Below are 72,089 nucleotides of genomic sequence, written 5' to 3'. Positions count from 1 at the left end.
GAAGTATACAATTATATGAAGTATACAATTACATGAAGTATACAATTATATGAAGTATACAATTATATGAAGTATACAATTACATGAAGTATACAATTATATGAAGTATACAATTACATGAAGTATACAATTATATGAAGTATACAATTACATGAAGTATACAATTATATGAAGTATACAATTATATGAAGTATACAATTACATGAAGTATACAATTATATGAAGTATACAATTATATGAAGTATACAATTATATGAAGTATACAATTATATGAAGCATACAATTACATGAAGTATACAATTACATGAAGTATACAATTACATGAAGTATACATTTATATGAAGTATACAATTACTAGAAGTATACAATTATATGAAGTATACAATTACATGAAGTATACAATTATATGAAGTATACAATTACATGAAGTATACAATTATATGAAGTATACAATTACATGAAGTATACAATTATATGAAGTATACAATTATATGAAGCATACAATTATATGAAGTATACAATTACATGAAGTATACAATTATATGAAGTATACAATTACATGAAGTATACAATTATATGAAGTATACAATTACATGAAGTATACAATTATATGAAGTATACAATTACATGAAGTATACAATTACATGAATTATACAATTATATGAAGCATACAATTATATGAATTATACAATTACATGAAGTATACAATTATATGAAGTATACAATTACATGAAGTATACAATTATATGAAGTATACAATTATATGAAGTATACAATTACATGAAGTATACAATTATATGAAGTATACAATTACATGAAGTATACAATTATATGAAGTATACAATTATATGAAGTATACAATTACATGAAGTATACAATTATATGAAGTATACAATTACATGAAGTATACAATTATATGAAGTATACAATTACATGAAGTATACAATTATATGAAGTATACAATTATATGAAGTATACAATTACATGAAGTATACAATTATATGAAGTATACAATTACATGAAGTATACAATTATATGAAGTATACAATTATATGAAGTATACAATTATATGAAGCATACAATTACATGAAGTATACAATTACATGAAGTATACAATTACATGAAGTATACAATTATATGAAGTATACAATTACTAGAAGTATACAATTATATGAAGTATACAATTACATGAAGTATACAATTATATGAAGTATACAATTATATGAAGTATACAATTACATGAAGTATACAATTATATGAAGTATACAGTTATATGAAGTATACAATTATATGAAGTATACAATTATATGAAGTATACAATGACATGAAGTATACAAGCTCCAATACCATATGAGCTTGCATCGTTCGCTACTATTATTTTCAGCTTTGGGTCATAGTGTATAATTAAAAATGCCCGATATTAAAGTATCCTTGATTTCCGCAAACGCCGCTTGGCATTCAGATGTCCAATCCCAGGCCTTTTCTTTCTTAAGTAATTCGTTCAGTGGGGCACGCAAGTCACGCTTGTTCTTTATGAAGGCTTGGTTGTAGTTAGCCAGTCCCAGAAAGCTTTGGAGATTGCACATTATCGGGGGCAAGCATGTTTTTATGGCTTTTGTCCTCTCAAGTGGGGGTGTCTACCATTTTTATCAATTATGTGACCTAGGTATTTTATCTCGTTCATGAGGAAGTCACACTTAGTTTCTTTCACTTTAAACCCAAAACTTTGACTTTTTTAAGAACCTCATTAAGTGCTTGCAATGCTTGCCTGTGGATTTACTGGCAAGTAGGCGCGAGTGAAGTCAAGGCCGCCCAACATGGTATCCATGACTTGCTTGAAGATTGCAGGGGCTACCTTGATCCCAAAAGCTCGCCTCTCAAACTTGTACAGTCCCCTGTGCGAATTGATGCAGAGGAGTTTAGAACATTCTTCCACGACGGGAATCTTCAAATACGCGCCACTTAAATCTATCTTATTTTACCACCATTTAGTTTGTTGAATACCTCTTCTGGTGTGAGGAGAGGATATTGGTAATCTTTTAGAGCTGCATTCAGACCCGTGGAGAAATCTGCACATATACGAATCTGATTGGTCTTTTTGGTCACATATACGGTAGTGGCTGCCCAATCACTGGTGCTCACTTTCGATAGTATTCTGGCCTTTTGTAGTTTATCAAGTTCCCTATCGATGTTTTCAATTGCCGCAAACGGGACGTTTCGTTTCTTCTTGTAAACGGGCACAGCATTTTCCTTCAGTTCGAATCTGCATATAGCCTTAATATATTTACCTGCTGAGAAAACTTCTGAAAATTTTACCTTTAACTTGTCCTTCAGTCGTTGTGTCTCTGTAGACGAGACCTTATGACAGAATTTGTTCATGGGTTGGTCCCACAATTCAAATCGTTCTATCCAATCCGTTCCGAAAAGGTTTTTGGATGCCTTATGTACATAAACTTTCACGTTTTTGGTAGCGCAATTTAACGTTGCTGGGAGCGTCAGCTCTCTCTCTCAAATTTTATTTTACCGCTTGTCACCGTTCGAGCTGACTTATTCGTCTTAAGCATGGTTGGTTTCTTAAACTTTTTCCATTGTCCTTTTTGCAATGCGTCGCTTTGTAGCCCTTCCCCTCGCACTCATTGCATATTTTATTTCTGTATAAACATCTAAAGGACAAATGTTGTCCGCCGCACCGGTTGCACGGTCTTGTAGGCGAATCTGGTTTGGATATTGGATAGCCACTCTTTGGTTGTGCCAAGTTTTTCTTCTCGTTTTTCCCCATGAGAGTTATTCTTTAGTCTGAAACTAGTCCTTCGCACGTATGACACGCCTGATTCCTCGATGTTTCGTGAGCCGTTCTTTACACTAACTACACGTTGGCAATTCTCGATCGACTTCTGGAAAGTGAGTCCTTGGTCACTTTCGAGTCTAGATAGGACTCGTCGTCTTATCTCTGCGATTTATTGCTGAGACGAAACTCTGTGCCAAAATCAAGCATTTGAAATCATCCGATGATAATTCAGCCAGCCCCAAATCGTCACAGAGTTTGTTAACAATAAAAGAGGAGATAGCCTTCGTCATCGCGTTTAGCCAGGTTGAAATACTTTCATCTCTTGTGAAAAAAGCCTCGTATTCTGGCTAAAGAGTTCAGATAAGAGCTTGACCGCTTTGGAGAATTCCAACTCGCCCATCTTCCTAGGTAAAATATAGTCAACGAACTTACTGTGTTCTGTGGTCCCTAGCTTCCATAGAAGTAGGCGGACCTTTTTGGCATTGCTCCACTCTTGGCAGTCAACAGTAAATAAGTCCTCTTATCTCCTAGAAGAAAGCGTCAAACGTCATACCCTACTTACACGTATCGATGGAATTCCATATGGTTTAGGGAAAATGCGGCGCTGTCATCACTGTGTTTCGTCTTATTCAAAACGTTTAAAAACAATTCCTCGTGTCTCTTTTGTTGAATTAACAATTTCACGTCTTGTTCCTTCTATTGAAGAAGCAATTTCTCCTCCAACATATTTTGCCGCTGTGCTTGTTTCATTTGGTCTCTAAAACTTTCCTCCAACGTTTGCTGGTGATTCATTTTAGCCTCTAGTAATAGCGTAATTATGATATTAAAGTCTTCCATATCCTTCCCAGGCGAATGACAAAACATTTTTTTAAACTGTGAGAAGAAAAATCTCAAAAGGGGTAAAAATAGATCTTTTCTTTTTTGTGCGTATGTGTGAAGGCTGACGTGTTCTTTCAAAAGGACAGTTGTATTTTTCTTTCAAGCTGAAAAGCCTAATTTGCATAAAAATGGACAGTTATATTTAGAATTAAGCTTAATTCTTTTTCTTGCCTTCACAAAGTACAGCAAAACGCTTTTTTCTTTTTCCTTTTGCCACAAGTAACAAAAGTTCAAAATACAAAACGTTTTATAACAAAAGTCGGGTATTTTTTTTACAGCAACAAAAATTAACAAAAAATAAAAAAGACATTATCAAAAACTTCTGCTTTACAGTTTCACATTTTTTTGTAAAGAAACTAAAAGAGTTTACTTATGATTTTGGACAAATGTTTACCGTATTTACGTCAGAGATTACTTGCTTGCTTATTTTCTTTAAGGGTCCCAGCGTAAGCTGTTTCGAATAGTTGCTGACAAGTTTATTTATTGTAAAATTCAAATTTTCTCACCGCTAAAAAGTTGTTTTGGGGTTTCTCATGTAAATCCGAATTAGTATTTGAATAATTGACAAGGAAGACAGTAACAGTTAAATAAATACGTATTAACGAAAATACATGAAAGAGGCAATTGACCTCTATCTCGGTTCACTGTTGGACTAGTGTTGACGACCATACTCTCCGCGTGTCTGTATCTGACTGACTTGGTAAACCTGTCTTCGTTACTGTATTAAGGTGCGATGTAATGTGGACATTTTATTTGTGTTTTTCAATATAAAATAAATAAAAGTGACGTCATGGATGGAAGTGACGTTATGGAATAGTTCATTATTCCGGACCGTAGGGGTGCGCTCCCAACTATAGTTATTTTGGAACAATTAAAAAATTGACGAAAAGATAGTGTTCGTTTACTGAGTGAAACCCATCCTTTGGTAATAATGGGGTTCTCTGTAATAATTTGCTTAATATTAAGTGAATAATTTTTTTTTCAGTCACTTCTGGAAATAGTCGAAGCAGTCATGGATCATAAACTGTAGAAGTACTAACATAAAAATAATATACATCTCAGACATTTCGCTAAGAAAAAGAAAGAAACTCATAACACTGCTGTCCAAATGTTTTGCAAAGTTAAATGCTAACAAAAAATGCAAGTCGCTTAAGCACAAGCGCCTTTTAGTTTTACCCACCTCAAATAGGTTCCATCAAGTAAAAAAATTGCTTAGTTTCGTAAGTAAAAAGTATTAAGCAAAATAATCTCTGAAAACTGAAGTAAAATAAGTTAAACTTTCTAAGTTTAGATATTCAATTTTATGCGTTGTGATAAATTTCCAAATATTTTAGCGAACAGTTGCCAATATAGAAAATGATAAAAAACTTAAATCACGAATCTAATTATTTATATTTTGACTTTTTAACTCTTTTCTTTGTTTATATTTGGTTATTTATCTATGAACGAAATATGTTCAAAACTGAAGACAAAAAGTGAACTGTATACGAATAAAATAATCATTATAGACATTTTTACTTGTCAGATATTAAAAATTATGCTATTAAGTATAACTTATTTCTAAAATAACAAATATTTTTATTTAATTTTGTTTTATAAAGTTTTTATCCAATTTTTACTTGTATCTAAACGAATATTTACTTTTTTTTTAGTTGAAAAATATTTAAAGAATTATTTTTTTAAGAAGAGTAAACAGTTTGACTAACAAATCAATTTTCTTTTATATCATAATTCGATTTTAAGCTGAGGTTGGTGTAATGAATATGAGTACATCCGAGTTTATAATACAAAGAATATCTCAAGAAATACATTTTTTGATGAATAAGTGATGATCATTTTATTTTAATGGGTTAATTTCCTGATTTTGAGGGAATACTCTACATATTTCAAGGTTGATTTTCTGAATTAAAATTAGAAATGAGCGGTTTTATTTTAAAGAATCTAAATTAATGTTAATATTTTACGAAATTTTAACAGATAAAAATATTTAAATTTATATTTTAGTAAATATAACTAAAGTAAAGTAAATTACGTCAAAAATATATGTTTTAATCCTTAAAAGATAAAACATTAATTTTACAACTAACTATAGCCACTGAATAAATGGGGCATTAAAGTTATCGATTATTGGTTTATCTTACAACAATATTAAATTAATGCGCCACGAATAAAATATCCAAGTAAAAAGGAAAACAGCGTTTTGTTTACTTTAAGCAAAATACAGTGCAGTTCGTAAAGACATGACAATCGTATAAGTCTAAAATAATTGCATGGCATTGTTCAAGTGAAGTAGAAAGAAGAGTCTGTGTGAAATTCTTGGACTTCCATTTTATAACAATTGTAAAAAATGACAGTTGCTTTTTTTAAAATAGTTTTCTTCTATAATTCCTTTATGCTATAAATCTCTTTAAAGAAATAAATGTAGACATTTATTTCTTAAAATGGGATTATATGTGTGTGTGCGTGTGTGCGTGTGTGCCAGTCGATTTATTATGAAGTGCCTGATTTCTACGATTGTGCCGTACACATTGATGCATTCTATCGTAAGGAGATTTATATTTATAAACATCATTAAGATATAATATTAAGAAATAAAAGACATTCGAAGCAAACGAAAGCTCGGATATTGAGAATATGGAATGTGATAGCAAAGTTTTCAGAATTCTCGTTACCAAAGTGAGACCATTACTTACGAAAAAAGCGTTACTGCTGTTCTCCAATCAGAGCGTTTATGAAGCATGTGCACGCTGTGTGATGCTAACATCATTGAACAAATGGTTCTACTTTGCGTATCTTTAAAACATGTGGTCAAACGACAGTTTCGCACTTTTTGTGAAATTCTTTGCCTTTTTTAATTATATTCTGTAAAACATTTCAAACTCTACTGGTTGAGAAGTGTTGCAACTCTTCTTTACATTCGCAGATGGTTGGGTCGTTTTTGTAATCCTATCAAACTACAGGGATTTTTGATCGTCCCATTCCTGTTCTCAGGCAGCTGAATTCAAGATCAGAAGAGGGTTTCAATGTCAGTAGGAAGAGGGGCATGCTAGTTCACAGTTATTGTCTGGTCTCTTTCTCGGATATTGTAAGGGGTTCAACATGGAAGAGGAAGTTTCTTCTTGACTTCAGCCTTTGGGCAGCTGCTTCACGTCCATAAAGAATATTCCGGTCATCATTGATAGCATTTGTAATCGCTACTCGACTGACAACTTCCCGTGTCACATTTGAAGGGGCAATGCTAGTAAGACGATGTACAGTGCTCAGGTTTGTAAACTACAACCAGCTAGTGATCACGTGGCTCGTGCTTTTTTTTTTTAAAGCTAGACCTTACTTTGTATGGTGCATTGATATCTTCCAAACCGGGCATACATACATCACAGAAGAATAGCACAGAACTGTGGCAATATATTTTAGTGTGTGTGTTGTAGCTGCTCATTTATAGTCATTCATGAAATTTTAATATTATTTTTAAATTATATATATATATATATATATATACGAGGGGCGTGCAATAAGTAATGCCCCTGACCCAATTTCCATAGCAGTACAGCAACGAAACTTGGCACAGTATTAGTCTTTCTCCACATAGGAACCACCCAAAGTTATGTATTTCTCCCATCGTTTGATGCAGCTCTGGAGACCGTTGTTGTCGAACACCCCAGGTTGGTCCTCCAACCACGATGTGACTTCAGAAATCAAGGTTGCATCATCTGGGAAACGGTTTCCTTTCAAAAACAACTTCATGGCTGCGAAGAGATGAAAGTCAGAGGGTGCAAGGTCAGGAGAATAGGGAGGATGGGGAAGGATTTCATAACCACACGCCCGTGCTTCTGATCTAGCGACATACGAGTTGTGGACCAGAGCGGTGTCTTGCAATAAGAGGGTAACTTTGCTTATCTTGCCCCGCCTCTTGATTTTGATAGCTTCCCTTAATTTCCTCAAAAGTGAAGCATAATAGGCTCCTATAATTGTGGTACCCTTTGCCAGGAAAGCTGTCATCACTACTCCGTCCTGGTCCCAGAAGACTGTGAGCCAGCTGAGGGCTGCACCCTTGCCTTCTTTGGAGGTGGTGAGTCCAAGAGCTTCTACTGCATTGACTGGGCTTTGGTCTCTGGATAATAGTGATGGACCCAAGTTTTATCCTGTGTAATTAGTCTTTTGAAAAACTTTGACTGATCTTCTTGGCACATCTCCAAATTCATCATCGAGGACTCGACACGTCCTAGCTTCTGGAATGGTGTGAGCAACCTGGGGATCCATCTGGCAGACACCTTATGCATATGCAAATGGTCATGAATGATAATTTCCACATACCCTGTATGTAATAAACGATTTTGATCGAATGCCTCACTTGAAAAAAAAAAAATCTTGGCCTATTTGGCGAATAATAATGCGCCAGTTCCAAAATGGAAACCTCAACTTGACGGACAGATTCCTCATCAATGGCAGAAGGGGGGAGGCGACCAGGTCTGGGAGCTGTTTCCACAGACTTCCGGTCATGTTTGAATTCACGATGCCAGCGTTTTAGAAGATCATATGATGGGCCACTATCACCATAAGTTTCTTTCATTTCATCAAAAGTCTCCTGTGGTGTGCATCCTTTCAAATGTAAAAACCGGATCACTGCTCGACATTCAACAGGCTCCATTTCACACCTGACTCAGTTCAAACACGTGTAAAACAGAAACCACAATTAGTTCAGAGCTGTAATTTGCCACATAACCCGTAGAGATATAAATTATTGCACATGCAAAATTTCAGCTAGATCAGAGAACTGGAAGTGGGTCAGGGGCACGCCCCTTTTATATATATATATATATATATATATATATATATATATATACTCCGCTTTTATTATGACTATTAATTATTATTTTGATATTTTTCAATTTTCACTTTCTAAATTTTGAGTAAATAGTTAAAATTAGATGTTCGTGAATATTTTAGAAAATCACTGTAAACACTACGCTTAGATTATCATGTAATGAAAATATATGAAAAAATGCATGTGTATAACTTTAGTGTAAAAACCTGCATTGGTAGAAGAATGAGCTAAAATGACAAAGTTGCCCTAATGGCTTTCGATACACACTGCTTCAATAATTCAAACTTACAGAGGATAATCGTTTCAAGTTAATTGAAAGCCATAACACACTATGAAAAATAATCTATGGCAAGAGAAAAGTAATGCTGTCAGTTATGGCCAGACTTAATTTTTCAATAATTGTAATACTAGCTTTTATATTACATGCAGTGAGGATTAAGTCTTCAACTTCCATAAAACTATCACTTAGAACTGATTATTATTTATTAATTTCTCCTTCTGGTGCTAAAGCGGTTAATCTTGACTAAATTTTATTATATACTACGCATATAATATTTTATTATATACTACGTATATACTACGTATATAATATTTTATTATATACTACGTATATACTACGCATATAATATTTTATTATATACTACGTATATACTACGTATATATTTTATTATATACTACGTATATAATAAAATTACTGAAAACTTTTTCTGACGGAATGAGAACAATCTACCACGTGACAATAATATCTAAAGAAAGAAGCGTAGTGTAAATAATCCAGATAATCCTCAAGTTTATGTTTGGTTTAATAAAATATATAATACTTTCAGCTTCTTGTTCTACATAATATAGAACACCTTAGAATTTCCTTTATTTTGACTAAAATTTGGGAGTGTAAATTTTCATTTTCATATCACCAACAGCATCACTATTTACGTAGAAATTGTTTCCGCACTCTGGAACCAAACAGTTAAAATATTTCATCTTTATTTGAATTAAATCAACACAAATTTGAACTGTGCTATCTTTTGCTTTTAATATGTAATGTAAAACTTTTGCATAGCATCTTTAACAGGTCTATGAAAATAGACCATTCCCTCTTTTTCGTTGTCCGGGAGCGATGGCGTTTTCTAGGTAGCTACCAATCATATATAGGACCGCAACAAGTATTATTTATTATTTATCTATTGGAATCTATTTCCCTAAGAGCTGCGGCTGGCTAAATAAAGCATCCAAACTCTCCGATTTGTCATTTCTAACTGATTCTAGATAATACACACTGGTTGTGTTATCGGCAGCTCCAGTAACTCTCGTTTCTCCTTTTTTGTTCCTCAGTTCTCATTTCCTATGTGTGATTTTTCTTACAAAGGGCGAAGAAAAAGCTGCTTTCCAGGTCGGTAATACTTCGTGAACAGTAGCCTGAGATGTCGGAAAATTTTCTGTTTCTATGTCTATCCTTGTGGCCACGTCACTAGTAAGGGTGCTGGAGGTAAACGTTTCATCTGGGCTGACGTTACCCGCCTGATAGTCAGGGACCCGAACCTTGGTTAACCACTAAGGAGGCTGTCCTATCAGCAGGTGTAAAGTACTGGTGCTGCTGTATTGCCATATGCTGTATGGATTCTGGACCATGCAGTAGTTTCTGTTGGGGTCTCTCGATGCCATACTAGTGGGTAATTGTTACGGGTTTCATGTGCTACAAAAAATTCCTATCTTTCTCTCTCTTACTTTCCCTTTCTGTCCTACTCTAACCAAGTCTGTCGACCTGTTCCACAAACCCAAAAAACTCAACATGAAATATCTAAAAAAACAACAACAAAAAAACACGAATAAACCTAGAACCCCATCCTCCAACGTAGACCCCTACTACCAGGTCTCCTTCTCCAACATCAGGAGTCTACGTTCCAACCTTCAAGAGGTTGAAACCCAATTACGGGAGACGAAACCGAACTTACTCTTTCTAAGCGGAACTGGCATAGGGCCGACCACTTCCCTAGATGAGTTCATAATAAAAGGATACTCTAACTTAACATCTAAATCTGATCCACAAGATCGTCATGGACATGGAATATGCGCCTTTATTAAAGATGGCTTCCAGTGTGGTAGAGATATCTCCAGAGAAGACCCTAATTTACCTTATATGTGCTTCCGGATTGCACTTGCTTACACCACCGCATTCACATTTGCTCTCTATCGCCCTCACAACAGCGGAGTTACTGTCCTTAATAGTATATCTGAGAAAATTGACCTCATCCTGTCTGCTCATCCTTTGGCTACCATTCACATTTGCGGCGACTTCAATGTCCATAATGTAGAATGGCTGACCCACTCAAATAAGACAGATGATGAGGGGAGGTTCTGTCATGATTTTGCCATGGCCTATGACCTCACTCAGATTGTTCACGAACCCACCCGTGTGCCCGATACTACTGGCCAGTATGCATGCCTTTTTGACCTTTTTCTCACAACTTCCCCTGAGCTATGTTCATGTTCCGTTCTATCTCCCCTGGGATCCTCCGATCACAGTTGTATCAATTAAGATAAAAATGAAATACAATAAGTCTTCAGATGTACCTCTCCACCGTACTGTATATCGATACTCTATGGCTGACTGGGATGGCTTCCGTACATTCATATCTGATCTACCTCTGCATTCCATGTTTAAAAAGGATGTGTCCTCTATAGTATCAGACCTGACTGAATGGTTAATTGTAGGCATAGACCGATTCATACCATAAAACAAATTCCAACAAAAACCTAACAGTCAGCCATGGTACTCCCCAGAATGTGCTGCTGCCATTGCGGCGCACAGAAATCACTTTTTCCATAGCTACCAACATAATAGATGTACTGAGACTAAAGCTGCCTTCAGGACTGTCAGCAACCACTGTAAAATAGCAATAAAAACTTCAAGAGAGCTATATGCTTAGTCCGTCAAATCCAAAGTAGCTGAGCAGCGGCTTGGTTCCCAACAGTTTTGGCAAATAGCAAACAGGATCCTGAACAGATGCGTGCGTTCTATCCCAAACATCATCAATGGATCTGAGGTCATCTCATCAGCATCAGACAAGGCCAAACTATTCGCCAAGAACTTTGCAGCTAACTCTACCCTCTGCGACGAAGGGCATCAACTTCCCGTATTTTCTCCTACAACAGACAACACACTATCCAACATACAAATATCTATGCACGAGGTCGCCAAACTAATAAAGAACCTTGATTCCAGTAAAGCAACTGGCCCAGACGGCATTCCAATTATAGTTTTGAAAAAACTACGACCAGAACTTGCCGCCATACTTACAAAACTGTTTAAGCGTTGCCTTAATGAAAAGTGCTTTCCAACACCCTGGAAAACCTCGTCAGTAGGCCCTGTATTTAAGAACTCAGGTACATACCAATAAGTCCCCTGTGTGGCATGAGTAAGTTACTGCAATCCATATTAAATAAAGAAGTAGTCAACCACCTCAGCAGAAATAACCTCCTTAGTGACATGCAATATGGTTTCCGTTCTGCTAGATCTACAGCTGATGTGCTAACAGTTATATCCCATAGGATTATTAAATCCCTCGACAAAGGCTTCCTTTCTAGGGCTCTGCTCCGTCTGCCTACTTCCCACCGGACTACAACTTGGATGTCTTCAAGTCCAACGTTAACAAATTCCTAATGAACCGCCCCCTTAAGTAAACACTTCATAAAATCTCCACACTAACGTAATGTACTTGCAATAACCCTTATCCCTGAGTGGCTTCCGGGCCTTGATAAGTGGTGATCACTGTGTAAAAAAAATATCAAAGGCCTTAGATAAGGTTTGGCATAAGGGCCTACTTCACAAGATTTCCAGCTACGGTATAACTGGAAATGTTTTCTCGATCATTAAATCATTTCTTTCTGATAGGCTCGTAAGAGTAGTGGTTGATGGGCAGCAATCAGAGGCCCACAGTATTAATGCTGGATACCCATAGGGGCCCATCCTGGGCCCAACTCTCTTCCTGATCAACATCAATGATCTCCCAAAACACATACTTAAATCATTCATTGACATCTATGTTGATGACACGACCATCTACGGCAACACATCAAAGGCCGTAAATGACAAAGCTCTCTCTGATTTCCTCTCCTCTGATCTTGAGCGCGTGGTTCAGTGGGAGAAGAGATGGCTTGTTACTTTTAATGCATCAAAAACCAAGCTCCTAACTTTACATCATCAACGCTCTGTCCCTCATCTAGCATCAATTGAAATGGATGGCTCGCGTCTTGGGGAGGCTTCATGTTTTGACAAGCACGTGGGCTTGACTTTTACTCCTGATCTGAAATGGAACACGTATATCGTCTGTTGCCCGGGCAGCTGGGAAAATGGTGGGATCCTTCTACCGCTCCAGAAGATATCTCACTACTGATTGAATTTTCTATCTCTATAAAAGCCAAGTACGTCCAAAGATGGAGTACTGCTGCCACATCTGGGCTGGAGCTTCAAAAAACAGCCTATCCTGCCTTCGTGGCTTAGTGGGGGATGCTCTCTTCTCTTCCCTGCAACCTTTCTCCCACAAAAGAGGCGTTGCGAGCCTGTCTTTGTTTTATCGTTATTTCTATGGTAAGTGCTCGTCCGAGCTCCAATCTCTGGTCCCCCCTCACCAATCCTTCATGATAAACTCCTGTCTTTATCTGTGCCTAAATCAAAACGTAGATTCCTTTAACATAGCTTTTTTCTGGGAAGTACACGCCTGTGGAATTCTCTTCCGTTTGCCTGTTTCCCACCTGACTACAACTTGGACGTCTTCAAGTCCAACACTTTATCAAATCTCCAATAACAACTATTACTACGATATTATCCCATTGATTATTGTACACAAAATAACCCTTAATCCCGAGTGGCTTCCGGGCCTTGATAAGTGGTGATCCCCATGTAAAAAAAATGATGTGTTTTTCGAGGGCAATAGTTGTATTTCCGATTAAATCAAGGGCAGATTGCTGTTTAAGTTTATTTTTTTATTACGTTTGTTTCGATTTGCGATTCCTCAGATATCGAATTTAATTATTTTAGTAAACGGTTTTATACTCCAAGTTACTAATATTTTCAAATATTTTATAAACTAGTTATATGTGAATACCACGTGACAGATATGAAGAGCAATAGCAATTAGGAGGGAACACCATAATATTACCCATCGGAAGTAGCAATTATATTGCACTCCGAGAAGTACTTTCACTTGTGTTAGATTGTGTCCGAAGGTAATACACGGTGAATGTTGATCCCAGCCTTTCGATAGATCTCAAATTGCAGTTATAATATACAGGATGTTGACAAATTTGAAATCAAAGATAAACCTAGTACAGCACTGACAACTTGCATCGAAATATCTTCAAGGTAATTCTTTAAAATTCAAACTTTGACTTTGTTGAATAACGTTCTTTCTTTTTTCTCTGTGGATAATCATTGAGTAAAGCGTAGATATATGCGCATTTTATATGACATGTAAGCAAAACCGGCGGTGGGAGGTGTCTTGACGATACGTGTCACGCGAGCAAGGACTTTAAAAACGGAGTTGGATGCCAATCAAAGATGGATAAGTGTTCTCCATTCAAGAGCATTCTTTATTTAAATATCTTTTTATGCAGATATTTTCGTATGCCAATTCTGAAAATTATTTTTTTTTGTTGTAAAAACGATCTCAAATAAAACGCGCCAGGCATTAAAAAGAGGTCTTTATTGATATAATAGGAATCAGAACTAGAGAGGAATGGGGGAGAATGCCAGGAAAGGAAGAATGGCGGGAAAGGAAGAATGGCGGGAAATAAGAGACGAATAAATAAATAATGGCTAATGATAATAAAAGAAAGACGAAGCAAAACAAATAAAACTTGAACATTTTCTTTTGCCTATTCGTCTTCTACATATGCGTAAGTTTATCGTGTTTATCGGCAAGACACGAACACGCAGAAAGAAATGAACAAATAAACAGAGAGCATGAGATCTCATGTTATTAAACGCGATCTCATACCTTCATTTATAGTGACAGCAGATTAGAGGTGTAAATTGTCAATTTTGTCAGAAGACCGGACGGACTTTTTCTCTCCCTCATTTTTAAGCAAAGAATGAAATGAATACATTAATAAATCAAATCCCAGCGTATATAAAGTTTAAATACATTTGAAAATGGACAAAAGAGAAAAGTGGAAAAAAGAGTGACTTGCACTTTTCTTCAATCGGTTATGGCGCGGGTTTGGGAAACATTCAGCGATGTAGACGAAGAGTGAGTATTTGGATGGGAATAATTTTTCGCACGTGAACGAACAAGACAAAAATACTTATGAGCTTGTGAATACATCATAAGAGGAGAAAATAATAAAGCTCGACTATATATGCAATCAAGTTCATTTCTTTTGCAAATGGAAATTAAACGTCAAAAGTAAATGCAAAATGAATGCTATTTCACCGATTCACTGTTTGATGTTACCAAAAACACACACACACCTGTGCGTGGGTACGTGTCTTTGTATATATGTATGCTTTGCATATATGTGTGTGTATATGTGCCTATATGTATGAGTGTGCGTTTATATATGTGTATAGATATATGCAAGTGTATACGCTTGCATGTTTATGGATAAATACGGATAAATATACATACGTGTGTGTGTAATGAAAAAGGAACAAACCAAAATTATTGGTTTATTAACGCTTTGTCTTTTTTTCAACATTTCCTCGGGATGATTGACTTTATGTAAAAAAAATACGCGTACAATATTTTGAAAATATATCTGTTGTGTTTATGATATCAAATGGATACCTCTGATCTATATCAGAACGGGAAACAATGCCGTTAACTTTCAAAGTGTATATAACGTTTATGGCATAGAGTGAGTAAGATTTTTTAAAACGAAACATGTTAGGAACTTAAAAAGATATGGTGCAATTTGTCTTCGTTTTGGAACCGTTAGAAATTCAAAATGTTGGAGACGTATTGAAACGAAATAAGTGTTTGTTAGTTTTAATATAATTTATTGATTGATTATTTCTTTTATTTTTGGTATTATTTTCTGTGGTGTAAATAAACCTCTCTATAAATTAAAGTTCTGTTCCTTTAATACAAATAACAAAGTGTAATGAAATATTCGTTGGTGAAACTTGATGAGGTGAGAGAAAAGGCTTAGTTAACATAAATAACAATTGCCTGAATGCACTATTATCTCATTCATTGCAGAATTGTCATTTTCTAACTTCAAACAAGCTAAACTTATTAAATTCATTTGAATAAATATCGGCGAAGACTTCTGGAATCAGCGCTAATTGCAAACCCAACACGATTAAAAAGCGTCGCGGCTTCCATAATTTATCTCTTTCAATTAGTAAACTTATATTAAGTTTTAAGACATATCTCAGCTGCCCAGTGAGCTTGGGATATAGTCAAGTGTAGTTGCTAGACAAATCTATGGTTGTGTCTAAGAAGTTCATGCTAGTTAAGTTAGTGTCGATGGTGATATTGAAACCTAGCTTTTTGAGAAATGCGGTCAGTTGTTTTCTGAATCGGTCAAGCTCATGGTTGTTGTTGCGGTAGAGACCGAATTGTTGGTTGAAGAATTTGTTTTAGTAGATAGTGTAGGAGGAATAGTCCGATCAGATCAACTATCGCACTATTATAGGCTCACATCGATACATCAAAGTGATCTTCAGAGTTGGATTTTTTTACTTAAGTTGATGGTTTCAATTTCCAGGTCGCTGATCTTAGCGAAAGATTTGGTGAAGGTTAAAGTAGCAATATTATTTAACCACTAGATGTAGATGAAATAAAATATAACGATAAGGAGAGAGTGATAGACAGACTGATAAAGAGAGATAGAGATAGATAGATAGATAGACAGGGAGAGAGAGAGAGAGAGAGAGAGAGAGGAAGAAATTTAAATTGAAAAGAACTAATTTGGGATTTTTCTATTTAGTTTTTATAATCAACTTACTTTTAAAATTTAAATCCCTGATTCTAACAACTTTAATATATATATATATATATATATATATATATATATATATATATGTGTGTGTGTGTGTGTGTGTGTGTGTGTGTGTGTGTGTGTGTATTAGCAGGACTTCTGTTCCAGCACTGTCTGGGTGAAATATAAAAGAATGATTTAACTATAAATAATATCCAGAAAATATGGATTTCCAAAAAAATATTTTAAAATTTTATCCATGAATTAAGTGTGAAAGCCATATTTAATGCTTTACGATACATTTTTTGGTGTTTTTCTTTAAAATATTTAACTAGAAATTTGCAGTTGTGACGTAAACAGTTCCGACATTCATGATAAAACTTAACCAAGTTCCGATACTTTTACACTATACAGACTTTGTAAACATATTGAAACTTGATTTAAGCTTGGATTATGGTTAATTTCGATTATATTTGTGAAATGTTTGTTAATTTCATAATTTGTACTTACATCAAAGTTTAAAAATCGAAAAATTAAAAAAAAAACATTAATTTTTTTCTATTCAAAACAGCAACCAAAAAGAACAATTTAACGAGTAAAAAAGGTTCTCCACCCAAATTTTCCCATCCAAAATTAAAAAAAAACAAACATTCGTTTATACATGCTTATTTACTGCTAATTAGACAGGAAATCACTCTTTACATTTATATAAGAAAAGTAATCCTCACATTAGAATATAAAAGATTTAATTGTTTTTATTTCTTATTTTGCTGATATTTTTTAGGTTGTTTATACTTAATCGCAAAAATAGGATCTTAACTACGTCGACTGTTATAGCAAAGGTTTACAGTAAATTTTGTTTAAGCATGCTAAACGCTTTTTGTTTTTACTAAACTTTTTTCTGCATCCTATATACAATTCTATAATTTGCTTTGTGAACCTGGTGTGGTGATTGAGGCATTATACGGTTAGGAAAGTGTAGCCATAGTATACAACATATCTTTTATAATAATTCATCGTATTTCATCATTCAATAAAAGTGTTAATATACCGTAAGACAAATAAGAATAAATCACGAATAAACGATTGCGTAAAATTGGTTTAGAAAAGCAAATAAATAGAAACAAAGATAAAAAATGAAAGTAAAGGAAAAAAAGAAATAAGAAAAAAGCAAAAACTCTTTAATACATGGAAAACTACTTTTCAGAAACAAATTTTGCGTCAGCTGTCATATGGCCGAACAAATGTTATGTTCATGCGCAAATATATCCAAAGAGTTTATATATTTCTAACGACTGATGTTTAGACTTTTATGAAAACCTTAAGTTGTGTTTCTTAATGTTATTGGTTCTTTACTTACTGTCGAATCGGTCATTTATTGTTAAGAATGATAATTTGATGTGTTAATGTCATTTGTATTTGTCAAATGCACATTTTATTCAATATATAAAGCAACTCCAACCAGTTACTCAGATATTTTCGAATCATAACTATTTAATAGAATGCGTAATTCAGTAATTTAAGTTAAATATGATGGAGAATGAATTTTTCTGTGCATGTGTAAGATGCGTTTTGATTGGCTAATGATTTCTCATGTAAATAACATCAGAGTACTCCAAAGGTAAGAAAAATTAGTATAACGTTTTTATTTTATATTTTTCATTTTTTATTTATTTTGTTAATAACTATTATATAATATAGGAACATTATATTATATAGAAATATTATATAATATAAAAATATTATATAGATTTATCAGTATATGTCCAAAACGGAAACACATGGTATTAAAGAAGGCATAGGAAGTTCCAGTCACAGATAGTGTCTTACTGAAAAGCCATTAAATGTAAATAGTATTTAAATTATCATTACTTTTTATGTATTATAAATGAATTATTAGAAATTAAAGTCCTATATTTAAGCATCGAATCCAATCGCCAAGTTTACAAATATATATTTATACATTATTTTTAAAATACTTTGTAAAATTAATGTATTTCAATTTTCACTATGACAAATCATTTCATCTTTTTACAAATTAACTTCTAATTTTGTATGTTATCGAATTATATAAAGCATAACATATATATATATATATTTATAAATACATACATATATATAAACATATATATATGCATGTATATATATATGATTGCTATAGGTGACTTTTTAATCCAGCTTTAGTTCTATATGAAAGTACACATATGTGACATAAAAAACTTTCCTTCTTGTAAAGGTGATTGCATGAGAGTATTGTGAATCCTTGAATGTCTTGTCAGGCCACTTTTAGATTCGTAGATTAGACCACAAATATGACAACTTAACGTTGCTGGATGTGCCTCCTGTCGTTCCTGTCTTTGATTGTGTGCTTTCAGATGATTTTTAAAACCAGGTATATGCCACATACAGTACAAGTTAAGTCCTGTTATAATTTTTCTGGCATTATATTTTCGTTCTGCTTTCTTAAAACATGCTTTAAGACAGCAAGGTCTACATGCTGCTCTTACCAAAATCTTACAACTTTTTCTGATGGTTTCTAAGTTTTCGCTAGGGTTATGTATTTCCTTCTCAAGTATTTTCGAGTTGTTTTTAAGAGAATCCTCAGACCTTTTCCTTGATTTATATTGTGGTATTTTACCCCTATCTATCTCGCCATAAAACAGGTGTTTAGGAAGTTTTTTGTCCTTTATCCCAACTAAGTCCATCGCATCTGATTTTGACTAATTTTTATTTAAATACTATTACTATTTGATCGTTCAAAAACTACAGTGTCAGGAGTTCTCCAGTTAAAATTAAGTATTCTCCGAATACAACTTTGATGAAACCTTTCGAATAACTTAAGATGATTTCTATATGTTGTTCAAGCCTGTGACCCATATAACAGCGTAGTGATAACGCAAGCTTCGTAAACACTTAGTTTTGTTTTTGATGTGATTCCCAGATCTGACTACACACGTTTCTCCAGTTTTCAAAAGCAGAACTGGTTTTGGCTATTCTGTGATTCATCTCAGCATTAAACGTACAGTCCTTACTAAGCGTACACCATAGATATACAAAATTGTCTGTGACATTTTACTTCTTAGCATCATATTGATTCTCCGGATTATAGAGAGACAAATCCATTTCATCAAACGTTTAACATCTTTGCTAAAACCTTTCCCACTACTTCAAGCAAGCAAATGCCTCTATAATCGCCACACTCAGATTTTGACCCCTTTCCTTTATAAATTGAGATCATTATTGCATCAATTTAATCTTGGTGGATAGCATTACCATGCAAAACAGCAAGGATGAGTGCATAAACTGCATTAATAACGCTATCACCTCCAAATAGCAATAATTCAATAAGTATCTCAACAAGTCCTTATTAATCTCTGTCAATGTGTTTTTAGTCTCGTCAATGTTGGAATCAGTCATCATCTCGTCAATGTTGGAATCAGTCATCATCTCGTCAATGGAATCAGTCATCATCTCGTCAATGTTGGAATCAGTCATCATCTCGTCAATGTTGGAATCAGTCATCATCTCGTCAATGTTGGAATCAGCCATCATCTCGTCAATGTTGGAATCAGCCATCATCTCGTTAATGTTGGAATCAGTCATCATCTCGTTAATGTTGGAACCAGCCATCATCTCGTTAATGTTGGAATCAGTCATATTTTAGCTGATCCGCGAGACTTTTTCTTCTCTTCCTAAAGATTTGTGATTTTCATCAAACCAATCCATATGTTTGGTTTTCTGAAAGCCAAGAATTTCATCTCCTTTGTCTTGTGACTTAAATCGTTCCCAAGTTCTGTAAAATGCAATGTTAATAAATGAGGTCGTAAGAGTTTCACACGCTCCGTTATTTTATAACTTGGAGACATCAATACGTTTAGGCACTTTTACCGCATTCGCTCCGACCTTTTTCCTTATACATTACTCTAGAAGTGTAAGCCATGTTTAGCTTCAGAACAGTTTCCGATGGGTCGTTGTTCCACACAAGTCTTGAAAAGTGACTGGTTTGCATTAGACAGAACAGTTTCCGATGGTTCGTTGTTCCACACAAGTCTTGAGAGGTGACTGGTTTGCAGTAGACAGTTCCACAGAGCAAAAGATTCTTACCGTGTCGAGACGGAAAAAACATGCGAAAGTGCTAGAAAAAAGGTTTAATATTTATGGAGCAAATTTGTTTTTTGATTGGTTGGTCGCAGAACGTGAATTAATTCGATTCGTCAGTTCTTAGCAGCATAATTTTTAAATAGAATCGCTCGACTGTGTGGGATCATACCCCATTATATTTCTAAAATATTGTAACATTCCTCCCTATTTTTTATAATGGGGAAGTCCCTTGTGTTCGTCCTGCTCAAAATTAAATATATATTTTTATATTCAATTATACATAGCAAAAATTAGAAATCATTTGGATCTTAGAATTTTAGCATGTAAAAAGACGCCATTTTTAATTGTGGGTGGGTATGTGAAAAAGAAGCCATTTCTTAAATTTGATTAGGTAGTTTTGTAAACAAAGAGAAAGAAAAAACGCATGCATATATACATATAAATAAATATACATAAAAATAAACATACATGCAATATGTACCCGTTTAAAGAGATTTTTTTTGTCTTTTGTTTTTGTTATTAAAACAATGAAAAAAATATAGGACATTTTTGAAACATAAGAAAACTAATGTGCAAAAAAATAAAAATAAAAGTCAATTGTAATTTATGTGCGCCTTAAAATAAGCATGCAAAAAGTATTTGTTGAAAAGGAAAATTACAAAGAAGAGGTTTTTAAAAAATGACTTTTTTCTTTTTTTTAAATTCCAGTAAAAGTATTAGTTACGCATTAGTAGATTAAAGTGTTAATACAAACAAAATGGATATAGTTTAACGTCTTGTCCAGGACTATTTGTTTATATATAGAAATTTATATACATACAGGGCTGTGAAAAAAAGAAAGAAATTATTCAGTCTAATCCTTTAACAAGTTTTGGGAAAAACGCTTTAACTTTATTCTTGTTGTGGGTTTCGTGAATACATCAGCGATATTTTGTTCTGATGATATGTAATTCAAAATAATGGATTCCTTTTTCACCTCGGTTTTAATGAAATGGTATTTTATATCTATATGCTTACATATTTGGTTGATTATCGTGTTCTGTCCTAAGACTATACTGGCTTGATTATCACAGTTAATGACTACGGGGCTTTTAGTTAATGCTGGCTCTAAAATAGTCTTTAGGATATTTTTAAGGTAGAGTGCTTCTTGGGTCGTGTGTGTGATCGCGATAAATTCTGCTTCACACGTGGAGAGAGATATAATCTGTTACTTTTTAGATTTCCATGAAATAATAGGCCCATTTTCTGAGAGTTTGAAACAATATCCAGATATACTTTTTCGATCTTCGTCGTTTCCCCAATCTGAATCCGAAAATCCTTCTAATTTTAGGGGATTTTTTGATTTTCTAAATACTAACTTCTGTTCTTTAGTTCCTTTTAAATAACACAGGACTTGTTTAGCTCTGTTTAAATCCTTCATTGTCGGCCGTAATAATTTTTGTGACAGTTTTGTTACTGTATAGCATATGTCGGGTCTGGTCGCAGTCATTAAATATACAAGACTACCTATAATTTCGCGGTATTGTTTATCATTCATTATTTCAGATTCTGTGTGCATATTTTTTTTATTAATATCATTTTCGATCGGTTTAGAGCGTTTCTTGCACTCTCCCATTCCAAATTTTAATAGTATTTTGTCGATGTATCTCGGTTGATTAATCGTAACAAGTCCTTTGCTTTGAGTAAATTCTATCCCCCAAAACCAGGATATTTTGCCAAGATCGGTCATTTTGAATCTTTTACTTAATTTGTTCTTAACATCGGTTAACATTATGTCACAATTTGATGCGATTAAAATATCATAAAATATCGACCCACAAAACCAAAATCAGTAGTTTAATGTCTTTGTGTTGGGTATATAAACAGGGGACTACAGCGCATCGTGTGAATTGTTGTTTAATAATATAATCATGAAATATTGTATTACAACACTAAGCACTCTGCTTTAGACCATATAATGACTTGTTAAGTCGCCATATGCTATTTTTATTTTCTATTATAAATCCCTCTGGAGGGGTAATATAAATTTCACAGTCTATTGGGGCATTCAAATAAGCATTTTTTACGTCCATTTTATGGATGTTTAGGTCACATTGCGATGCAATTTGCAATAAAATTCTGATTGTCGTTAGGTTTGTGGTCGGTGAAAACGTAGAAAAATATTCTATACCGTAAATCTGAGAGTACCCTTTAGCAAAAAATCTAGCTGTGTACTGTTCTACGCCTGATGCTGTAGTTTTTTTGTAAAGATCCATCTGTTAGAAATAACATGTTTATCTTTTGTGAGAGGCACTACCGTATATTATTTTCGGTTAAGGCTTCTTTTTTCATGGCAATTTTCCATTCATCACAATGTTCTAAATTAATAGCAATTTGATAATCTTTTATATTTTCGACCACAAAAAATCGGGTCGCCTTCTATTTCTTTTGGGATATTTTTCGCCTTTATCATCATCATCATCATCATCATCATCATCATCATCATCATCATCATCATCATCATGGATACTCTTGTCTCCGTCATTTTTATTGTCTTCGTTTGTTTTAATAATTTGAGGAAATATAATTTCATCTTCTTCATATGACGGGGTTTCGTCTGTAAAATTAAACGTGTCTGTGAATTTTACACATCGGATTCTTTTTATTTTATTTTTCTCTGGAAAAAAATACTAAATTGGTTGGACTGTTTTTATCGTATCCAAGAAATATACCTCTGTCGGCTTTAATATTCAATTTACTCTTTTTATCTATATATGCGAAGCAAGATTAACCAAATATATGCATTCTGCTTAAATTTGTTTTTTTTACCACAGAAAGATTCATATGGAGTTTTAGATAGTGTTTTGTTAAAGTACCTGTTGCGTATACAGGCTGCCGCCATAAGTGCATACGTCCAGAGATTTTTTGGGAGCTTTAATTCAATGAGTAGGCATCTTGCCATTTCAAAAAGAGTCCGCCACGCACGTTCAGCAGTCCCATTTTTGTGTGGCGATCTAGGAGCTGATTTTTTATGCTTAATATGATGGTTAATTAGTAAAAGTTCAAAGTATTTATTGGTGAATTCCGTACCGTTGTCAGAGCGAATACACTTGACTTCACCGTAGGGAGCCATGTCGGCTAAATATTTCTTAGTTGCTAGCAGGATATCAGATTTTTTCTTTAAAAAGTAAACCATTATTAAACCTGAATGGTCATCTACGAAATTCAACACATATCTATAATGTTCTCTGGCCATCGGTTCCACGGGACCATTCAAGTCACAATGCACCATTGATAGGATTTTTTTGGCCTTCTTGTCTGGTATCTTGCTTTGATAGTTTGTCATTTTCCCTTGCATACAGACGTCGCAGTTGAAGTTTTTTGATATTTGTATTTTCATTCCATAAATTACAGTCGGCAACCTTTTGATATCAGGAATATTGCAATGCCCCAAAATTTTATGCCATGTCTGTGGATCATGGTAGGCGGTTTTCGTGGGATTACGCCATTTAAATAATATAGTCTTCCACTTTCTTTAATGTCGAATACAGTTCCATTCGGGTATACGAGTTTTGATTTATTGGCGCTAAAGTTTATATTTGCACCTTGTTTAGTAGCAGCTTGTACAGAAAATATATTTTGTTTAAATTTTGGGATTAGAAGAGCGTTTTCTAGAATACAGAAACACAGTCCTTTACTGTTCCTTAGCGAGATTTTAGCATCGCCTCTTTTCAAAACGATATAATTTACTCGACTGCCATCAGCTAGTTCTACAAAATGATTTTGTGGCTTAAAGTTGGGGTAAAAATTGATAAAATCAGATTCCTTTGTAATCACATGTGCCGTGCCCCACAATCGACAAAAATTATTATTGTTTGTTGAAGCATTAAACGTACACGAAAATAAAAATGTATGTTCGCTAACAGAGCTCTCCACATTTTTAATAGAGTTGCCATTTTGAGTCCTGTATCTACATTCGAAACTCTTGTGATTAGGTCGTCCAAAATCATAGCAAATAATTTTTGTACTTTTCTTAGGAGAAAACTTGTTTTTGGCAAAGTTGCGGTTTTTATTCCTGGCATGGGTATAATTAAATTTTTGTGTTTTTATGTGTGTATTTTTAAATTTCATGATATTTGTAGATTCGTTTTTTTTTCTGCGATTATTTTTTTCAGTTTCCTCGTAACTTCTGAGTGTTACCTTGAATTGGCTAAAAATCATGGGGTTTTCTTTCTGGGTTATCACGGTGGTAAATGGCTTGAAATCACTCGGTAATCCCTTAAGGACCATGGAAATTAACAAACTGTCACTTATAATTTCACCAGACATTTTTAAAGAATTTGCAGTCGTTTCGGGTCTTATAATATAATCAGTCATAGTTTCGGCTTCCATTCGTTTTAGAGAGGCCAGTTCAGTATATAAAGAAATAATTTTGGGTTTTCCTTTCGATTAATAATGCTCTCTCAATAAGTTCAATGCTTTGCAACCATCGTCCAGAGCTTCTCTCATTACCAGTGATAGACTTCGGTCATCTAAACACTGTATTAATTCCGCAAAGACAGTTGCGTTCTTTTCAATGAAATCAGGGCCGTTTCTGTTTTCAGGTTGTGTTTGAAGTACTTTGTGTAGCTTTTGGATAGATGAGATATCCTAGAAATTTAACTTGCCACAATTCGAATTTTGATTCGGATCCATCGAAATAAAGACGCACGCTCTTGAAGTGTAAGCCATGTTTAGTTTCAGAACAGTTTCTGATGGTTCGTTCTTCCACACGTCTTGAGAGATGACTGGTTTGCAGTAGACAGTTCAACAGAGCAAAAGATTCTTACCGTGTCTAGACGAAAAGAAACAAAAAACAAAGAAACATGCGAAATTGCTACAGCGATTTATGGAGCGAATCTGGTATCTGATTGGTTGGTAGCAGAACGTGAATTAATTTGATTCGTCAGTCCTAGTAGCATCGTTTATAAATAGAATCGCCGACTGTGTGGGATCATACCCCATTATACCTCCTCAGGGATGATGGGATGCGTCTCCTAGCGGCTTCGGCTGCAGGGAGACAGGGTAGAAGTACTCGTCAAGGATCCATTCTTGACACTCAGCCCGACAGGTGATGGGCCGGGAACTGGCACAGCACCTGTCGGACTGAGGTACGCCGCCTGGTTAGTACCTAGGAGGTCTACCATCCTAGAATTGCCACTGGGCTTTCCGGTAGAGTAAGTTTATCGCTTACTGCCTGAGGCGCCCCGACCGGGGAATGCCGGCGAGGTTACTCAGGCAATTTTTACAATTGCAAGAGTGTCTCTCCTTTAGGAGAGCCTGCTGGATTTCCACTTTCCGACCTTGTGCAACATTTTGATTAGGAGGGCAACAAATAAATCCTTTACCCCTTATATTTCGGTATGATGGGATGTGTCTCATAGCGGCTTCGGCTGCAGGGAGACAGGGTAGAAGTACTCGTCAAAGATTCGTTACTTGACACTCAGCCCGACAGGTGAGGGGCCGGGAATCGGCCCAGCACCTGTCGGACTGAGATACGCCGCATGGGTAATACCTAGGAGGTCCACCCTCCCAGGCCTTTCCACTGGGCTTTCCGGTTGAGTAAGTTTATCACTTACAGCCCTAGGCGCCCCTACCGGGGAATGCCGACGGGGTTACTAAGGCATTTTTTACAATTGCCGGAGTGCCCCTTCTTTAGGGGAGCCTGCTGGATCCCCACTTTCCGCCCTGTGCTACATTTTGCTAGGGTGGGCAGCAAATAAATCCTCTACCCCATTATATTTCGTCTGACTCGTCTCTCTGCGCTTTACCTATCACTGTTATTATTGTTACTCTCTTTGTTATTTACTTGTTAGATTTGTTATTGCTATTCAGTTAATTTTTCCTCCTACGTAATTTGTTATTGGAGTGTTATTTTTACTTTCTACCTCCACCGGCGATGGCGTCAGGCACCTGGGCGCCGATGGAACAAATTGCAACAATTAATCCCGTTGAAATTACGGAAAACCAAAGATGGGCAAAGCCACCTGCTATTAAGATTGATGTGCAGGAATTCATCGAAAAGGCCAAACAATGCGCTGAGTTTATCACTGAAAAGGGGTGAAACTGGACCTTCCAAGATTGGAAGAAATCACAAAGAGAACAATTCTACTATTCGTGGTTGACAGAAAAACCCGGAAATTGATAAGATCGACGAAGGAACAAGTAGCAAAATTAATCGCAACAACAACGGGTATGAACCCCGAAAGGATTACAAAATGCAAGGGTTACAATACATGGAATGCCCTTTTTAAGACGGAGGAAGAATGTATCAACATATCAAAAAAAGAAATCATCACTAAAGACTATATCCTAAAGATGGAATGCATGAAAAGAAGGTGTTTGAGGTCCCAGCAGCAGCAGCAGCCGAGGAATACTTGTGTGCTTTTCTGCTGCAATTTGGTGAAATAACCGGAGTAAGCTTGAATGGTTTTCATGGGACATGGACCTTTGAAATACCCATCAACAAGGAAGCTTTCAATAAGATACCTTACTACATAGAAGCAGGAGAAGAAAAGCTGCCTTTAGTGGTAGCTGGACGAAGACCAGCCTGTTGGATATGCTGGCGAGGTAGGGCATCTTACCTTTATTTGCCCTAAAAGGACTACGCCAGCTCAGCAGGCACCCAAAACTGTAACACACCAGGCGCCGAAGATAGGCTATAGTATTCCAAAAACACCAACCACTACTACTCTTGTGTCAAGTGCTCAGGCAAGCCCGTTGAAAGAAATTACGCCTGATCAGTTTGACAAAGTGTGTAATACAGCAAATGAATACCCAGCCAAATCAAATGAGTGGACTTTGGTGAAAAACTAAAAGCCAACCTCGCCATAGGTTTGTCCAGGTTCGAGTAAACTTAGATAGTTTTAAACCTAGGATGGCTAGTTACTGGAAATTCAACACGTCATTGTTCGACGTGAAAGACTTCCGGGAACAGCTTCTACTAACCATACAGAGGGAATTGACGGAGGCTATTATCGGGAATAAGTGGTGGGGTAACCTAAAAAAAAAGTCATTAGGTCCTTCGCTGCTGATTTTAGTCGCCAGCTCAATCTTAGTTCTAGAGCAGCGAAAGCGGCACTAGAAGATAGATTAGAAAAGGTGGTGGAGGAGAGGGATAGTGCTAGTTATACTATAGTTAAGGCTGAACTGGACTCCTTGGATAATTGGGAGGACCAGGGATTACTATTTAGGGCTAGATTAAAAAAAGCGCCAAACGAGGCAACAAATATGGCCGCGTCACTGCGTGCGGAGGAGTTTCGACGTTCTGCTGATCGACACATCGCCAGTGTCACATTGCCGGACGGACGAACCGTACCATCGAATGATGGAATTTTGGAGGGGTTTCGAACTCATTTTCAGGAGCTTTTCACCAAGTAGCCTGGTCTAACTATTTAACAGTTTGACACCTATTTAGCCGACTTTTCCCGCCTGGAGGCGACCGAAGCGGCTAGTTGTGAAAGTAGCATAAAAGAGGTAGCAGTCCTTAAGGCCTTGAAACAGGTCGGGCTAGACAGGGCCCCCGGGATTGATGGTCTGCCCTACGCTGTCGCCCATTTTTATATTTTTGCTGGCTGCTCTTTTTAACTCCTGGTTTAGGAACGGGTGCATACCTCAGTACTTTACCAGGGGGATCATTAAATTGCTACGCAAAGATAAAAATGGAGGGGAGGGGATAGGCAATTTCCGGCCCTTAACGATGTTAAACACAGAGTTAAAGACATTGGCCAAGATCTTAGCAAATCGTCTGCAGATTATCTTACACCGTCTAATAAGTCCTGAACCGACTTGTTCTGTTAAGGGCCGGACGATTCAAGATAATTTGCACGCGATACGCTTGATCGTAGAAAAAGTCGACAGAAGCCGCGTTGATCAATTTAGATCAGTCCAAAGCATTCTACAAAGTAGACCATCGTTATCTAGGGGCTGTTCTTCGCTCGGCTGGGTTTCGCCCCCAGTTTCGCTCTTGGATTTGCCTCGTGTATGCCAACCCCGGTGCTATGGTGGAAGTGAATGGGGTGAGGTCGAAACTCTTCATGTTAACAAGATCTATCCGTCAAGGTTGTCCGTTATCCCCAATGATGTATGTGCTGGCGCTTGAGCCATTTTTGCGCCAGCTTCGGGTGAATCCGGTCCTTCGCGGGATTACTTTGCCAGGTGGCTCTACCGCGGTAAAGTATACCGCCTATGCCAACGACGTGACTGTGCTTGTAACAAGAAGTGCCGACATTAGAGTCGTAGACATAGAAACAAGTCGGTATGCCAAGGTCACAGGGGCCATAATTAACTACGTTATTGGCTTACGTATCAGTGCCTGGAGGGGTATGCCCCTTCAGGGACGCTTTGGTTGGACTGATGGGCCATGCAAGCTACTCGGCGTCTGGTTTGGCCCCGGCCTCCAACTGGAGAAAAATTGGTCGGAAGTATTGAAAGCGGTCAAGGTCACATCTCATTTGTGAACCTTGAGAAACCTGTCATTGAAGGGTCGGGCGGAGGTATGCAATTCTCATATCTACCCCCTGATCCTATACCGTCTATTAGTACTCCTACTCACGGAGGCCTCACTAGTTGATCTGGTGCATGCTCTTTCGCGTTCTTATGGCGCGGAAAGCAAGCCATGGCTACCCGGGAGGTCTGTTACCTGCATCGGTCTGAAGGCGGTCTGAGTATGCCTAGTGTGGAAATACATAGACACACGCTTAAGCTAATATACCCAGTGAGGGAAACCTCTGGAGAGTGTGCATTCGGCTGAGGGGAAGGCACACAAGTTGGTCGAAACGAGTGCCATTTCTATCGCGAGTGTCGGCAGGCCTTGAGATTTCTTCTACGGGTGAAAGAAAGCCTCTCTGACACCCAGCTGTTATCTCACAAGGCGCTATATCGGATCTTAGTGAGGGGGTCCGTTCGAGACGAAAAGATTGAGGAGTTCGGGGTTACGAAGGAGGAGCGCCGCTTTATATGGCCTTGGGCGCCTAGGTCGAGCTGCTTCGATAATTACGAGGCATGACTCACCTGGCTGGTAATTCGAAATGCCCTCTGGGTTGGCAAAAGACTCTACGCAGCAGGTTTTACTGAGACACCTAATTATTTCCGATACGGAGTTTGGGCGGAAAACCTTGATCATGCTTTATTCCACTCTGCCATCGTTCGACCGTTGTGTGAGTTAGTTGAAGGCTTCACGGTTCGCATGGTGAACGGGTGTTTTTTTGTGCTGGATTCGGTTTCCCCGTGCTGCAACTGGGCACCAACCATGAAGAAAGAAGAACGCTACGTTTTTCTGTGTTTGCTAGCAGTTATGAGAGGCGTGATTTGGACGACACGACAGTAGGAAGTTTACGGAGATGAGACCTTCACTGCTCCCCAGCTTGTCCTCATTTTCAAATATCGATTGAAAATGCGAATTAAGCTGGAGAAGGTGAAACTCGCTCCGGCAAATTTCAACGACAGGTGGGTGAAAGTTTCGCGACTGTGTAGTGACTGGAACTGATTTTGAGTTCCTTTTGTGAATTTGCTTAGGTTTCAAGAATTTTGGGTGACCTGATCAAACATAGACATGCATTGGACCTCCTAGAATAGACTAGTTAGGCATTTTTGTTCGATTTTTAACTTAGCTAGAGTATGCATGTTGTCATCGTCCCAATCCCCTTTTAAGTTGGCCCTGTCCAATCGCCCCCGGGGTGGAGGTTTCCCCCTCTTTTGGTTCGATAATCCCCACCTCTGGTCCCATTAGGTTACGGATAGACTGTTTTGTCAGTGATGTAGGCCATTTTTGTGGTGTTTATTCAATAAAGTTAGTTTTCGGGGGATCTACATCTTTTCAACTAACAAAACTTTCTACCTGCCACAATTATTAGTGAGGGGGTTCCTTTTACTAACCACCATTTTGTCATTGGAAATTTCTCACACGTTTTGTAAATAAGATTTTTATTCCCAACCCCCCACATCATGTATATATATTTGTAATTTTCGGGTTTTAAGTAGGATGTCCACAGAGTGATTCTAATATTTTGGCGAAAGAGTCTAGTTAAGTTAATGTTATGTTAGTTAGGTTAGCATTAACCTCCACCCCCCTTTTTTGGCCTTGTGCCATATTTTTATTTTGTAAATTTTTATTTGTAAATAAAATAAATATTTACCCCATTATATTTCGGTATGATGGGATGTGTCTAGAAGCGGCTCCGGCTGCAGGGAGACAGGGTAGAAGTACTCGCCAAGGATCCGTTCTTGACACTCAGCCCGACAGGTGAGGGGCCGAGAACCGTCCAGAACCTGTCGGACTGAGGTACGCCGCCTGGGCAATACCTAGGAGGTCCGCCCTCCCAGGCCTTGCCACTGGGTTTTCCCGTGGAGTAAGCTCATCGCTTACTACTTGAGGCACCCGACCGGGGAATGACGACGGGGTTACTCAGGCAATTTTTACAATTGCAGGAGTGCCCCTCCTTTAGGGGAGCTTGCTTGGTTCCCCACTTTCCCGGCCTTGTGTTAAATATTGCTGATGTGGCATCAATTTAAATAACTACCCCATTATATTTCCAAAATATTGTAACAATTACTTTAGTTTAGCATGGACAAGATTGTGATCAGTGTCATAGTCTGCACCCCGCATAACTTTTACAAATCACATATTCGGAAGATTATGCTTGCGTATGATGACATAATTAAGAATATGACCATGTTTTTATGTAGAGTGTATCCAAGCTACCTTATGAATGGGTTTTTGTTGGTAGAAGGTGTTACATACTGCAAGATTAGGCTTAGTGCACAACTGCAAAAGAGAATCCCATTATCATTTGCCTTACCAAGGCCATATTTTTCTAAGATACCCCAGGTGTTGTGATCACTTCCAACCCATGCATTAAAGCCTCCAAGCAACAAAATCTTATGTGCTTTTGGTATCCCTTTGTTATAATTCCATAGATCTTAATAAAACTTCTAATACAAAACAACGCTGATTCTAAAACCAAAAAAACACGCTGACGCTTATACTAAAATCACTGAATCTGATACAAAAACGCCGACCCTAATACAAAACAACACTGATTCTAATACAAAAACGCTAACCCTGGTACAACAAACGCTTACTCTAATACGAAAAAACGCTGATCCCAATAAAAAAAAACGCTGACCTTAATAAAACAACGTTGACTCTAATAAAAAAACGCTTACTTTACTACAAAGAAACGCTTACCCAAATACAAAAACAAAATAATTCTAAAACAAAATAACATGGTTTCTAATAAAAAAAAACGCTGACCCTAATACAAAAAACGCTATCACAAGACAACAAACTGCTGACCCTATCAAAAAAGAGCTGATCCTAATAAAAAACCGCTGACCCTAATAGAAAAAAACGCCAATTATAATATAAAAAAATGCTGACCTAATAAAAAAAGACGCTGACTCTAATACAGAAATGCTTGTTTTGATACAAAAAAACGTTTATACTTATACAAAAAACGCTTACACTAATACAAAACGCGCTGATTCTAATAAAAAAAACTGATACTAATAAAAAACATCAAAAAAGGCTGATTCTAATACAAAAAAACGCTGACCCTTTTTCTTATGAAAAAACTACTGACAAAGGTATTAATTCTAATACAAAAAGCTGACCCGAATACAAAATAAAGAAACGACCCTAATACAAAAACGCTGATTCTAATACAAAAAAAAACAAAAAACGCTGGAACCAATACAAAAACAAAACAAAAAAGAACGCCAATACTAATACAATAAAACCGCTGACCCTTATAAAAATGCTGACACTAATATAAAAAAACGCTAGTTTTAATTTTAAAAAAATGCTGACACTAATAAAAAAAAAAAACAAAATAAAACTGACACTAAACCAAAAACTGCTGATTCTAATAAATCGCTGACACGAATACAAAAGACGGCGCTGACACATAAAAAGCGTTGATACTAAAACAAAAACGCTGAACCTAATAGAAAAATAACGCTGATTCTAATACAAAAAATGCTGGCACCAGTACAAAAAAAAAAATGCTGACCGTACTACGAAAAAGCGCTGACCGTAATGCAAAAAACAAACAAACAAAACAACAACAACAAAAAACGCTGGCACTAATATAAAAAAGCTGGATTTAATACAAAACATGCTGCTCTTAATACAACAAAACCGCTGATTATAATACTAAAAACTGACACTAATACAAAAAAAATAAAAATAAATAAACAAAAACAAAAAAAACCCGCTGAATCTAATACAAAACAACGATGATTCTAATACAAAAAAGTCTGACCAAAATACAAAAAAGCTGACGCATACAAAAAGCGAACCTTCATACAAAAATCGCTGATTCTTATACAAAAATCAATGACGCTAATTGAAAAAATGGGACATAAATAAAAAATCTCTGACCCAAATACAATAAAACGCTGACACTAATACAAACTCTGATAATAATACAAGAAACGCTGACACTAATGCAAAAACCACAACAATATTATAAAAAAATCAGATTTTAATACGAAAATACGTTGACAAAAATACAAAAAAAACACTGACCCTAATACAAAATACCCTGATTCTAATATAAAAACGCTGATACTAATATGAAAAACTTTGACAGTAATACAAAAAAATCGCTGATTCTAATGCAAAATATCTCCTATTCTAATACAAAAAGCGCTGGCTCTAATACAAAAAGTACTGGCTCTAATATAAAAAAAAACATTGCCCATATTACAAATAACGCTTATACTCATAGAAAAAAATCTTACATTAATAAAAAAAAATAATTAAACGCTGCTGAAACTAATACAAAAAACGCTGATTCTAATACAAGAAACTCTGACACTAATACAAAAAACGCTGAAACTAAACCAAAAACCGCAGATTCTAATAAACTGCTGACATTAATTAAAAATAAACAGTTGATCAACAACTTTGATGACACTAATAAATACGATGATCCTAATACAAAAATAACGCTGATTCTCATAAAAAAGCTTGCACTAATACAAAAACACGCTGGCACTAATATAAAAAGAATGTTGATTTTAATATAAAAGAAACTGACATAAATACAAAAAATCACTGAAAAATATTTAAAAAGCTGACACTAATACACAAAACACCCCGCTGATCTTAATACTAAAACACGCTGATTTTCATTCCAAAACGCTGATTGTAATAAAAACAATCTTACCCTGTTACAAAAATAAAAACACGGACACTAATAAAAACAACGCGGACCTTCATACAAAAAAGCGCTGATTCTGATACAACAACGCTGACATTAATACAAACGAAGTCTTACATAAGTACAAAAAAAAAACACTGACTCTAATAGAAAGTACCCTGATTCTAATATAAAAAAACGCTGACCCTAATACAGAAAACGCTGAATCTAATACAAACAACACAAGTTCTAATACAAAAAACGTTGACACTAATACAAAAAAAAAACGCTAACACTAATAAAAAACAAGGCTGATTCTAATACAAAAAACGCTGATTCTTATAAAAAAAAAAACGTTCACTCTTATAAAAAACGCTTATACTAATACAAATAAACGTTGACACTAACACAAATAAACGTTGACACAAATATAAAAATCGCTTATTCTCATAAAAAAACTAACATAAATAAAAAACGATGACTCTAATATAAAAGAAAACCCTGACTCTAATACAAAATAAACTGACTCATATACAAAGAAAACGCTACAAAAACATTGAATCTAATACAAAAAACGCTGATTCTTATACAAAAAAAACGCTGACACATACAAAATACGCTGACACTAATACAAAACAACGCTGATTCTAATACACAAAACGCTGATTCTTATACAAAAAAGCGCTAAGCATTATACAAAAAACGTTTACCATAATGCATAAAAATCTTGATACTAATACAAAAACCGCAGACACTTAAAAAAAAAAACGTTGATTCTAATACAAAAAAAAACACAGACACGTATATAAAATAGCTGCCCCTGATACAAGAAAACGCTGATTCTAATGCAAAAAACCCCTGACACTAATACGAAAAAAACTCTGATTTTGATACAAGAAAGCAGACACCAATACAAAAAACAAACAAGCAAACAATAACAAAAAAAAAAAAAACGCTAACCTAATACAAAATAACCTTACTCTAATACAAAAAGCTGACACTAATACACAAATAAAGATAACAATAATACAAAACAAACGCCTATCCTCATAGAAAAAAAAACGCTGACACTAATATAAAAACAAAAAAACAAAAAAAAAAAACGCTGATCCTAATACAAAAATACACTGATTCTGATACAAAAAACGCTAACCATAATGCAAAACAAACGCTGACTCTGATATAAGTAAAGGTTGATTCTAATACAAAAGCGCTGAGCATAATACAAAAATATCGCTGATCATAATATAAAAGAACGCTGACTCTAATACAAAAAAGCTTATTCTAATAAAAACGTCGATCCAATAAAAAACAACAAATAAAAAAACGCTGACGCTATTACAAAAAACGCTGACCCTAATACAAAAATACGTAAACAGTTGCTATCATTGGTTTATTAGAAAACAACAAAAATCTGAATATTTTTTGATTTTTACAAAAATCAAAAAAAGAAAAAGAAAAAGAATATAAAATATGTTTTGTTTTATAAGGTGTTGTTATTCAATAAATATTTATTCATCGATGAATCTTGATTTTAATTTTAATTTTCTAAAAGTTTCGTAAAAATTTTCCAATAATTATTCAAGAGCATTATTTTCATTTTTCAATTAATTTTTCATTGTAAATGTTTTAATTTTTTAATTAGTTTCGGACGAACAAAATAATATGTTTTCTTTGAAAAAAATGGCTATGTTTGCGCGATATAAAATTAACTTTCGTCTGACACCTTCCGGTGTTTTCCGTAAATCGCCCAGACGATTCCGACGTTAGCACATTCTTTATACAGTAATTCTTAAAATGAGTCTATTCAAACTTCTTGATGGATAATGGATAACAGAAACTAAAACTAAACGTGACAAACTGATAGATGGAGCCATTTGTAAATAATTATAGACGAATTAAAAATGATATTTCAAACATACGTGTAATAAAAAAAAATATTTTAAACCTAAGCGTAACAGACCAGACGATGGACGAATCATATTATTTGAGATGCTTGATTCATATTATTTGAGATGCATCTCAAATAAGATTCGTCCATTGAATTTGGATGTTTAGCAATAAAAACAGAAGGGCGGCCGATGGACGGAGCCTCTCCTGGGAATGCGACTCCTCTCATGAAAAACATAAAAAGATCCTATTAAAAAAGAGAAGGAGGAGAAAGAAGGAAGCGAAAAGATAAGGGGGAATTGATAAAGAAAAGGAAGAGAATTGTGAAAAGCCACAGTCTTAATTTCAGTTATGAAAAAATAAATACGAGGTTTAAAAAAATCTTCGTCATGTTTTGAAATCACGACGTTCTTATTTATAGACAAAGATTTCTTTCAATAATCATGTTCACAATCATTTAAATAGAATAAAAACCACGTGCGTCCAAACACACACATATAATTACAACTAAGATGAAACAATGATAAAAACAGATTAAACACGTTAAAACTATTTTCATTATACGAAAAAAGTCATCAGATAAAAAAAGGGTTGGTACATTTTTAATCAGTACATAATTTTAATTAGAATTGATCTGATTATATTTTTGTATTAATGATCAACTTTACTTTTTTTTTCATGAAAAACTTTTACCAATACCGAGAATAAGATTAGATTTAATCACCCAAGAGAATTTCACCTTTTTGCATGTTCCGTATTTATTATAGATTTCGACTTCATTTTGATCGCTTGAAATGACTCCTATCTATCTATCTATCTATCTAATCTGTCGTTGGAATTAGCTTATTTGATTTGAGATGAGTAACGATTAAATAGCTAGTGGACAAAGTTCCGTAGTATATATATATATATATATATATATATATATATATATATATATATATATATATATATATATTAAATATTTGAATAATACATTTTTCTTCTTAACACTAATTCAATATTTTAAAAAGTACACAAAAAGGGGTAAATTAGAGGTGGGGCAGAGAAAAAACCTATTAAGACGTCTTTTCGCCGACACTTTTCAAAATAAATGTTGGCAACAGGGAAGGGGAAAACATCGTTTAAAAACATGGTTAAAAGACCGTATGGTTAAAAGACCGTAAACTATTAGTGAGGGCAGACCCAGATAAAGCAATGTATGGGGAAAAGGAGAAAAAGAAAAAGTAAAACATTGAGAAATAGTGGTAATGGAAGGAGTAGATAAGAGATACAGGAAACATATGAGAAGAGTAATATATATATATATATATATATATATATATATATATATATATATATATATATACATATAATGTGGAGTAAAAAATGTATACATTTTAGACATGAATTTGTTTTTTTTGTGTTTATTGATATTCATATTAAAAACCCTTTTTCTATTTATTTAAAAATAAAATACAACTTTGTTATATATGAGTCATGGACTTGCATTCATCTGCAAAAGATCTAGCTAATTTTAACATTGTTTAACATTCATTTTAATTCATTCCTTATTATTGTTTTCGATCTTCTTGTGGGATGATCATCTTTAGTTAATAATTATGTGTAATTATATTCATGTAGATATTCTACATGATTGATACTTGCGTAATATTTGCGTAAAAAGGTTATAGTAAACACAAACCTCTTTCTATATATATTTATGCGTGCGCATACATAGTTGTTAAAAAAATTGCTTACCAAACTCCTCTGTCAGGTTTTTGGTCTACATGCATAAAACTTAATATATAGGGCATTCGTTCCCACGCAAAACTTTATATTTGGGTTTTAGCAGGGAAAATTGGTGCAAAATGAGAAAATGAACAAAATGGAATTTGACAGGTGATGGTCGAACGGCGGCATTACGAATATGTATGCATAACGTAATAGCTATTGGTTCATGTTTTAATTTTGAGCCTTGCAACAAACATGTCTTCATAGCTCAGGCATTGATGTCAAAGGAAAAAGTAAATCATAAGCTGAACGTTTTTGATTCGATTCTCGGTGGTAGCGCACGTCATCGTTATCAAATCATTGGGTCGAATGTAATCTTCTATATAATAATTTGATTGCAGAAATTCCCTTCTGGACCAAATTACGATAGGTTTGCAATGACAGGTGCGACGTACGAATTTATTATGTCTAAACTTTTAGCCACCATCTTATGTAACTTATGAACGCCGTTACAGACACATTTATTAGATATAATAAAATCTTATTTTATTTCCTAGGAGTGACATCATCACGATTGCCAAGGCCTAAAGACGCAGTAGCTCATATTTCGCAGTAGCTCATATTTCTTGCCCTAACTGAAAAGTCCTCCCACTCTCCTAAACAACGGGGATTTCTATAACCATTGAAACTATATTGACCTGGCACCGTTACTAACTGGATTGCACACTCATACACTTACAACTAACAGTACACTTCGCTATTAAAAATAATGATTTCTCCCCATAACAGTCATTGGATGTAACGATGACATTCTATTATTCTGGATTATGCACAAGCATACCAACAACGAACACAACAGCCCTAATTCACTACAACAGTGTCATAGCCACACATTTTTATGCATCATTTATTCCATTTAAACTTACACATGCCATCACGCATTGCTATATATCATTTTATCACTTTAGAGTTACACACACCATTTCCCATTATTCGCATTACCGTTATTTACATATTGTTAGCTTTAAAAACATTACGTAGCAGTTTTCAATACATCATATCCGGTTTTAGCGTCCTATATTTACCTCAATTACATTTTAACCAACTAGAAAACATTAAAAGTAATTAGTAACAAAAACAATATACTCCACATTCATTGTATGTTATTGTTGATGGAGGGAGGAAGGTGGGCTTCATTATTTATAATTGTACGCTAAAGTGTATTTCTTTTTTTTTTTGGTTTATAAAACTTACAATTTCGGATTAAAGCAGTTACATTTTTTTGCTTTTTTATTGTTTTATAATAAAATCGAAAAACCTCCATTTGTTTTTAGTGTGTTTTCTTTTTTGTGGGGGAATTTATAAATTGTTAGATTTAAAACAATTACGTCGAGGATTTCTATAAATCATATCAGGTTTTAGCGTCCTATATTTAGCTCAATTACATTTTAACCAAATAGAAAACTTTCAAAAATACTTAACAAGAGAAAATATATAATCCAAGAGGGGAGGTGGGGTTACATATATATAAATGTTCGTTAACGTGTTTTCCTTCTTCCATTTTTAAAAAAACAGTGAATTTAACAAGGATTGCAACTGTCCTGATTTGGTTTAAATACTAAAAAAAAAGAAAACATCGTTATTTCAATTTCGTCAGTGTGGACCAGTGGATAAAGGAGCAGAGTTGTAATACAGGGGGTTTAGGTTCGCGCCAATGTAACGTAGATTATTTATTGATTATTTTTGGGGCAGAGAAAGTTTTTACATTGAAAAAGATTCGTTTTTATGAATAAAAAATATGTCCGACCAAATTATTCCCGATCATTGCACGACTGATTTGATTTTAATAATATTCTTTTCAATTCTGTTTGCTACTTATATTCCGTATTTTCGTTTAAAAGTTTTACAATTTAGTTTGTATTAAAAATATCAATATTAAAGAAAAAAGTAACTTCGGTTTATTTAAGATTAGTTTAAAACATTTTACTCCAGTTTAATTAATTAAAAAACAAAAACAAAACAAAAACAAACAAAACTAGCAGTAGTCGATAATATAAATTTAAAAAAAATGTTTGAAAAAATGTTTGAAAAAAATGTACAGAATGACTCCTTGCTCCCTTCCTTGTCAATGTGCACTGCTTGTTCAACCTGCAAAGGGTTTTTATTCCGAAAGTCGTTCTTAACAGTGGGGTGGATGGAGGTGGTAATTCTGAAAGGCATTTTTTTTATGTTCAACCACCCTACGACTTTAAAAACCCTTTGCAGCTTGGACAAGCAGCTCATATTGACTCTTTTTTTTTTTTTTTAGAAATGAACCAGTCGCGTTATCATAAAACGGAACTTTGCAATATTATTAAAAAAAGAAAAGAAAAAGCTGAAAATAATTTAACAAAAAATAGTTATTTACTATCCTCTCACGAGAGCAGTTAGACACTAATGCTTTAAATGTGGGGAAAACTATTACATCATTTTTTAGTAAAACCAATAAAATGTTTTATTTATGTGCTTTTTATGTTCTACATTTTCCTAATTTTTATCAAAATGAAAAGGAAAACCTCATTTGGTTTTGGGGTGTTTTCTTTTTGTGTGTTTTTTGAGTTTATTTGTTAAATTTTTTTTTGGGGGGGGATTACTCCGATAAGTGAAAATATTGAAGTAATTACTAAAAACTATAATCAAACATAAATACACGGAAAGAAGTTTCGAATCAACATTACCGACAGCTTCAACAGCAAAATAGACGTTTTTTTCCCCTTCTCTCCAACCGGCATGCGTACTGCGCCATGTTTTTTTCCCCTCGTTACTATATTTTTGTCTTATTTTATTTTATTACGGCTGGGGGTTGATAATACTCTATCCACACGTTCTTAACATTCCGATAACCGTTCTTCCCATGAGGAGTTGGGGGTGTCTATTCCGAAAGCCGCTCGTAACGTGAGGAGCTAAGGGGCTGGGCAGCAACAACGACAACCGTACTTTAACTTTTTTTCGACGGGGGGCACACTTCCACTGAGCAACGCCAGTTAGCAGGTACTGCTATTGTAATAATAAATACGAAATCTGAATTAATCAAAATATCATATTTAAGCGTATTTTACGACCGGCAATTCCAAGCGTCCTGCTAGTATATATATATATATATATATATATATATATATATATATATCCTGCTAGTATATATATATATATATATCCTGCTAGTATATATATATATATATATATATATATATATATATATATATATATATCCTGCTAGTATATATATATATATATATCCTGCTAGTATATATATATATATATATATCCTGCTAGTATATATATATATATATATATATATATATATATATGTGTGTGTGTGTGTGTGTTTGTAGGTAAATTATATTATAATACATGTGTATATATAATATCTATATTTTTATTCAGGAAGAACTCTAATGATGGATGTTTATATCATTCAAAAAAGAAAAAAGATCGATAAAGAAACAGACGGACAATCAATTGAAACAAATACATGTGAAAAATGCATCTTTCACAAACGTTGTTAGAATCATAATCTTATCAAGCGAACATTGACTGACGGACGACAAAGATGAAAAATTGGCTAAACACATTATATACTTTATCCCCAACTGTGCACTTTTCTACAGGAAGGAGTCGCTTTTTTTCATCGATATTTTCGAAAGTCATCCACGTCAATTAATCGTCTGGAAATCTGGGGAGACTTATTTTTACTCAGACTCCAGGGAACAATACAAGTAACATCTTGTCGTGTTCCCTGGAGTCTGAGTAACAATAGGTCTCTCCAGAGCAGTCTTTTATGGCCTGTGTGACTACTCCTAGTGAGTAAATAATAAAGGATGGCTGAAAAGATACAACGGATAACAATAATAAACGCCGCTGAAATATTAAGGAAACCCATTAACTATAGGCACAAACTGAACATACAGAAACTGCTACAGACGTAAAACAAAAAGGAATATCATCACATGGAATCATGAAACTGAAACTGCATAATTGTAAATTAATTCTCATGTGCCCCTGCCTTCAGCCCCATTTTTTCTTCTTGTATTGTTCCAAAACAGGCGCCACACTAAATAAGTGAAGATCAAGGAGGACAGAAAGACCGAGAGGAGAATAATCAAACCTCTGCTGGATGAGTCCAAGAATGACTGGAATCTCGGGGAGGCTTCCATCCAAATTACCGTGAAAACCAATGGTCACTGCCAATGAGGAATCGGTGGAAAACGGCTGTTGCAATAACGCAAATTCATCTGCAAAAGATACCAAAGGGGGTGGAGAGTACTAAAGATCTGGGGACACTTGTTGCAACTCAGACTCCAGAGAACACCAAAAATTGTTCTCAAAGAGAAATATTTGATGATGGCCTGTGTGACAACTGCTAGTGAAAAACTACTACTACTACTACTACTACTACTACTACTACTACTACTAATAATAATAATAATAATAATTATAATAATAATAATAATAATTATAATAATAATAATTATAATAATAATAATAATAATAATAATAATTATAATAATAATAATAATAATTATAATAATAATAATAATAATAATAATTATAATAATAATAATAATAATAATAATAATAATAATTATAATAATAATAATAATTATAATAATAATTATAATAATAATAATTATAATAATAATTATAATAATGATAATAATAATAATTATAATAATAATAATAATAATAATAATAATTATAATAATAATAATAATAATAATTATAATAATAATAATAATAATTATAATAATAATAATAATAATAATAATAATTATAATAATAATAATAATAATAATAATTATAATAATAATAATAATAATAATTATAATAATAATAATAATTATAATAATAATTATAATAATAATAATTATAATAATAATAATTATAATAATAATAATAATTATAATAATAATAATAATAATAATAATAATTATAATAATAATAATAATAATAATAATAATTATAATAATAATAATAATAATAATAATAATAATTATAATAATAATAATAATAATTATAATAATAATAATAATAATAATAATTATAATAATAATAATAATAATAATAATATCTACATATAAAAATTTAAATGGTCAAAAGTAAAATAAACATTAATTTCTGCAGACTTTTCCAAACGCAACATAAAATCAAGTTGATGATATCAAGTTATAGTTATAGTTATAATTATAGATATAGTTATAATTATAGTTATAGTTATAATTATAATTATAGTTATAGTTATAATTATAGTTATAGTTATAGTTAAGAGAGAAATGATATGAGAACTCTACAATGGAAGAGTAATGTGAGGTTTAAGTCGATTTCAAAAGTTGTCCAACAAATGTCAGCATTTAAAACAAAACTGAATATGATAGTGATTTCTGTGAAAGTTTTATTTCTTTCAAGAGTGATGCGATAAATAATATTTGGTGTCTTTTAACTTATGCTTGGATAGAATGAAACATGGCAATATATTTTATATTCTCGTCTTCATAAATTTTGTCTTAAAAAACTTGTGAAAAAGACTAAAACAAAGACTTAAAAAAGACTAGGAGGAATCGAAATTAAGGGGAAGACTAAAATTATACAACAACCAGTAATGCTGAAAACACCCAAAATCTTAAGGAAAACCTTCGAATGCAGAAATTAACCTACAACGCTAACTTTGTATATGAAACTGCAACAGAAGTAAAACAAAAAAGATAGAGGGAAACCACATAAGACCAAGAACACTGAAGCCGCAGATTTATAAGATATTATACTCTCCCCGCCAAATGTAATGTCACTATCGACTGGCGTTACACCAAATAATCTTGAAGAATCAAGGAGGAGAGAAAGAACTACATAGATTTATACTTGATAAGTGCGAAGAAAACTCAGGGATTTGTTGCGATCTATATTCCAGTAAAGGCCAATGTGCGTTGCCAATAAAATGTTCATGGAAGCAGTTGTTAGAAAGGTTATCGAAAGAGTTGGAGAGCATTAGCAATTTGAAGAGACTTGTTGTCACCCATACTCCAGCTGTTAGTGAGTAATATCTGATGGTGACGTATGCGAGAACTCCTAGTCAGTACAAATAATAATAATAATAATAATAATAATAATAATAATAATAATAATAATAATAATGTGAATAAATGAAGGAAATAAAAAGAATTTAAAAATACCTCTAAAAAAATTTAAATGCCAATAAAATGGACACAATAAAATAAATTCGTTGGATAAAAGCATAATAAGCAACTTCCTATTAAAATTGCAAATAAATAACAGAAATGATCAATAAAAAAAAAAGAAAATGTTTCTTGAGACTAAAAGTTCCATGACGGAAAATCATGACGGCTGTCTCTAAATTGTAAATCAAATATGATGTCCAACAGACAACATTTGCTTCGTAATTTATTATCCATCGTGATAGACAAGAATATATTTTTGTTTTCTGTCAATCCGAATTTTGTCATGCACTTTTTCGAGAAGCAATTATTTGGGGTTTAGTTTAAGACCCCTCTCCCATTTGGCGACCAATTACGATTGGGGTTAGCCAATCTGTCCGATTATCGATCAGCTTATAAATATAAATACACAGATTATGACCATTTATAGTTTGAACAAAACGCAATTATTAAACAAACAAGCTTCCTCTGCAAGAAACATAAAATATATGTTCTTTTCAGATATACATTAACAACACATAGTATAAACGTAATTTCCATAATACTATTTCAATCTATCCTACATTTACTATGCTACATTAATTATGCTACATTAATTATGCTACATTAATTATGCTACATTAATTATGCTACATTACCCGCTCCTCCCCAGATACTATGTCATACTAATTACAAGTCTTAAATGATATAGTTTCAAACAGATAAAAATCACCATTGTTAAAAGACTACACGTTTCAAATAGATTCAAGACGTTTTCACCACGATAACTTCCGGCCTACCAAAATAATATTTTGTTGCAATTTATAGCTAAGTACAATAAAAATTATATATTTATATAATTTTTCAGATTCTGTTACTAAGAATTTACACCATCAATTCAAGACAACACCAAGTCAAAATACTGTTCGACCTTAACAAATTCTAAGAAAGCGTTTTATGAGTTTTTTATTACTATAATATGTGGGAAACAACATAGTAAAAGTTTGTCAAAATCTGATCACCGCCAAGGTCCTTACCAACATCATAAAACGATGACGGCCATCGCACCAAAAATAACCAATATTTCCATATTTCAAATTGTAGCTGTTGCTTACAGAAGAGGTTGCATTTTTATACTGTATATTTTGATATAAACAGTTTTATACAAAGTTTTATACTAACTACATAGCCAGACGAGATTATGACGTCATCAATGACGTCATAACAAACATGCACATTTATACAGCTTATAGAATAGTGCATTTTAAAGCATATCTCATTGCTGAATAACTGTGTTATTCACTATTTTCATCATTAGACACTACTTCCTTACTCATCTTATCACATGGTCCGCATACCTGTGAATAGATAAGTCTCTGTCTTTTGTAAGTGCATCGAGGTGTACTACAACCAGCAGAGCAGTTGCAGTTAATTATTTTCAGAAGTGTTTCTGGCGCAGACAAGTATCCATCATCACTGGAACTAGATTGTTGTTCTGCAATTCCCATCCCTATTCGGTAGCATTCTGGCTTCACAATTGTCCATCCAAAGCATCACTTAGACATAACTCTGAAGTGCATAACTCTGAAGTGCATATTACTTCGTTGCCGAGGAGGTTGGTGGCAATCGTTCAGGTGTAACAGAACTTTTGGCTGAACCAACTTTTTGACAGACTAGAATACCTCATTGCTGACAAATTGTCTCTAGATTTGTCCCCGAAAAATGCCACATTTCTTTACACCCAGCGTCTTCAATCTCAGCTATGTTTTTCTTAGATGTGGAAAACATCTTACCACAGTTGTTTAAGACATAGTCTAACTTCAAAACCTTGTGTAGAGCGGATATTTTCCGATTCCAAAAACAGCGGAAGTGGTATCGCATCCCATAAATACATACAGAAACAGAAAACTGCTGCGGACATCGTATCTAAGCTACTTAATCATAACTTTAACGTCGTACATTGTAGAAGGACTCCCTTATTGTAGAAGGACTCCCTTTATCCGAGTAGAAATAAAGCTTGTTGTCATTGCTGGTTAATGCGTGATGAAATAACAACACAATTGTTGGATGCCATTGAAACTGCTGCACGCCCCCCTTTGGTTGTATTGCATGGCAACCTCTGTCTTTCGTGCGTTGCGAAATAAGATTGATAAGAGACCATTTTCCACATTCGAAAGGAAATACTCCTTTTTTTCAAACAAATTTCGTTCATTCGGCAATGTTCACTTTGTTTCTTGTTCGATTTTGGTGGTGTAATATCCTTTGTGTTTGGTCCTCAAATGTAACCATCAAATACTATCGAAGTCTTACCATAATGTTTACCATATTATATTTATATAATCGTCAGCGAGTGAACAGTGTCTTTCCTTCTGACCGCTTCAGTCAATGGAGAAAAGAACCTCCGTCAAGAACGTTATGTTCACTTCCGGTACATCATTGAGTATAGCGTCATTTGAACTCTGTTCTATTATAACAGCCATCAGTTGTGCTTCGTTTCGTTTGCGTAATAGATGTTTTTCGTCAAAGACGGATGATGGGTATGGTGAAAGTTCATAGGCCATCACGTCATCAAGGGAAATACCAGTAGTTTGAGACACTACAAGAAACCTCTGGAACAAAAAAATGAAGTATGTTGTTTTGTCATTAGCAATGTCAACTGCCACACTACATGCCAGCGTCTTGGGTTTCATAGACCGCGTTTTAGAAGCAGAAAAAAGTGATTGACTCTCCGTTGTTGCCACTACTTCTTTGCCGATGGTAAACAGGTCATTGGCATTTACGTTCTTATTTGCATTCAAACCGGTGATAATATTATGAAGAGACATCCTGGTCCCAACTCTTTTCAATGATCTCCCAAATTACATACTTAAATCATTCGTTGACATCAATGCTGATGACACAATCATCTATTGCAACACATCAAAGGTCGTAAATGACAAAGTTCTCTCTGATTATCTCTCTGATGATCTTGAGCGCGTGGTACAGCGAGGAAAGAGGTGGTTGTGTACTTTTAATGCATCTAAAACAAATCTCCTATCTTTAGATCATCAACGCTCTAATCCCCATCTGGCATCAATTGAAATGGATGGCTCTCGTCTTGGGGAGGCTCCATGTTTTGATAAGCTTCTGGGTTTGACCTTTACTCCTGATCTGAAATGGAACACGTACATCATGTGTGTTGCCAAGGTCGCTGGAAAAATGGTAGGATCCTTCTACTGCTCCAGAAGATATCTCACTGTTGATGCAATTTTCTATCTATATAAAAGCCAAGTACGTCCAAGGATAGAGTACTGCTGCCACACTGGGAAAGAGGTGCTAAAACAGCCTATCCCGCTTTGACAGAGTACAAAATAGACTTTGTGGCTTAGTAGGGGATGCTCTTTTCTGTTCCCTGCAACCTTTCTTCCACAGAAGAGACGTTGCGAGCCTGTTTTATCGTTATTTCCATGGCAAGTCATCGCCTCAGCTCCAATCTCTGGTCCCCCCTCGCCAATCTTTCACGAAAAACACCCGTCTAGCTGAAACCACTGTCAATAATTTCCCCCACTCTATGTCTGTGCCTAAATCGAAACATAGATTCCATGAACAAAGCTTCTTTCTTAGAAGTGCACGCCTGTGGAACTTTCTTCCGTTTACCTGTTTCCTACCTGACTGCAACTTGAATGTCTTCAAGTCCAACATAAACAAATTCCTGATAAACCGCCCCCTTAAGTAAGACACTTTATCAAATCTCCATTACTAACGATTACTACGATATTATCCCATTGATTACTGTACACACAATAACCCTTATCCCCGAGTGGCTTCTGGGCCTTGATAAGTGGTGACTACCATGTAAAAAAAGACAATTCATCAGAGAAAGATGAAAAGGTCTTAAGTTTATCTGCAATTTTCTCCAGGTCTTCACGATTTCTTGCCTCTTTGTGTTGTTCACTGATAACAAAGCTCTGGCGAGTTAAACTCTGCATTGCGTCACTGTAGGAAGAGGACACTGGCACAGACATAATTCATAAGCCCTCTGATATTTGGACATTCCACTTCCTCTATTGATTCCTCCTGCAGTCTTTAAGGAGCGCACCAGAGCTTGCTCGATGACCAAGTGTGATCTCTGATCTTTTGTGAGTCACTATTCTTATCGACAATGATCACATGTGATCTTTTCCATGCAATAGGACCTGTTACTTGCGCTGGTCAATCTTTCATTCACGGTCTGTGCATATTAGTTTCTCTCGTATCAGGTTTGATATGCCGTCGTCTCGATGGACGGTCACCCTCTAAGGAAAAAGAAACAGTAATCACAGTTCGCCTTCCGGTAGGAAGGAACCCAATGTACAGAGGAAAAAAACAAACTGACTCAACTTCTTCTAGTCTACTGATAAATTTTCAAACACACACACACACACACACACACACACACACGCACACACACACACACACACATATATATAGTTAACAAAAAATATTGAGTTCATATAGGCCTTTTCCATTCATTCTTTCTTAATAGTGTCTTGGAGAGGGGAGGTAAGCGATCACTCTCACCTGAATCACTGACTGATTATCTGAATAACTCACTTTTTCAGCTATGCACATGATTAAATAGTGCAGGGTGGGATAGCCTGGGGTGTTTCCCCCAAATAATCAACCACGACAGCGTCACTTCTCCATGTCTAGATTGGTCCCTTTTTAGAATTCCCACACAATCGCACCTGAAAAGGTTGCGAGCTGTTTGTCAGCCGTTCGGGACCACATTCGTGATTGCTAGGTCAGATGACTGTCTTCGAGATATACATATTCATTCTCCAACGTATGGATTCGCATTAATTGTACCAGTTCACTGCATGTTTTCGTTCAACCTATAAAGTGGCATTGTTGACGAATAAACCCAAGATGAATACAGCACAATCATTTATTATTTTTTGATTTTCTCTCAGCAGGGAATTTCCTGTCGCCCGGGCGCACCATATTTAATAAAGAGTTCTGTTTTCTCATTTTTTACATTGAATTTTAAGTTTTTGCTCCCTCCCTTGGGGGCCCCAACCGCCCTTCGGGTTAGTCATGTCACACCAGAACTGCTGAGTACAGATCGGTACGCTCTACAACATGCAAGCCATTCATAAATCTATGGAATACTGCCAGCATATTGTGTTCCGGAGTGGTTAATAACTGAAGATAAAGGTAGGCGGGCTTCACATAGTTCCTATGCAGCTGCAAAAATGGGCAAACATTTGGCTACAGCATGCGGATCGTCCCTTGCAATTCCTATCATCTACCATAGTTTACTGGTGCGAGAATGAATGGGTAATTTATTTGTTTTGGTGGACAAGAGGTAAACAATTTCACTGAGGCAAGTAGAAGTGATGACTGAATTCAAGTTACTATCCCTTGTCAGAGTCCGAACATACAAAAATTGTGGAAATCTGAGGATATTTGCTGTCACACAGATTCCAGAAAACGTAATTATTATTGTAAATAAGAAATCATAATAAGTGAAAAAAAAAAAAAAAAAAAAAAAAAAAAAAAAAATAATAATAATAATAATAATAATTTCAGGTAAGATACGAACACGCACCAAAAACAGGAAAGCAAAACTGATATCTATGAAATCACAGAACTAAAATCCATCAGAAAATTGCAAACATCAAACGATTTATGAACGAGGGCAAAACAAAACTCTCATTTTAAAGAATGAAGATTCGAAGAAATAAATATAAGAATCAGAAAAGGTGAACAGATTACTCATATAGATCTCAACACAGACTTAATTTATGTGTGGGTAAAATTGAAACTTTAAGTAAAAACAAACGGGAAATAAGACTTAAAATGCATAAACCAACTTCCAAAAGAATCTAAAGAATTATTTGGATTTTCCAGACTACTAATCTCATTTTTAGTGTTATTTTCACCACGTTGTGGTCGATTTAACCACCGACTTTCTTCAGGTGTATCTTTTTTACTTCGGGAATCTGTCTGTCGACATCTGAAGATCTAGTATAGAATTTAACACCCTATTTGTCCATTTAAATCTACCTTTTCCTAAAGTTCTCTGTAAATTTACTGCCTTCTTTTTCACCCTTATATATATATATATATATATATATATATATAGTTTAGTAGAAATGGTAATTAATAAACACTGAAGAAAGTGCTCAATACTGTTGTAGAGCAAATACGCGTTTTATTTTTTATTACCGTATCTTTTTGTTAAGTTACATTATTGTTTCAGCTACCCGGCCGTTTTTTTTTCGGCCGTCTGTAGCTTCCTCAGACTTTTACAGAAACTTCTGTAAAAGTCTGAGGAAGCTACAGACGGCAAAAAAAACGGCCGGGTAGCTGAAACAATAATGTAACTTAACAAAAAGATACGGTAATAAGAAATAAAACGCGTATATATATATATATATATATATATATATATATATATATATATATATATATATATATTAAAAATTATATTTTAAAAATAATATATATACTGCTCCCCATGTGGGGGTACCAAATTGGGTAAAGGGAAAATTATTTCCAACTCGCATTTAGGTAAAAATGTACTTTCGTAAATAAGTGAATCCATTCAAAACATATAGCTAAAACAAAAACAAACAACATCTCTCTCTATATATATATCTATAATATAAAGCTGAACGTCTGTGTGTGTGTCTGGTCACGAATAGGCTCCTATATGGTTGACTATTATAAAAAATCTGATCACATATTATGATAGAAGATGTATTGAGACACAGGAATGGGTATGTTCGATCTGGCATAATGATGATTCATTAAAATTGTGGGGTCTGCGTACGCGCCTGGTCCACAAAGTATGGAAATAAAAAATTAAAAAAAAAAAAACGTTTACAAGTGTTTTTGATATAGATGTACATAATAATACTTTGATAAGTATGTTTTAACTTAAATAGGGATGGCAAAATAAAATTGTGGTGTCTGCGTTCGCGCCTGGCCTCCATAGAATGGAAATAGGTACAAACTTTAATACATACTTTTCATATCTATCTGCGTAAGTATACTTTGATAATTATGTTTCAGTTTGAAGAAATATGGTATAATAAAATTATGGGGTGTTCGTTCGCGCCTGACCTCCATAAAATGGAAATATGTCACAAAGTTTTACAAGATTTTTTAATATAGATCCACAGAATATTGTGACAAGTGTTCCAGTGTGAATAGATATGGTATAATAAATTATGGGGTTTATCTATTTTATTTTTATTTTCATCATATTTTACTTTGGTTTTGATACCCCAAATTCAAAGCTATCTCTTTACAACCCTTCCTTTTTATAACCTATCATACTTTCATAAATCAGAGTCCATTTTCTGTAGGCTTTTTTGAACCCAGTCAACGACGGGTACTTTTGCAAGTATATATATATATATATATATATATATATATATATATATATATATATATATATATATACGAACCCGTTAGAACTTTAGTAAACCTAACACTTGCTTAATATTTTACAACGCTTCTATTAGGGGCGTTAGCGCTTAAGCACTCTAAACTTGTCTTATGCAATACGTTAGAAGAGATGATAAACCCTTTTGTACACATTTAATCACCACAAGCTCGATAGTAAATCCGACGATAGATAATGTCAGGGATCTCGCCCTCTTTTCTCGATGCCTTAAGGATATTTTACTTAATGGTTAATCCAGTCCTGCGTCCTAGGGCGAGTATTCCAACGCGCAATCTCATTCTCAAGTGCATGGTGTATAAGCACGTGGTATAATTTACGAGCGTGTGAATTAAAATCTATCGATGATAAGCCGAACTACACTGCTTTTTCCACCGTTATACATCGTTAAACAGTGAACATTTTAATAAGGAATTCACTGTTGTAATTACTCGAAACTATTCACCGTGTTTAAATAAAGATTAGGAAAAAGAATAAGAAGTTTTTATTTGAAAATTTAAGCCTTTAATTTGGTGTTTTTAATTTTCAAATGAGTTCCATGTAGACTGAAGTACTTTACGAAATTGTTTTTTCGACACGCGTTTGTAGAGTTAGGAAGACAGATTGTGTGGATATTACTCATGTTTCAATTCGAATTATTTGATGATAAATAAATAAAGAAGCCAACAATATAATGATTAACAAAATTATAAAAGGGACAGTAAAATGATCGCCATTTACTTTAATTTTCCGCTAGGCGTGCGACGACTCAAATGGAAAGAATCAACACAACATAGCCGATAACCCAACAGCAAATTGAAACGGACTTTAAAAAATTCAACGTATATTTATAGCTTACATTTAATTGTTTTATTATTCTTCTCTTTTAATTAATTCTTTTTCTACTTCTTTTTCCTCTTTTACTTACTGTTAAATCTTATTCTATATTCTACAATTTCATTTTCTCATACATTAGACATGTGTTTTTAAGTAATTTTATGCCAATTAAAAAGATTTCTTATAAAAACAAAATATAATCAAACATGCAATTTAAAGACAGGATTCAAACAGTAAAATATCCGTAACAACTTCGGACATTCAGAAAGAATTATTATACCGTGTGTATTTTAAGTAATGTCTTACATGGAAATTATCATGTTTATTATGTAAATAGTATGAAATGTAGGAAACTAAACTCTTAATTATATGAATACAAACACACACACACAAACACACACACACACGCACATATATATATATATATATATATATATATATATACATATATTCTCATATGAAAGTAGTATAGTGATTCCAGGGTGCAAAAAATGTATAATTAAAATAAAATAGAGCTAGAAACACCCCACACACACTTTTATAAAGAAACCACAGAATAACTGACACACACACGCACTCACCCACATACACGCACACAGAAGAGTGGAACCAAAATAAAATAAAAATAAACAAATTTCACTGAGCTACCAATAATCTTATATTCCTCCAATTGCAACCTGATCCCAACCCACACCAGCTTGGACCAAATTTGTTATATATATATATATATATATATATATATATATATATATATATATATATATATATACATATATATATATATATATATATATATATATATATATATTAAACTGTAGAAGAGAAATAGCAAATAACTGTGTTCACAAAATAAAACTTACTCTAGGATAGCGACACAAAATAGCTTTAAAACTAACAAAAACAATAGAAAATAAGCAAATAAATAAATTTAATAAACATGAATATACATAAACGATCACACATATATGTATCTATATATATATATATGTATATATATGTGCATATATGTGTGTACACATATGTATATTTATATATAAAAAAAGAAAAAAAATGGAGGAACAGGTCTGCCTTAAACCACTAACCTAGTTCTAAAACAGATCCTTTGTTCGATAAAATGCATGCCCATTGGCTGATAGGAAGGGGCGCGGTGGATACTAGAAAGCTGATTGGCTAACTAAAATCCTCAACAGAAGAGGACCATATAAAAACGAGAAACAACCACAGAATTCGCGCATAAGCCTGACGAATCCTAGAGTAGATGAAACGCCGAATATTCAGTGTAGCTTAATTGCCATGTATATTTTATTAATTACTATATATATATATATATATATATATATGATATTCAGAACGTGAGAGATTATTTATAATAAATTCCACAACCAAACAACTTTGCAGCCCACAAGAGCCATGGCAGTCAAAGAACCGGAAGTCCAAGACTCGAGTTCCACCCTCATTTGGGCTTATCAGTTAGACACATCCGAAACCCGAGCCTCTTGCATTCAAGGCAAGCACTCTACCAACTGAGCAAACGCCCTGTACACAAGAATTTCTATTATCAACACAGATCAAGCAAACCGCGTCGAAATCCGACTGTGAAATGAACCTCCTTCGTCTGAACCAGGGACGCGGTCATCCAACCAGCTAATAACCCCAAGCCGATGTCTCACAAGTAGGTGTTTTTACTCGAAAGGACGATGCCATCCAGCAATGCTAACTAAGCGAGCAACTTATGATAGGATTTTCAGAATGTGAGAGATTGTATATAATAAATTCCACATCCTTTTTTGCCTTTTGGACGATATAACTTCTTATTGTTGTTCCGTTAATTTGAAAAAAAAATAGTTATCCATTTCTTCTTTAATTACTTGACTTTAATTACCACTTTATATACCATTTAGGCAGGATTGGAGTTTAGGTGTCGATTAACCTCGAGCCATTAACAACTCAAACCAAAAACGAAAGGGACACAAATATCGAGTCAGCGCTTTGTATCCATGGAAACACTGACCGCATATCGTGCAGTTTGAAATAATCTTAAATTATTAACATTCTAAATTTCTTTTAATATTGACCTATTTTATTATTAATCTTCTTTACTAAAAACGTGCGGCTAAAAGGGTGTATCGCAGTATATTTTTATTAGTATTTTGAATTTAAATTCAATTATTGTGATAAAAAACTCCTAGAAATAAAAAAAAATATATATTGAGAGATTCTTTTAAATAAAAAAAAAACGAAACAATTTTTACTGACATTGTAAACATATAGACATATAACTTATAATAATTTAAATAATTTTATACAATACGAACAGAATTGTTCTGGTACTTTGGCACAATTGGTGGGGGGGTTGCAAGTATTCTGTACTTTCACCTAACAATTTAATTTTTTTCCTTTTTTAAAAAGCAATTTTTTATTCTTTCTTTTTTTATATACGTAAAAAACACATTGTTCCCAAAACCTATACCTAATTCATAAGTTAGGAGTAAGCTGAGACATGCCTCGCTTTATTCTCTGCATGTGCACCAAAACGGTAATTATTACAAGAAATCCGATGCCTTATAGCGGTACATTTTCATTAAAAGAAAAAGATTAATATTACAAAAAACTCATTCTTAAAACATTTTTTCATTCAATTTGTTTGTTGAAGAAATTTATACAATTTATATACTCGTAACAAATTTGTTTGACGTCACTTCCGTAAACAAGCATCTTCAGCATTACACCAAAATATTATTCGGATATTACGCCGTGCGCGACTTACCGGGGTGCACAAATATCACTAAAATTGAATTAAAATTAATATTATTGCCTTTCAGCGATACATTTTATTAAAGAAAAAGATTATTATTAAAATAAGGCACCATTAAAAGAAATTTACGTTATTGTTAAAAATAAAATAAAAACAACGTTCTGATTATATTGTTTTGTTTCGAAATATAAGTCCAGCTTATTTGTAAACTGAACGATATGGTCAACTGTTTCGATCGTAAATCAAAACAAAAAAAACAAACTCATAACCACGATAAAACCACATTGCTTATACATTACTTATGCGTTTAATATTACACTTATTTATAATTCTCTCTTTTCTCATTAAATCTTCTCATAAATTTCGATTGAGATGTTTTTCCGAAATTTTATAGTTTTATATATTTATTTTATCTTATCTTACACTTCATAAGCCTAAAAATGGCATTAAATCAACCCTAGACTGCTAGTATGTATATATATATATATATATATATATATATATATATATATATATATATATATAAATGTATGGGTCTTTCTCTTTCTTGCTTTAGCGTGCTTCTCAAACATTAAAGTGACCTCCATACTAAGGCTAACACTTCATATATATATATATATATATATATATATATATATATATATATATATATATATATATATATATATATATATATATATATATATATATGTGAAGTGTTAGCCTTAGTATGGAGGTCACTTTAATGTTTGAGAAGTACGCTAAAGCAAGAAAGAGAAAGATCCATACATTTCTCACGTAAGCAACCCGATTCTGCCGTGAATATAGCGACATAGTGATAGAAAATGTTTGCTCTAGTGTATAACATGTTCAACTTCTTTTCATTCTTACAAATGCTGAACAGAAAAAAAAAACTCATCAGCTGCGAATAATCACAATATTTAAGAATGTAAATAATAAGCATTAAAAGTTTAATATTTATTTTAAAATTTTTATCTTATTTTTAAAATTGAAATTCTTTCTCGTGCATTTTCTTGCTGCAGTGCCGAGGGGGTCAATTACAGATTATTGGGGCAGTGAAACGGCAAATTACTTTCAAAAAGAAGTTAGGGTTATTTTATTTTAATTTAGAAAATGCATTCAATGAAGTCCGTTGAAGTGAAAGCATTCGTTTGTTAATCACAAGATGTTAGAGTCGTTAACTTTTCTTATAATCAATCCTTTTATAAAAGCGGAATGCATATATATATATATATATATATATATATATATATATATATATATATATGTGTGTGTGTGTGTGTGTGTTTGTGTGTATGTATATATATATATATATATATATATATATATATAGTCTTTGAAGTTTTTAACATTTGAAACCACACAAAAAATTATTTTTTATCATTCATTAAAAAAAAACACATCTAGTCAGTAAGTCATTTAATCACCTGCAATCACTGCATCAACTCTCAAATTTACTATAATACCAATTTTTATATTTTTTAAGGGATCATCAATTTTTATATTTTTTAAGGGATCATCAGTTGTTTACCATGAAACACTGTTTTGGGGATTTAAAAACAATATATATATAAAGAGATAAAAAGGAACAAGCCAAGTTATATGTTCATCAACGTTTCGTCGTTATTTTAAAACTTCCTCGGGATAATTAAATCGAAGAAAACAAAATACCAGTACAATATATGAAAATATACTTGTAGCCAAGAGGACGCCTTCATTCTATTTCAGAATGAAAACAAGTCGCTGTTTTAGAATGAAAAGTCATTAGCATTCAAAATGTGTATAGCATTGTGGAGTGTATGAGATTTTTATGTCGACTTATAAAACTCACTGTCGACTAAAGACAAGGCTCGCTGCATATAAAAGACTTATAAAATACCAATTCTCTGAATGCATTGTTCTCCCATTCATTGTAACATGATCAATCGTTTAACTTCAAACAAGCAAAACTCGTTAAATATATTTCAAATAAATCTCGGCGAAAATTTCTTGAAACAGCGTTTATCGTAAACTCAAACACAATTAAACAATGGGGAAGTTTCTACAATTTATTGCTTTTAATAAGTAAACTAGTATTAAGAGAACAGAATTTTAATTTGTACACAAGTAAACTCACGCCATAGAAAATATTACCTATAATAATTCATATATATATATATATATATATATATATATATATATATATATATATATATAAATGATCAGTCAATAAATAATAATTATATAGAGAGGTCTCTTTAAACGGAAGTAAATAGTCTCCAAGCGCTTCAGATGAAATAACGAATGAGCGTGACTTAGAATAGAAAATGAGTCACTGCCGAAATTCATTGCACATCGCGGGTTTTTAAGCAAATTGTCCGTTATAGCTGAGCCATACGTATTACTCTAAACATCAGTTTGTCGGTAGATTTTATTTCTGGTTTTGCTGGGTGCATGTTGTTGGACCCGACTATCTTACCTAAGAGGCGTTCTGCCAAGATAATTGGCACTGCAACTACATTTAAATTGATAAATTACATTATTCATATGATTGGGGGGGGTAGACTGTTCTTTCGAGAGGATCATAATAATTGTTTTGTCGAAAACACAACACGTACGTTGTAGGCAAAATAGCAATGTTCAACAGCTGTTTGGCGAATTTTTCACTTATTATCCCTAACCAAGGTAAACGAATGTAAATTGGCCTTAGTTTTTATTTGAGATAAATTGTTTATGGCGGAGTTAATCACATCAAGAGGATTGGACCCCTTATTGGACAAAGTATTGATGATCGTTTTTAGTTCTTCATCCAATTTATATTATAAACAAATCATGATGGCAGGATATGTAAAGGTCCAAATTAAATTATGCTTTCGTTTGTTAGGACGGAATTAATCGCAACGTATATACAGACCCGTAAATGTTGGTTTCTGGTAAATTGATGTAAGATAACGTGATGATGTTTTCCTTATTAATACATCAGGGAAGGATAAAGTAGAATTACTTTCTCCCTCATATACTTTAACACGGAATGCGTTTTGTTGAGTAAAGTGAAAAATTTGTGGGATTATTGAATATGCAAAATGTGTTGTCTACATATCGAAAGTAGACTTTTTATGGGTCTGGATAACAATTATTTTTCATAGAAACCCACAAAACTATTTGCCATTATTGGTCAAAGGATTGAGCCCATGAGCTATTTGCTCATACATTATATCATTGAAACTGAATTCAACAGATGCGGTGGCAAATTTTATTAGCTCAATAAATATGCTTTCAGGAATAGAAGGAGGTGATATCTGACTACGATATAAAAAATCAGGGCAGGTATCTATTGTCTCCAAAATAGGGACACAAGTGAATAAGTTGCTAATATAATAGGAGCACATGAATTTATTGACAACATTATAATTTTGCATACAATTCGCAAACTCGAATGAATCTTTTAAGCAGTAGTTAATATAATACTTTATAACTGGCTGCAAGATGAGTATATATATATATATATATATATATATATATATATATATATATATATATATTGGATTAATTAAGGAGGCGGTTCATCAAGAATTTGTTTATGTTGGACTTGAAGGCAACCAAGTTGTAATCAGCTGGGAAAACAGGCAAACTGAAGAGAGTTCCACAGGCGTGCAGTTCTAAGAAAGAAGCATTGTTCGTGGAATCTACGTTTTGATTTCCGCACAGTTAAAGAGTGGGGAAAGTTATTGACAGTGGTTTTGGCTAAACGGGTGTTTTTCGAAAAATATTGGCGAGGGGGGACTAGAGCTTGGAGTTCAGACGAGTACTTGACGTGAAAATAACGATAAAGCAAAGACAGGCTCGCAACGCCCCTTCTGTCGCACGTCCACCAAGTTATGAAGTCTATTTTGTTCTCTGTCAACGCAGGATAAGTTGTTTCTAGCAGCTCCTGTTCAGATGTGGCAACAATATTCCATCCCTGGACGTACTTGACTGTTTATATAGATAGAGAATTGCATCAGCAGTGATATATATATATATATATATATATATATATATATATATATATATATATATATATATATATATATATATATTAGCATGAGTGCCCGGCGTTTCCTGGGTATTTGTGTATGTTGAACAAAAAAAAAAAAAAAAAAAGCGGTCAATTTTTTTTAACTTTGACCCCCATTATGACCCCTTAATATTTATTGTTTTGGGCTCAAATCAAGTTATTAAGTTAGATCCATGTCCAAGGAACATATATCTAAAATTTCAAGTGTTTAGACCCAAAATTGTCGGAGAAGTTTGGTAGAGTTCTGAAAGGTCAAATCGTTGAACGTTGACCCTTTAATCGCCAAATTTCTGGCCGAAAACAGATCAAAAAGATTTTTCCAAATCTCAGTACCCTGTATATCAAATTTCGGTTCTGTAGACTTAAAATTGACAGAGTTACTGCGTAGGGAAATGTACACATACAGACACACAGACAGACAGATACACAGACACGTTCACTTTTATAGATATACTAGCATGGGTACCCGGCGTTGCCCGGGTATTTGGAGATGAATATTTAGCAAAAAAAAAAGAAAAAGAAAGTGGTCAATTTTCTAACTTTGGCCCCTATTATGACCCCTTAACATTTATTGTTTTGGGCTCAAATCAAGTTATTAAGTTAGATCCATGTCCAAGGAACCTATATCTAAAATTTCAAGTGTTTAGACCGAAAATTGTCGAATGAATTTGGTAGAGTTCTCAAAGGTAAAATCGTTGAACTTTGACCCCTTAATCGCAAAATGTCTGGCCCAAAACCAATTACATCGATTTTTCCAAATTTCAGTACCCTGTATATCAAATTTTGAGTCTGTAGACTAAAAATTGACAGAGTTATTGCGTAGGGAAATGTAGACACACAGACACACAGATACACACAGACAGACAGACACTTTCACTTTTATAGATATACTAGCATGGGTGCCCGGCGTTGCCCGGGTATTTGGAGATGTATGCTGAGCAAAAAAAAGCAAAAAAAAAATATGGTAGTAGGAAGGCAGGCTCGAACCCGTACTGCGAAGGAGGAAAAGAACGGGGTAAAGACCTAACGTCTATGCTGTTACGTCCACCGCCAAACCGGAAGCGACATGTTTTAAAATTAAGGCTAGACAATCTAAAGGAAAGGATAACTTAAAAAAAAATATCGGCGAAAAAAGTGACCTCCCCCGTAGAAAAGTGCCTAGTTGAAGGAGAAGATATTAATGTCTTTGGCCAATTTTTCGATATTTGTCGTATGAAAGGTCGAACTTTAAAAAGATACTGATCTTGGTAAAATCCGTCGCTTCTATTGAAGTTTTAGGCAGACATGCAAACAGACATACATATATACATTTATATATTGGTAAGTAAAAATTTTCGACCCAAACCGATAAAAAGGCTTGCCCTATCTCTGAATACTCTTTATGTAAAATTTCAAATATTTAGACCAGAAATTGTCTGAGTAATTTGGAAGAGACCGCAGAGGTCAATTTTTTAACTTTGACCTCTTTTTTGATCCCTAACATTTATTGTTTTGCGCTCAAATCAAGTTATTAAGTTAGATCCATGTCCAATGAACCTATATCTAAAATTTCAAGTGTGTAGATCAAAAATTGTCGGAGGAGTTAGGTAGAGTTCTCAAAGGTCAAATCGTTAAACTTTGACCCTTTAATCGCCAAATTTCTGGCCAGAAACCGATCACATCGATTTTCCCAAATCTCAGTACCCTGTATATCAAATTTCGGTTCTGTAGACTAAAAATTGACAGAATTATTGCGTAGGGAAATGTAGACACACAGACATACCCTTTCATATATATATATATTGTTACATTTTTAGTAAAAAAAAATGTAATTAATTATTCTTTTATGTTTTTCGAAATCGAGAAAGAATAGGAGTTTGTATTTGTTTTATTTTCATCAATTGTGCTGTCGTCTGCGTTCAGCCAAAAAACAAAAAACAAAGAAAAAACAAGAAAACAATCACAACGAGAGAGGATATGAAGAGATATATAGAGAATGGTAAAAAAAAATAAAAATAAAAGAAAGAATAGTTAACGAGCGCTGACAGTAGAGGAGAAAGAAAGAAAAAAAGAAAGAAAGAAACCAGCTAGCGAAATCTGGCAGGCTGTATAGAGAGGGGGAGGTGAAAATATATATATAGAGAGGGGGGGCGTTTTAACCTGCACGCTTAGGAAGGACAGAAGAGACAGTCTGCTCCTCGCTGCTGAGGGAAGCAGCTGACAACGCCGACACTGGGAACAGATATGATTAGCAATAATACCGCGGTGGATAAAAGACAAGGAGGTGCTCTTAATAAACATTGGAAAATGAGTCTATTTGATATATTTGGAGCCAGTTTTTTTTTCGAAGGAAATCGAAGAAGAAGAAGAAGAACGAAGTAAAGTCGCTAAGACAGTGAGTGAAGCAAAATCTCTCTCTCTATCTCTCTCCCTTACTCTCTCTTTGTTTGAACTGAGCAGATGACAATAATCAGTATGAGAATGTCGTATTGAGATCTGACATTTTTCTTGAACATTCTCTCTCGATCAAGACAATTTATTTTCTTTTATGCATTACTTCTTTAAATTATCAAAATAATTGCATTTTTATTTATTTATTTTTGTGTTGTTATAAATAAATTTACATCCATAATTCCCATCGGCCTTTTGTTTGTTATTTCAGTTGTGTCTTTCTGTCTTATGTTTTACCGTTGTCTCTAAAGAATTTAGATAATCCCTTCCCGTATTTAATTATTTACGTTTTAATCCCGGAATTTTTTTTATTATCGTTGCGATCATATCGAGTCGTAACAATATATATATATATATATATATATATATATATATATATATATATATATATATATATATATATATATATATATATATTTAAATAAGGGGGTAGTCACCGACAATGTGTATTTTTTAACATTATTTTATTATTCTGTGTCTTGGTTTTTCATTGAGAATTATGTTTAGATCATTGCAATAATGTTTTTAAATCACTGAAATCGTTTTTAACGCGTTTCAGACGTTCTGTGAAGCGTCCTCTTCAGAAATTATTTTCAAAAAGTGTTGGAGATGTAGAAATAGCATTTTCGTAGTTCATTTGAAGTGTTTCCAAGAGGTGGAAACGTGTAAGTGTCTACTATTCATCGGAATGTTCAATTTTTATTACTCTTTTATTGGGCTGTGGTCACTCCTGTGTTGTGTTTCTCTCTCTCACTCTCTCTTTCTGCTTGTGTTTTTTCTTTTCCTTTTTTTCATTTTTCTTAAACTTTTTCTTCTAGGGGTGGGACATCCAACCAGATGTCTGACATTTACCCCTATTTTAGTGAGTCCAGCCAAGAGATCTTTTCAGGATTCTAGCCGTCCCTTTCAGTGCAATCGTTTGTATTTCACTTGCACTTGGTTCACCGGGTATGCTTGCTATGTATTTTTTAAAGTTCTTTTTCATAAGCCCAGTTGCTCCTATGATGATTGGTATAATTGAAACGTTTTTTAGTTTCCAATTTCGTTTCATATCATACATAAGTCCTTGATACTTTGTGATCTTTTCTCTCTCAGCTCTGTTAAGCCCTGTATCATTGGGGACACTGACCTCTATTACGGTCGCTTTTTTGTTTGCTCTGTCCCAAATTACTATATCTGGTTTAACAGCTGCGTTTTCTAGATATGTAGCAGTAGGGATTATGTAGTCATAGTGAATAGTGTAGTTGTCATTCCCAACTGTTCGTTCGGGTATATGTTCCCAGGATTTTTTACTACACTGAATGTTGAGTTTCTTACAGATCTTCCAGTGAAGGTATTTGCAAACTCCGTTATGACGATCTGTATAATAACCATCTCCAAGTAGGACTTTGCAACTAGAAATCAGGCGGCCCACACTCTCAACCTCAGTACTACAGAACCTGCATTTATTATTGTTGCTTAGACCACTCATCTTTTTGAATGCGTTCGTCATGAGGCCCTGGTCTTGTGCAGCCAATATCAACCTCTCTTGGTCGTAATTGAGGGATCGTCTTTTGAGCCAGTCCAGGGAACCATCCATATCGATATATTCTTGGGATAGTTCAGTCGGTAGATATTTTGCCCGTTTTTCCCTTTTTTTTTCATTTTTCTTAAACTTTTTCTTCTAGGGGATTGGACATCCAACCAGATGTCTGACATTTACCCCTATTTTAGTGAGTCCAACCAAGAGATCTTTTCAGGATTCTAGCCGTCCCTTTCAGTGCAATCGTTTGTATTTCACTTGCACTTGGTTCACCGGGTATGCTTGCTATGTACTTTTTAAAGTTCTTTTTCATAAGCCCAGTTGCTCCTATGATGATTGGTATAATTGAAACGTCTTTTAGTTTCCAATTTCGTTTCATATCATACATAAGTCCTTGAAACTTAGTGATCTTTTCTCTCTCAGCTCTGTTAAGCCCTGTATCATTGGGGACACTGACCTCTATTACGGTCGCTTTTTTGTTTGCTCTGTCCCAAATTACTATATCTGGTTTAACAGCTGCGTTTTCTAGATATGTAGCAGTAGGGATTATGTAGTCATAGTGAATAGTGTAGTTGTCATTCCCAACTGTTCGTTCGGGTATATGTTCCCAGGATTTTTTACTACACTGAATGTTGAGTTTCTTACATATCTTCCAGTGAAGGTATTTGCAAACTCCGTTATGACGATCTGTATAATAACCATCTCCAAGTAGGACTTTGCAACTAGAAATCAGGCGGCCCACACTCTCAACCTCAGTACTACAGAACCTGCATTTATTATTGTTGCTTAGACCACACATCTTTTTGAAGGCGTTTGTCGTGAGGCCCTGGTCTTGTGCAGCCAATATCAACCTCTCTTGGTCGTAATGGAGGGATCGTCTTTTGAGCCAGTCCAGGGAACCATCCATATCAATATATTCTTGGGATAGTTCAGTCGATAGGTATTTTGCCCCTTAGGGTAGGATGTGTGTGTGTTTTCTTTTATTGGTTTGAAAATGTGTTTACTGTTTTATAGTATTATGAGGTTATTTGCTTCTCTAGGAAGGTGAATTTGATCCAAGGTCGTTACTAATGTGTATGTGTGAGGAGGGGGGGACCAGCGCTTCTGAAATAAGGGTAGGGGTGCTGGCCAGATCGGTTCCTAGTGTGGGGAAGATCTCGTTCCCCAGAGGGGAGGGGCCAATTGGAGGGGTATAGGTATGGGAGGTGGATGATGGAAGGGATGGTGGTTGTCTCAGTCATGAGAGATTTCTCCTCCACTGACTGAGGGGGGGAAGCGAGGTGTTGGAACAGATATTATACTATGGTTCTTGGTGTTTCCTAGTGTTGTTGGTCTCGAGGTTAAGTAGGGTTGGTATTGTTCAATGTGTTGTATTAGAGATAGGGATGTTATGTCTGTGTGTGGTTGTATGCGAGCGCGTGTGTGTGATTTGATGTATCGGTTCTGATTTATGTGTGGGTGTGTATATGCATATGGATGTGCATGCGAGTTTTCCTTGCATTTCATGTTTTTGTGTGTTGATATTAGGCTCTGTTTAGTTCAGGAGTGAATCTTGTGATGAAGTTTTTTTCCTGTGTGAATAAATAAAAATAATTGTCTGTTTGGAAGATTGGCATTATTTTGAAGCTGTTTCCACTGCATGTGTGTACGTGTTTTGAAACATAGAGGTGTCTGTTATCTGCAATTTTGATGTTGCTCTTATGTAAGGCCACTCTATTGCTGAAATTTTTGGTGTCGCCTATGTAGGATTTGTTGCATGGTGTGCATCTTAGTGCATGTACTACATTTCTGGAGGTGCAATTTAGATCCTTTTTTATTTTGAATGTTTGTGTTGGTTTTTTTAATGTGTATGTGTTACCTTCTATTATGTCACATACTCCACATCGCGGTTTGTTGCATTTGTCGTGTGTGGAACGAGTTTTGAGGAAGTTAGGATGTGTTTTACGTTTTTGGGTTGGCGTTTGCTTTTTATTATTTTTGTTGTTTTAAGTATGTTGTTTAGTTTGTCGTTCTGGTTGAGGAGGATAAGGTTTTTTGTTATCTGTGTAAATAGTTCTGGGTTGTTTGCGTTGTGTGTAGAGACGTATGCTAAAATTTGTTCTTTGTTGTGTTCTTTTGCGATTCTTAGTTGGTCTATTGGAATTTTTTCAGCCAGTTCAATACCTTTCTGTATAAGTGGTAATGGATATCCTCTTTTCCGCAGTGTTATTTGTAGTTCATTCAGTCTAGTCGAACGGAGGTGTCTGTCTGTTACTATGGTGCAAAATCTACGTGCTAGGAGTAGGGTATGGATTTTAGACAGTTTTTAGGATGGTGGCTTTTGAAGTGGAGGTATTGTTGAGTGTCTGTGGGTTTGTGGTAGATGTCTGTGATTATGTTGTTGTTTTTGATCGTTACTAGGATGACTAGGAAAGGTAGTTCTGTGGGGCTTTGTTCTAGTGTGAAGTTTATTTTTGGGTGTAGATTTTGTAGCAAAGTGTGGAGTTCTCTGATATCCTCCCATGTGGTTCTCCAGATGATAAAGAAGTCGTCTAGGTATATATATATATATATATATATATATATATATATATATATATATATATTGCAAAAACAAATAACATCTATATATCTATATATATATTTTATTTGTTTTTGTGATACGTTTTGAATGAATTCAATTATTTACGAAAGTGAATTTTTACCTAAATGCGATTTGGGAATAATTTTCTCTTTAACCAACTTGGTACCCCCACATGGGGAGCGGCAACATATTGTTTTAAAAATATAATTATGCACTAACACGTGTTTCGTCGTCTACGACCCATCATTGTGATTGAATCTAGCGAGATTCGAAATCGGAACCCCACGGTAATGAACCTAAACTCTTAACCCGCTCGTTCATCTCGCACGACTGCCTGTATATATCGCGATTTACTTAGATGTTATTTGTTTTTGTTTTTGCGAAACGTTTTGAATGAATTCGACTTCGATTCAAGCTGATGCACCCAAGTAGTATGGATATATCTTTTATTTTTGATATCTTAACTTAGTAATATACTAGCAGGAACCATTAGCCGGCGTTGCCTGGTGGAAGCCTCCCCCCACTCCTCGCAGAAAAGTTAACTACGGTTGATGTTAATGATCACTGCCGTCCCTGACCAATTGCCGACACTGGCGATCGCCGCCGAAATGAAATTATCTGACTTTCAATGGCGGTTGGTGATGGTTTGGAGCGATAACATACAGGTACTGCTTGAATTAAACATCAGTAATTAAGAGAATGCGTAAATCAGTATGAATTTATAAAATTACGAAAAATAGTCCATTAGAATAATAATGAAAAATAAAAACAGAAGTTAAAGAGGTTAGGGATTCTCACTGTATATGGATTGTTTAGAGTGATCAAAATCAGCCGTAGCTGTTTCCGTTTGTACTTGAAGTCTTCCTCTTCTTTTCAACTCTTTAACCAATATTAATATTATATAAATATAATATGTAAATTCTAGTTTCATGTCGTCTGTTTCTAAAGTGTGAAACAAAACAATTACGACTTTTTTCACTTCACTTCTTTAAGCATCGTTATGTTTAGAACGGTGTTTGGAATAGACATCCTAAACTTCCCATATTAAGAACGGCTTATGGAATAGACCCCACTACCCTCCCGTTCGGAGTAGACAGCTTCAACATTCCCACGTAAAGAAGTAGACAACCCTATTTTGAGGAAAAGGATGTGGAAAAATTCCCCCAAATTTAACCGTGATAATTGGTGTCAGCATATGCAAGAAAATATTGCGGGGTGGCAGTGTCGGTAGGAGAGAAGTAGATTTGTTTCTGGCACGTGCATACAAACCGGACAGCCAGTGAATTACAGTGCATAATACAAGTCGTTATATCTCTATGAGTACTTGTCTTCGCAAAATGTGAATTAGATTTTCTTAATCAGCGAAGTCGAAAACCTTTAAAAGCAGTCATTCTAAAGAAGATTGTGGAGGCAGACCTAATATTCAAATTTACTTCCACAAACATAAACTTAACGTGTGCGCAATGTCGATAAAAAAAATTAAGAAAATACTCCACCGAATTTAATTGCTTATAAAATAAAATTTACAAATTTAAAAATGTAGCGTAGGTAATCGGTGTAAAAGATCGTTAATTGTCAGTAAAACCAGACCCTTACTTTGAAACACTCATACAGGTCTGTCAATTGAGATATGGAAGAAAAAATGGAAAATATTTAAATAGTTTGACGAAATATATAGGATAGTAACTTAAATAAACGTAGTTATTTGAAAAGACATGCGATAAAATAACTAAAAAAATTGTTAACAAAAGTTTGCGTATTTCTCTGAATTTTTTAATATAAGGGTAGTAAAAAAGAAAAAAAAACATACTTAAGTATAAAAATAGTTTAGGAGTTTTTAAATGGGAAGCATATATACAGCAGGATACAAACCGAGCGAGCGAGAGATAGAGGGATAAATGAATTTTTTGTTGTTTTGTCTTCGAAGTGAGCGAGCGAGCAAGATATATATATATATATATATATATATATATATATATATATATATATACACACACACACACACACACATATATATATATATATATAGACAGAGAGAGAGAGAGAGAGAAACATAGAGAGATAGAGAGAGAGAGTTGGGAAGAGTATATACAATGAGAGAATTAAGTAGATTTCGCAGGTTTAAATAAAGTATATATACATGCATTAACTAAAAAAACGTAACTATGTTTCAAAGAAATATAATTAATTGCTGAAAAAAATGTACGAAGCGAGCCAACGAGAAATTTACTCATAGGGCAAAAGTAGGTATCAGTGAGACGCTATGTTTGAATGGTACATTAGCGTTCGTTTAGCATGCTAATACCGTTATTCCGGAATATAGGAATAAATAGAGCTCATCAAATTAGAAGGAGCGGAATTCGTCGGGGAAGACTTTACTATTTTTTGCAACAGAAATGGGAAAGATTATGTTATGTCAATCAATTTACGAACCAGTTACGAAGGGTGCAACCCCAATACTGCTCAAAATGCAGAATACCTCCCGGTGATTACTCGAAGCGGTAAGAGGACCTGTGATTTAGAGGGAAAAATAGGAACTACTTTCTCTAAAGATGGTTGCGATGGTGACAATGTTGCTCCTAAGATGGAATGTAGAGTTTTATTATACGAATAAATGTGTCTAAAATGCCCTTCTAAAGTTACATAAGATATTGACTAATAGTCTAGACATAATAAATTTGTATGTGGCATCTGTTTTTGCCAACCTACGGTACTTTGGTCCGGAGGGGAATTTCTGCAATCAAAATATTATATAAGAGATAAGAATTGATAGAAAATCGATTCTATAATAATATAAACGAAATCTACAAAAAGTAAAATATAATATTTAAGCATATTTTACGACCTGGACACGCCGGACGTCCCCGCTAGCTTGGATAAATACTTTTGCAGTTTTAACAAAAGAGCTACAATAATACCAAAGCATCTCCATTTACGCTGAACATCCACAGGATGCCAACATCAATATATCACATAGGAAAGAGTCTGCTGTGGAATTTCCACAGGTCCTGCTAGTTTTTGCATAACAACTCTTTTAGTAAATCCCCTTATTTCAGTAAATCTGTATACATTTTAGCGTTATTTAGTAAAATACCATAATTTTCTTAAATTAATTTTAGTGATACATCTATAGTTATTTGTATATTTTTACTTACATTCTATATCTACTTAAATTTATAAAATTTTAAAACTTTTAAGTTTTACTGATTCAATATTTAATTAATTTATCCATATACATTTTTATTTAAGACGCTAATTTTTAATTTTATTCGATTAAATTTATAAAATAAACATTTTGTAAATATTAAAAATTACAATAATCGATTTTATATTTATTCTGATCTTAACATTAAATTTCAGCAAAATTAAGTTTTTGTTTTATGGTGGAAATTATTTTGCGATGTCTGTTTCATTGACAACGACATTTCACCGTAATTATTCATAAATGACTATGCCGGTCTACCTTTTCCCTCGTTTTTACCACCCACAGACAGTCTATATCCACTGGTTTTCTTTTCCTCCCTTTTCTGCTTATATTAGTTGCTAACACATGACCCGTGTTCTTAATTGAAATTAAAAGACTTGACTTTTTGTGTTTGCATTAGAGGATTATATTTTGATGTGAACCGGAATTTAGGTTACCTGATGAGGTCACTTATCCAAAACAGTAGCATTGTTGTAACTATGTAAATGTAAATTGTTTACTTGAAATTAAATAAAGGACACACACACACACACACACACACACACACACACACACACATATATATATATACATATATAATTTTGGCGTTTTGAAAATATATGACAATAAAGCTACACAGATTTTTTTCTGCGTTTCCTCGTGAAGATTCTTTATGCTACTGCATGGGATCAATGTTGCATTGTATTTTATATATTCCTGCGGTACTGGATTCGCTAGTAAGCCAATTAGATTGTTTTTTATTCAAACACTCATTATCGTAGGCAATGGATGCTTTGTGTTTGAAAATGACCTAGTTTTAATCTGAATGTTTTATACTTACAATTTATTTGTTTATACATTTGTTTATTTATTAATTATTATAATAGTTATGATTACCATTTTTGCTATTGTTGTTGTCATTATGCATTCATAACTTTTACTTTTTTAGTTTTTTGTTATTCTAAAGTAAATCTTATTTTGTGTATACATGCGTTAGCTATTTCAACCTGGCAGTTTAATAAATTTTGGGGTTCTTCAAATTATAGGATAGCTAATTTATCATTCAAACATAATCTACACAGGTATATAAATTTTTACATGTGCTGGCCTGCCGTACAATTTTTCATTATACTATTAGCAATCGTCCATTTTATGTTTATACACACACACACACACACACACACACACACACACACACACACACACACACACATGTATATATATATATATAGGTTTGAGATGTTCAAAAGTCGGGACTAATGAAAACAACGAGGTTGTTAGATAGTGCTCAATAAAAAGAGCAAAATATTTTTTTTATTTTATAAATAAATATATATATATATACAATAAGAATGCTATATAGTTATAGATAAATATATATATATATATATATATATATATATATATATATATATATATATAAAATAAAATAACAATTACAATTAAATTTACGAAAATGATCCAAGATGGTAAAATTAAAGTATATTATAAATATTACAGAATTAATATTTATAAAGTTATCTCAGCCAGATGTAAAAGCTCGATAAAACCAAATAGGAGATAGAGCTTATTAGCTTATTATACGAGCAAACAGTTAATAAAACATGTTAAAAACACTTTGAAATGAGTTAAAAACATATTTAATCTGAAAAGGAAACACTAGATAAGTGGGTAGTTCTTAATCCGCGGAGTTTCGAAGAAATACTTTCCTTCTCATCAGAGGGTAGGAATTAGCAAAATGCAGGATCGGATTTTGCATGCAAAAGTATTTGATGAAACAACAAGTAAGTCAAAGATCTTACTTGAAAACAAAAAAAGTGAAGCAGAGGGAATATGGTGAAGAAAAATGGATAGTCTGGTGGAAGATAAATTATCCAGTGACAGTAAAATCCAAATATATAAGTTCAAGAAAGTTAATTGAATTTCCATTTGCACAAGTAAAATCCCAAAATCCCATAATTGGAAGAAGATGGTCCATAATAATCCAAAGGCAGAAATGCATGGAAAAATTCACAAAAATATGTACAAGTAAAAAAGAAAAAAATCCAATAATATTAATAAAAGAAAAATAAGATATGCTTTTCATTCTACTGTCGAGATATAAATATAAATAAGAAAGATTAAAGAAGAAAAAGAGGAGAAAAAAAAAGAATGGTGATAGAGTTAAATATAAATAGAGAAACAAATGTCAAAATGACCCAGACAGGAAATGTTAAAGGCGCGAAAAATATATAGGGCAAAATAATATAGGTCAACTGAAATGTACAGATCATCACTTAACAAAAAGGTCAGCAAGAGTTGTAAGAAAATAAATAAATAAATAGAAATAGAAGGGAGAGGATGGCCGGTATATGCAAATTCAGGAAAAAGCAAGAAAAAAAGTAAGTAAAAGCATATAGTAAAATATAAGTAAATATACATAGAAGATATGAAAGTGTGGGTAGATTGAAATATTAGATAGATAGGAAAGTTTAAAGAATAAAGCAGATCATGCAGATAAAAAACCGGCCATGCAAAGAAGGGATAAAGAATTAAAATACAGGAATTATTAAATTATAAAGTATTAAGAAGTAAGTAGAAAAACGATAAAGTTAAAGAAAATTTTTTATATCTATATAAAAGGTAAAATTAATGACTATGTAATTTCAAACTTACCATAATTAAATTTGGACTTATGTTTACAAAAAGAGATCAGTTCATTTTTAGAATTTATTATATTGTTACTTTGAGGGGGAGTAATTATAGTTATAGCTTCGGCTGTGCAGAGGCGACATGACTTAGAGCCTGGAGTATAAGACTTAACTTTTTTTATGATAGTCCATTTCATTGAGAAGGGGTATTGTTAGAGTTAAGTTTTTTAATTAAAGTTGTTAGAGAAGTTCCTTGGTTATTATTAGAATTATGGTTGTTAAAAGAAGAAATGTTGATATTCTTTTCTTAATTAATGTTGAATTTTAACATTTGATAGATAAATAATATTAAATATGATTAGCCCAGAGATTAGTATAATATTACTTTTTACGTCATATCACACTTCATAGTAAAGGAAACCGGTTACTATTAAACGTATTGGGACTCACATACATAATTTTAATCTATAATTTATTTTTAATCTACAATTTATTTTACATTTGTATATGTTAAATCTATATATTTTTAAACTATAATTTATGTTTACTCTATAATTTATTTTTAATTTATATATTTAATCAATAATTTATTTTTAACCTTAAATTAATTTAAAATTTACATATTTTTAATCTATGTTTTATTTTAAATTTATATATTTTTAATCAATATATTTTTTAACTTTAATTTATTTTTATTTTATAATTCATTTTTAATTTATATACGTTAATCTATATACATTTTTATCTCTATTTTTATTTATAGTTTATTTTTAACCCTCCAATTTATTTTAATCTAAAATTTAATTTAAATTTATATATTTTTCATATATAATTTGTTTTTATCTATAATTCATTTTTTATTTATAGTTCATTTTCATCTATAATTTGTTTTAATTTTAATCTATATATTCTTTTTAATCTATAATAAATTTTTAATATAATTGTTTTAATTTATAATTTTCTTTACCTTAAATTTATTTTTTGTCTGTAAATTTGGAATCTATAATTTATTTTAATGTATATATTTTAATCCATAATTTATTTTTAATTTGTAATTTAATTTTTATTTTTATTTATTTTTATCTATATTTCATTCATAATTTATTTTAAATCTTAAATTTTTTAAAAATCTATAATGTTTTCATATTTATAATTTATTTTTAATCTATAATTTTTTATTTTTATATTATTAATCCTTAATTTGATTTTTATCTATAAAATATTTTCTTATTTAAAATGTATTTTTGATCATAA

Source organism: Euprymna scolopes, chromosome 35 (genome assembly GCF_053919585.1).
Source record: "Euprymna scolopes isolate OS-2025 chromosome 35, ASM5391958v1, whole genome shotgun sequence".
Lineage (NCBI taxonomy): Eukaryota > Metazoa > Mollusca > Cephalopoda > Sepiida > Sepiolidae > Euprymna > Euprymna scolopes.
The sequence above is the reverse complement of the archived record's forward strand: the minus strand, read 5'-3'. Positions refer to the sequence as shown.